Consider the following 72,089-nt stretch of genomic DNA (forward strand, 5'->3'; position numbering starts at 1 on the left):
GGTTGTGCCTTTGTACCAGGAATAGTGTTCATTGCATGAAAAGGAGAGAGAGGAAACAGAACTGTGGTCCACAGTGGCATGACTTTTGACCTAGAATGGTCTCCATCCTACTTCCCAGTTGTCCTTCCAGGGAAAGGAAGAGGAGATTTGGGTGTTGGAGGCCCAGCTATAGGCTTGTGCTGACCCCCACTGTGCAGTGTATCATGAGCCAGATTATGTTACTGTTTATAGTACAGTTACCCACTCCAGTGTTCTTGCCTATAGAATCCCAGGGATGGGGGAGCCTGGTGGGCTGCCATCTATGGGGTCGCACAGAGTCAGACACGGCTGAAGCTACTTAGCAGCAGCAGCAGCATAGTACAGTTTCAAGAAAGCACTGATAGGAATCTGAATGCTGTCTCTACCCAGACATGATCCCAGCAAGATTATTTGACAACAGTTTAATATGTGGGAATCGTCAAGGTTGAGTGAAAAAATTTAAGGTTCCCCAGTGAGTCATTTCATAGTTTTCTGCTTTAGTCACTTAAACAAAGCAGCAATGAGCTTCTACATGGCAGATCCTCCTGAGATGACCCTGGGAGGCCCAGAGTGCAGAGGTGGTTGGTCCACTCTGAGGGCAGTTACCACATAACTCAGTCAGAGAGGGGCTCAATCTACTGTTTTTTTCTGTACCATGATGTTACCCTAATTGATCATTATAGCCCATGCAAAATATTCAATAGGTTATGCAGTAATTTTCAGGGGCCCTGTATAGGACATAACGTCATCTATATGCTTTAACTCATAACACCTATTTCAAGGCTAAACACAATTTAGGGTAATCTGAAGAACTGCTCTTCAGTTCTTTTTCTGACTCCTGAAGCCTACACTTTTATCTTTGATTTTCCCTCACTTTCTAAGTGACATTTGGGATTTCTTTTCACTTTTTTTATTGACTTCTGGTATGAGAGGACTCTCCTGAACTTAGAAAAGAATAAAATCAGTTTAAAAATATTAGTTTATCATTTAATTCTTGATTACTAAGGAAAGGAAAGGACAGGCATATGGATAATTAAAGTTGGTGAACCAAATGTCATCTTTTTTTCCTTCAGAAATTCCAATCCTTTTATTTCTGTGAGCATTCAAAAGTGGATATTGTATATGAATTTTAGTTTTATCTCTATTATCTGTCATTGGGAAAATTCAACAAAGAAGAGCCTAAACTGCAAAAATACAATCATGGAGATCTAAGGTGACCTTTTGGAAATACTCATATTTGTGAGGTCCATGAAAGAAAAAAGATGAAAGGACAGTCCTCATAGATCAAATAAAAACACAAAAAAGCAGATGGGAGATGTGCTTTTTGATCTTATCTCCAACCATCCTTTAGGTTTGGAATGTGCTCAGTTAAGGGAATATGGGGCAAAGTTTTTGATTTAGAGAGGCTCCTGAAACGTTAGTGACTTGTCTTACTGTGTTTTGATTGCTTCTAATATAGACAGAGAGCTGGAACTCCTTAGAAACATTCAAGAATATGCTAGATGGGGCCAGCACAGGTTGGAAAGCAGTGTAAAAGAAAGTGAGCTGAGGGAAGCAGTTAGTAACTGAGAACTGAGGTGTTTTTCCTTCATAGAATTCATAATTAGCCTGTTAATTTATTCTTTAATGAACCATAATATATACAGATTATTTTCCTAAAAGCTGTAGGGAATACAAAAATGAATAAAGCAGTCTTTAGCCTAATGGAACTTAGTATGTTTTTAGAGATAATAAATGTACATAAAAGTTATAATACAGAGTAAAGTATGAGAAAAGCTCTAGGGAAAGAAAAAAAGCATTCAAAAAAACTTTGGATAAAGAGTAATTTTTATTGGATAGTAAAGGTATTATTGATAGAGGTGATATTTGAGCTAGATCTTGTAGAGTGAAGAGAATCTTGCATAACCTACTATCTATGTGTTAGGAAATAAAGAGTAACGTTCAGTGTTACAAGAACACTGAGAACGAGTGAAACAAAATTTTACTTGGTTGTTGGCAGATTGTAAAGGGCCTTACAAGCTATGGTGATGTGGATTTATACTCTGTTTATCAGGCAAAGGGGAAATCAGTGAAGGTTTGAGTGCATGGGAATAGCAGTATTGAACAGTATCATAATCTAGCTGTGCTGTGCTGTGCTAAGTCGCTTCAATCATGTCCAACTCTTTGTGACCCTATGGACCTTAGCCTGCCAGGCTCCTCTGTCCATGAGCTTCTCCAGGCAAGTATACTGGAGTGGGTTGCCATGCCTTCCTACAGGAGATCCACCCAACCCAGGGATTGAACCTGAGTCTCATGTCTCCTGCACTGGCAAGCAGGTTCTTTACCGCTAGTACCACCTGGGAAGCCCCATAATCTAGCTACAGTTTGCTAAAAATATAGTTTGAAGGTAGGGAATGTAGTGGGAACAGGTGAGATAATAACACTATGGCATTAATAATGGCGAATGATTATTCCAGAATGTGTTATAGGAACTGCAGGTTACAACTTGTTATTAATAGATTGTGAAATCAATTTAGTTGGTGGGTCAAGCATTTTTAAAAAGCAAAATAGAACAGAAATATTAAATTTTATTGTATTTAGTAAGAGAGGCATTGTTTTAGGAATCTTCTGTTTCAATTTTTAATCTATATGTGTTTTGTGCATGGGTGGCTGCGAGAGTGAGCCAGCTCACTAAGCGCGGGCAGCTGAGAGAGCCGGCAAGAGCCGGCTCACTAAGCGCGGCTGAGAGGAGCTACCCACGTCCGAGGTCAGGGGCAACGGCCTAGAGTGACAGGCTGGGACGGCACAGGAATGGCCGAGAGGAGCTACCCTGTGTCTGAGGTCAGGGGCAGTGGCCAGGAGGAGCTACCCCGTGTCTGAGGCCAGTGGCGTCCAGGAGGAGACATCCCGCATCCAAGGTCAGTGGTGGCCGGGAGGAGACACCCCGCATCCGAGGTCAGGGGTGGCCGGGAGAAGCCACCTCGTGCCCGAGGCCAGGGGCGGTGACCCTGAGGAGCCACCCCGAGCCTGAGGCCAGGGACAGCAGCTGGAAGGAGATACCCACGCCCAAGGCCAGGGCCCACAGCCAGGAGGAGCAACCCGAGGAGCAGTGGCTGCGCAGGCACAGGAGGGCCTAAAGGAGCTATCCCACGTTGAAGGTCAGGAATGGTGGTGGTAAGGAGACCCCTCATCCAAGGTAAGGAGCAGCGGCTGTGCTTTGCTGGAGCAGCTGTGAAGAGATACCCCCATGTCCAAGTTAAGAGAAATCCAAGTAAGATGGTAGGTGTTGCAAGAGGGCATCAGAGGGCAGACACACTGAAACCATACTCACAGAAAACTAGTCAATCTAATCACACTAGGACCACAGCCTTGTCTAACTCAATGAAACCAAGCCATGCCTGTGGGGCAACCCAAGACAGGTGGGTCATGGTGGAGAGGTCTGACAGAGCCTGGTCCACTGGAGAAGGGAATGGCAAGCCATTTCAGTATTCTTGCCTTGAGAACCCCATGAACAGTATGAAAAGGCAATATGATAGGATACCAAAAGAGGAACTCCCCAGGTCATTAGGTGCCCAATATGCTACTGGAGATTAGCGAAGAAATAACTCCAGAAAGAATGAAGAGATGGAGCCAAAGCAAAAACAATACCCAGTTGTGGATGTGACTGGTGATAGAAGCAAGATCCAATGCTGTAAAGAGCAATATTGCATAGGAACCTGGACTGCCAGGTCCATGAATCAAGGCAAACTGGAAGTGGTCAAACAAGAGATGGCAAGAGTGAATGTCGACATTCTAGGAATCAGCAAACTAAAATGGACTGGAATGGGTGAATTTAACTCAGATGACCATTATATCTACTACTGCGGGCAGGAATCCCTCAGAAGAAATGGAGTAGCCATCATGGTCAACAAAAGAGTACGAAATGCAGTACTTGGATGCAATCTCAAAAACGACAGAATGATCTTTGTTTGTCTCCAAGGCAAACGATTCAATATCACAGTTATTCAAGTCTATGCCCCAACCAGTAATGCTGAAGAAGCTGAAGTTGAACGGTTTTATGAAGACCTAAAAGACCTTTTAGAACTAACACCCAAAAAAGATGTCCTTTTCATTATAGGGTACTGGAATGCAAAAGTAGGAAGTCAAGAAACACCTGGAGTAACAGGCAAATTTGGCCTTGGAATGTGGAATGAAGCAGGGCAAAGACTAATAGAGTTTTGCCAAGAAAATGCACTGGTCATAGCAAACACCCTCTTCCAACAACACAAGAGAAGACTCTACACATGGACATCACCAGATGGTCAACACTGAAATCAGATTGATTATATTCTTTCCAGCCAAAGATGGAGAAGCTCTATACAGTCAACAAAAACAAGACCAGAAGCTGACTGTGGCTCAGATCGTGAACTCCTTATTGCCAAATTCAGGCTTAAATTGAATAAAGTAGGGAAAACCGCTAGACCATTCAGGTATGACCTAAATCAAATCCCTTATGATTATACAGTGGAAGTGAGAAATAGATTTAAGGGCCTAGATCTGATAGATAGAGTGCCTGATGAACTATGGAATGAAGTTCGTGACATTGTACAGGAGACAGGGATCAAGAGCATCCCCATGGAAAAGAAATGCAAAAAAGCAAAATGGCTGTCTGGGGAGGCCTTACAAATAGCTGTGAAGAGAAGAGAGGTGAAAGGCAAAGGAGAAAAGGAAAGATATAGGCATCTAAATGCAGAGTTCCAAAGAATAGCAAGAAGAGATAAGAAAGCCTTCTTCAGCGATCAATGCAGAGAAATAGAGGAAAAGAACAGATTGGGAAAGACTAGAGATCTCTTCAAGAAAATTAGAGATACCAAGGGAATATTTCATGCAAAGATGGGCTCAATAAAGGACAGAAATGGTCTGGACCTAACAGAAGCAGAAGATATTAAGAAGAGGTGGCAAGAATACACAGAAGAACTGTACAAAAAAGATCTTCATGACCCAGATAGTCATGATGATGTTATCACTAATCTAGAACCAGACATCTTGGAATGTGAAGTCAAGTGGGCCTTAGAAAGCATCACTATGAACAAAGCTAGTGGAGGTGATGGAATTCCAGTTGAGCTCTTTCAAATGCTAAAAGATGTTGCTGTGAAAGTGCTGCACTCGATATGCCAGCACATTTGGAAAATTCAGCAGTGGCCACAGGACTGGAAAAGGTCAGTTTTCATTCCAATCCCAAAGAAAGGCAATGCCAAAGAATGTTCAAACTACTGCACAATTGCACTCATCTCACAAGCTAGTAAAGTAATGCTCAAAATTCCCCAAGCTGGGCTTCAGCAATACTTGAACTGTGAACTCCCTGACGTTCAAGCTGGTTTTAGAAAAGGCAGAGGAACCAGAGATCAAATTGCCAACATCTGCTGGATCATGGAAAAAACAAGAGAGTTCCAGAAAAACATCTATTTCTGCTTTATTGACTATGCTAAAGCCTTTGATTGTGTGGATCACAATAAACTGTGGAAAATTCTGATAGAGATGGGAATGCCAGACCACCTAACCTGCCTCTTGAGAAATCTGTATGCAGGTCAGGAAGCAACAGTTAGAACTGGACATGGAACAACAGACTGGCTCCAAATAGGAAAAGGAGTACGTCAAGGCTGTATATTGTCACCCTGCTTATTTAACTTATATGCAGACTACATCATGAGAAACACTGGACTGGAAGAAACACAAGCTGGAATCAAGATTGCTGGGAGAAATATCAATAACCTCAGAGATGCAGATGACACCACCCTTATGGCAGAAAGTGAAAAGGAGCTAAAATGCCTCTTGATGATAGTGAAAGAGGAGAGTGAAAAAGTTGGCTTAAAGCTCAACATTCAGAAAATGAAGATCATGGCATCCGGTCCCATCACTTCATGGGAAATAGATGGGGAAACAGTGGAAACAGTGTCAGACTTTATTTTTTTGGGCTACAAAATCACTGCAGATGGTGACTGCAGCCATGAAATTAAAAGATGCTTACTCCTTGGAAGAAAAGTTATGACCAACCTAGACAGCATATTCAAAAGCAGAGACATTACTTTGCTGATTAAGGTCCATCTAGTCAAGGCTATGGTTTTCCTGTGGTCATGTATGGACGTGAGAATTGGACTGTGAAGAAGGCTGAGCGCCAAAGAATTGATGTTTTTGAACTGTGGTGTTGGAGAAGACTCTTGAGAGTCCCTTGGCCTGCAAGGAGATCCAACCAGTCCATTCTGAATGAGATCAACCCTGGGATTTCTTTGGAAGGAACGATGCTAAAGCTGAAGCTCCAGTACTTTGGCCACCTCATGCAAAAAGTTGACTCATTGGAAAAAACTCTGATGCTGGGAGGGGAGGAGGAGAAGGGGACGACCGAGGATGAGATGGCTGGATGGCATCATGGACTCGATGGATGTGAGTCTGAGTGAACTCTGGGAGTTGGTGATGGACAGGGAGGCCTGGCTTGCTGCGATTCATGGGATCGCAAAGAGTCGGACATGACTGAGCGACTGAACTGAACTGATATGAGATATATTTCTTACTGTGAATTGTGGTCAGTGTAGAGAAATTCTTACTCGAGGGTGTATTCATAGAAAGCCTGTCTTCATAGCAATAGCTGATAGTGCTCTATCAATTTGCTGTAAGCAGAAGCATGAGAAACTCTTCAATCACATTGTAGGTGAGGCAATCACTCCGTATCTGAAATAGTCACTGACTACAGTATCTGTCAAGTATCTGTCACTTATTCTGCCATTTCTTTTAAGAACATGATAGTGAACACACAGTTTGACCAGCAGACTATAGTTTTTGAATACTCTGTAAAAATTTTCAGATTATCTCTGGCATTTTTGAAAATAATCAAATGCCTTTGGAATAATAGTTCTCACAGGGAAGAAGTTCACCCCTTACAAGACATTTGCCAACATCTGGTGATATTTTCAGTTAACATATTTTGAACGGGGTGGAGAGAAGTGTATTTCAGATGTGTAAAAGGGAGAGGTCAGGGATGCTGCTAAAATTCTACAATGTACAGGGTAGCCTCTCAAAACAAAGAAATATCTAGTCCAGAAAGTCAGGAGTGCTAAAGTTGAAAAATCCTGCTTCAGAGTGACCCAAATTCAGTTCAGTTCAGTTCATTTCAGTCACTCAGTTGTGTCCAACTTTTTGTGACCCCATGGACTCCAGCATGCCAGGCTTCCCTGTCGATCACCAGCTGCCAGAACCTACTCAAACTCATGTCCGTCGAGTTGGTGATGCCATCCAACCATCTCATCCTCTGTCGTCCCCTTCTCCTTCTGCCTTCAGTCTTTCCCAGCAGCAGGGTCTTTTCCAACGAGTCATTTCTTTGCATCAGGTGGCTAAAGTATTAGAGTTTCAGCTTCAACATCAGTCCTTCCAATGAATATTCAGGACTGATTTCCTTTAGGATGGACTTGTTGGATCTCCTTGCAGTCCAGGGGTCTCTCAAGAGTCTTCTTCAATACCACAGTTCAAAAGCATCAATACATCAGTGCTTAGCTTTCTTTATAGTCCAATTCTCACTCCACACATGACTACTGGAAAAATCTTAGCTTTGACTAGACAGCCCTTTGTTGGCTTTGTTGGCAAAGTAATGTCTCTGCTTTTTGATATGCTGTCTAGGTTGGTCATAGCTTTACTTCCAAGGAGCAAGCGTCTTTTAATTTCATGGCTTCAGTCACCATCTGCAGTGATTGTGGAGCTCCCCCCAAAAAATGTCTGTCACTGTTTCCACTGTTTCCCCATCTGTTTGCTATGAAGTGATGGGACTGGATGCCAGGATCTTAGTTTTCTGAATGTTGAGTTTTAAGCCAACTTTTTCACTCTCCTGTTTCATTTTCATCAAGAGGCTCTTTAATTCTTCATTTTCTGCCATAAGGGTGGTGTCATCTGCATATCTGAGGTTATTGATATTTCTCCCGGCAATCTTGATTCCAACTTGTGCTTCATCCAGCCTGTCATTTCACGTGATGTACTCTGTATACAAGTTAAACAAACAGGGTGACAGTATACAGCCTTGACGTACTCCTTTCCCAATTTTGAACCAGTCTGTTGTTCCATGTCCAGTTCTACTGTTGCTTCTTGACTTGCATACAGTTTTCTCAGGAGGAAGGTCAGGTGGTCTGGTATTGCCATCTCTGTCAGAATTCCAGTTTGCTGTGATCCACACAGTCAAAGGCTTTGGCATAGTCAATAAATCAGAAGTAGATGTTATTCTGGAACTCTTTTGCTTTTTTGATGATCCAACAGATGTTGGCAATTTGATCTCTGGTTTCTCTGCCTTTTCTAATCTAGCTTGAACATCTGGAAGTTCATGGTTCATGTACTGTTGAAGCCCGGCTTGTGGAATTTTGAGCATTACTTTCCTAGTGTGTGAGATGAGAGCAATTGTGCATTAGTTTGAGCATTCTTTGGTATTGCCTTTCTTTGGGATTGGAATAAAAACTGACCTTTTTCAGTCCTGTGGCCACTGCTGTGTTTTCCAGATTTTTTTGCTGGCATATTGAGTGCAGCACTTTCACAGCATCATCTTTTAGGATTTGAAATAGCTCAACTGGAATTCCATCATGTCCACTAGCTTTGTTCATAGTGATGCTTCCTAAGGCCCACTTGACTTCACATTCCAGAATGTCTGGCTCTAGGTTGGTGATGACACCTTGTGATTATCTTGGTCATGAATATCTTTTTTGTACAGTTCTTCTGTGTATTCTTGCCACCTCTTCTTAATATCTTCTGCTTCTGTTAGGTCTCAAACTAGTTTGAGTGACCCAACCTAGTTAATTAAAAGAAATGTAATTTTTAAACAAAAGTTGAAAGGAAAATTTATTCAATTGGCCTAACACAGATTCAATGATACTATTTGTAGAATGCTCTGATCTCCAACTTTATTATTAGATTTTAAATGATACACCAATATTTGCTTATATGTGATCCAGGATTAAATGTTTCACAACGCTATTTAGAAACACAAAGTTATAACTCTAAGATCGTTCCTTGAATCTCTAGAAATTGGAATTGTATCTTACTACCATAATATTGAATAATTTATGTGCCTATGTATATCTTTATGTATGAAGAAGCAACTTTATCCTGAAGTGAGTTCTGAGAATTGGCAGCCAGCTGCCTAAGTGAATCCCATCATTTAAAATTCTTGAGTTTCTTAATTTAAAACAGATTCAGTAGAACTCACTGAAATTTTTATACAGCTGATGATTCAATAATATAGATGATCATAAAGATAGTTTGTAACAAAAGGATATGTGAAATTGATGGGTCCTAGGCCCTGAGCCCTAGGCCCACTGGGGATACAAATTACCTACAGCTTCACTAAGTCATTTAGTTTTCCTGGCTTCAGTTCTCTGAACTCTAAGTGTACTGGCCTACAGGACTTGTAGTGTTTTCTACACTTCAAATTCTATGAGTCTAACTTATGGATTAATTTTTATGGTGAATAAATTTTAAGTCTCCTTTGGATTATTTTAGGATTATTTTTATGCCTTATCAATAGCACGTGAGGGGAATTATAAAATAGCTCAATTTTCTAATGGCTTGGTTTATATTTGGTTTACATGAGTAAATGATTCATAACCCAGATGTCTAACCAGTATTGTCACACAGAGTAACCGTTTCTACAAAATCATCATCTAATTGTATTAATATTATGGAATACATGAGCATGACTCTCCTAATATCTTCATGAGACACTTTATTTATGGGTTCATTTCCTATTTCAAAGAACTTTGTTCATATCTTCTGTATGGCAGGTCATCACAATCTGTATTTATTAAATTAGAAAAAAATACTTGGTATTTCATGGTTACAATAGGCTATTGCCACAAGCCTTAGGAGACAATTGGCTATAGTAATACAGAGGAATAAACTTTTATACTGGAGTGAGTAGCCTATCCCTTCTCCAGCGGATCTTCCCGACCCAGGAATTGAAACAGGGTCTCCTGCATTGCAGGCGGATTCTTTACCAGTTGAGCTACCAGAGAATCCCATGTGGAAAGATAATGCTCATTAATTCTTCGACATATTAACGAATTCTCATTTTTTTCTAGGCATTTAACCTTAACAATAATTTACAAAGCTTCCCCCTGGTAGTCAAAGCATGTAAATGCACCTGTAAAATGTTTCCCATTGTTTTGGGACAGCTCATAAAGTTACTATCACATTCCCTCAAATATTTGAAACAAAAATACGTTTTGACTAGCTAATTACTGTCTATATTTATCAATCACACTTTTCTGGGAATATTCTGGGATATTCTGTATGTGCCCATGTGTGTGGGGGTATGTGTGTGTGTTTGTTATCTTTATCACTGAAAAATTAGGGAGATTTCACAGCAGACAAAGGTCAGAAGATCTCTGGCTTAATTTATCACCATACTTTGTTTCTTATATATAACTTTTTAAAAGTTAAAATCCTTCCAATGGATTTATAACTAGAAAATATGTAAAATCTCTTGTTTCTTGTTTAAGAAGACATCCCTTACAAAGACATCCTAAAAATGTTGTGGATTATCCTCAAAAATTTGCATTACTTCTCTTCTATATTCTAGCTCACTGATTTAAAAAGCTCAGTATCTCTATTGTATTTTTCAAACCAGGCTAAACTGGCTCACTACCTTATAAATTTAAATCCTTTACAAATTGGCCATGGGTTTTTTGGTTGATTAAAGTGATTTGGAAATAAATCATGTCATTTAATCTCACTTCATTGTACTACAACCACAGAATATATGAATTCTCATGCATGTATGGCCTGCATACAGCTCTCAGTGTTTAAGTTGTATAGTGAATTAGAGGCCTGTTTTTGAAGTAATCCAGTTTCGGTAATAAGTCACTTTTGTGTAGACTCCAGGTTTGTTCCTTTGACCACAGTTATCTCCCCAGCTCACAATTCCAATGAGATACCAGGTATCTTTAAGGTCCTTTCCAACTAAAGGTCCCCCAGAATCACCCTGAAAAGAAAAAAAAGAGAAAGAAGATGAATTAAATATGAAACTCATTACTTAAGATATTTTGATGAACCACATATTTTATTATTAGAAAGTATATTTATAGACTACCAATTGTAGGATAATTCATTGAAACATGGGTTTCAGTAATTATTAAAGCCTTAAAGTTCAATTTCCACATTTAAAAATTATTTTTCAGTTTTATAGATGGATAATTCATGAATAAAATCATATATATTTAAAGTGTACATTGTGATAATTTGACATATATACTTTACGAAATGATTACCATGATCAGGTTAATTAACACATCCATCACCTCACATAGTTACTTGGCGTGTATGTGTGCATGTGTGCCTGTGTGTGTGTGTGTGTGTGTGTGTGTGTGGGTGGGTGGTGAGAATGCTTAAGGTCTACTCTTAGCAGATTTCAAGTATACAACACAGAAAGTCAAGCTGTGATTTTTTTTTCTACTCCAAGTAGGGTGCCTGGGCTTCATTTTATCAGATAAACCAAACCCCTCCCCATGCACCCTAGTAGCCATCCTTGTATTCCTGCTTCCATTGTGCCTGAGTCCCTTCCTTGAAGATTTCCCCAACTTTTTTATGACTAGAATTGCCTAGAGCTGCCTTATTATGCACTGCACAGTCACACGGCAGGAATCTTACCTGTTCTCTCCAATGCAGTGAAAGCTCTCTATTTTATGACCACCACTCTATCCAGAGACTTACCACTAATCTCACCATTCGCCTAGATTCCCATGTCCCCTGTGTTCCAGTCACCGCCTTTCACTTGTCTGTCATAGCATGAACCTCTCTCTGGAATCCCTGAATGCTAGCTGCCTCTCTCCACACTCTTGGCGACTGGGGCTAGATGTGTACCAGATTCTGCTCTAGCCCAGCCCATGTGCTGCACAACTCCCTGCTGGTTTTCTGACAGAGGCTGTCTATGCTGTGTAATCTGTGGGACTCGGCAGGGTTTTCTGCCACCTGATGACAATACAATTCCCATCATTTCACCATATAGAATCACCTCCTTGGAGTTTTCAAGAACCCCACATGTTCTTGTAAACACTTATAAAGCAAGTGCCTACAGGATGAAACACATTACAAATGCATTTGTCTGAAAATATACATGCAGGACAGATGCTGGACAAGAGGAGGGCCCTGGAAAGGGGACTAGATACAACTTGACCTAATCCACCTCACCGTTTACTGCTTCTCACTGCTCATCCTCCTTAGGCTGAGACCCAACAAATTACTTGCAGTTGCCTCAAATATGAATTGTAATTTCACACCTTCATAATATGGCTATGCTTTATCTCTTTTCTATAATATTCTCTGCTTATTCTATGACTGGCTACATGTTCTTTATCTTTCAGACCTCATTGAAGTATTATCTCATATTTGTTCCAAACATGTTCCCTTCAAGCTAAAAATGTTTATTCTCCACATCTGAAACTAACATTGTATTGTAAATCAACTATACTTTAAATAAAAAATTGTTCTCCATTATATAACATTACATCATAGTGTATTGTTCATGATTATTTCCTTTTTAGATGTTAGCTCTTTAAGGAAAGAAACTCTGCTTTATGAAACTCTGGATTTCTGGTATTAAAATTAAATTTTATTGGTTAGTTTGATAACATCAATGAAGCTTTTTGGTTATTTTGTTTTGCTTAATAAAATATTAAAATGTTTGTGTTTGAAATTAGTATTTATAAATTTTTGCATGGACATATCTCTGTATTTTACTAATATAAAGAGCATAGAATATTTTTGAGCCAGATAAAATATTTTTGAGTTAATGACATCAAAATAATCTCTCTCCACCTACCCTGCAGGCATCATATATTCCTTCCAGATATCCAGCACACATCATTCCAAATTTTATATCACTGCCATACACATGTGGCTGCTTGCATGCATCATCACTTATGATTTTCAGTCTGGCTTCTCGAAGATCATTTTGGGATTCCCCTTAAGGAAAAGCAAAGTAATTTTAGTGTTTACAACCAGTATTCTTAGCTAGAATGAAGTGCAGACCTTTCTATTTCAAACTAAAGTTGTCAATCCTAAAGGAAATCAATCCTGAATATTCATTGGAAGGACTGATGTGGAAGCTGAAGCTCCAATACTTTGGCCACCTGATTAGACTCATTAGAAAGGACCCTGATGCTGGGAAAGATAGAAGGCTAGAGGAGAAGGGGATGACAGAGGATGAGATGGTTGAATGGCATCACCAACTCAATGGTCAAGAGTTTGAACAAGCTCTGGGAGATGGTGAAAGATAGGGAAGCCTGACACGTTGCAGTCCATGGGTTCACAAAGAGTTGGACATGACAGAGTGAGCTGAACAACAAAAATTGTTAAACAAGATGAAGGTAATGTAAACAATTCCTAAGGAAATAAGTTCTATTTATTCTCTGGCAAATGTAAGTGAAAATTGTCCTTATCTCATTTTTAAATACCTATACTAGCAAAGAAAACATTTTGTTTCTTTTTTCTGGAAAACCTTTGTACCTTTACTTAAAAACAATCAGTTTGTATATTTAGGAAGGTATTTATTTTTTAAAATAAGTTTTTATTTGTAGATTGTCCCCAGAAACTTTGTAGGCCTAGACAGTTTTGGCTTGATAAAATAACTATATATCTTTATTTTATCCTTTATATTTTATGGGGAACTCTCACACACATAATGACACACAAAGGCAATGATTTCATTACGTATTGTAATTTTGGAACCCCAGGTCATAAACTAGAGCCTGAGTTATAGAAACTGATACTAATGCAGAAGACAACTATTTATGACAGAAACCAATAATATCACAAGTATTCAGGGGTTCTTTGTATCAGCCACATGCTGGTTGGGAAACTGACCCTGCAGTAGACAAAATTCTACTATGATCCCCAAGATTCCTATCTGATCTCTTTTCCCCTAGGTCTAAGTGGGATTTGTGAATATTATGGATGTCATTCTCATGATTAGGTTATATTCTGGGACACAGGTGAGGGGATATTGAAGATTAATTAAGGTGTAGTCAGCTTGACATTGAGTTTATCAAAAGGGAAATTATTCAAGGTGGGCCTGACCTAATCAGATAAGCCCTTTTGAAAGGGGTTTAGGCCTTCTGCTGAAGCTCCAATACTTTGGCCACCTGATGTGAAGAACTGACTCACTGGAAAAGGCCCTGATGCTGAGAAAGATTGAAGGCAGGAGGAGAAGGGGATGACAGAGGATGAGATGGTTGGATGGCATCACGAACTCAATGGACCTGAGTTTGAGCAAGCTCCGGGAGTTGGTGATGGATAGGGAAGCCTGGAGTGCTGCAGTCCAAGGGATCATAAAAAGTTGGACAGGACTGAGTGACTGAACTGAACTGAACTAGGCTTTCCCTGAGTTCAGAGACTTTCTCCCAATGGTGTTGGAGAAGCAAGCTTCCATAAACTCTGTAGGTGCAAGAAACTAAATTCCATCAACAACCAGTGAGCTTGGAAAAGAGTCATAGATGAGACCTCAACCCCAGCCAATACTTTGATTACTAATTTGTGAGACATTGAGAGGAGATGCCAGCTATGCTATGTCTGAATTTCTGACCCATAGAAACTGTGAAATAATAAATGCATTTTCTTTCAAGTTGTTAAATTTGTGGCAATTTGTTACACAGCAATAGAAAACTAATAATGGACACTAATTTCCGTAAAATGTCAATTCAGGAATTTTCAGGACAGGTATTTGCTAAAATGTTTAAAAATGCTTAAGATATTCTGTTCTTTGAGTACACCTAGAGTAATTTTTTTTTGGCTACTACATTATCGATTAAAAATAATTCATGCCCAGTGTGGGAAAGGTGAGATGAAACGCATATTGTAGATAACAGTGTAAATTCATAACTTTTAAATAAAACTCATTGGCAAGGAGTTATAAAGAGTTTAGCCTACAAATCCTGTACATCCCTCAACTATTTCTCAACTATTGTGAGAATGCTTAATGACATTTCCCAGAAAGTATTGCTCTTTTTTCAAGGAATCAGTTTTTAAATTCAATTTTCTCCATTTTTTCATTTTGATTATATTCATTGCCACTCTTACTTATATTATTTCCTTTTCGTGTTTATTTTAGGTTTATTTTCTCTTCTTTTCTAGTGTCTTAAAAGGAGAGCTTTCTTATTTTATAAATACATGCATTTTGCTATGTTTCCCTCTGTACTGTTTTAGCTGCATCCTGCATTCATTTCATTCTATTAATACTTCTAATTATCTTCAAGATTTCCTCTTTTATCTATGGATTATTTAGACGTGTGTTGTTTAATTTTTAAGCATTTAGAGATTTTCCTATTATCAGTCTGTTACTGGTTTTTAGTTTGATTGCATTATCATCAGAGAGCGTACTATATATGATTTCCATTCTTTTAAGTTTGTTGGAGACTGTTTTATAGAACTAGATATAGTCTATCTTGGCGAATGTTCCATTGGTGCTTTAAAAAAGTAGGTATCTTGTTGCTAATAATAGTGTTCTACAAAAATTAGATTCTATTGCTATTCAAAAACTATTATGGCACATATATTTCTATGCCAACCTTAGACTCCAGGTCAGAAATGATTTCTTTCCATCATGGCAAATGGAATTTGAGATGCTCCTCTCATCAAATAAAGAATGCAACTCTTATCTTAGGAGAAGATCCATTAGAGAGAGAGAAGACATTGTTGTCAGGCTTACAGCTCCCTGGGCTTATTAAGCTATGGGTAATGATTTCTGTGATTGGAAATATAACATTAAAGAAACCACATGGAACATCCGGAGAAAAATCTAAAGACCATCAAGCCCATCATCAACCACATTAGTGAAAGGTATTCCTGGTTCCTTAGTGAAGAATGAGAATTAATGATTTATTCTTTAGAGTTTATTGTATATCAATAAATTGTATAGAGCTCTGTGAATGAATTTTGTCTTTCTCAAAAAGTCCTTTCTTATCTTCTCAAGCCTAGAGTCAAAGAAACCCTGTCGCTGTTGTTATATGCATGCGCCTGGACCAGATTTTAGAATCCAGAGTGTGTCTGAGTCTGTTTTGAAAACCTTAAAACATGAAGCCAATTTTATTTCTTAGGAGATTGTTAGTATATCAAGTTAAATCGTTTTAGAGAGGTCAGTGGAAACTTTATTATCAGAGATGATTTGTCTCTACACAGTATTCTTACCCCACTCACTCTTAATTAGCTTCTTTAAGTTTGACGCAGATTTTGCTGCAATTGGAGATTATAGATGAGCAAAGGGAACATTTTTGAGGTGGCTGAGAAAAGTGAAACTAAGTGACAGAGCAAACTAAAGGGAAGGGGAGGTGAAAAAGAGAGGAGGCTCACGGAGGTGAGGCTCAAAGTGGAGGAGTCAGAGTGAAGGCGGGCCTGAGTATTTTAGCGTATCTAGTGTATATCTGGCATTGCATAGGCAATGGGACATAGAGATAGACTTTAGTGTTTCTGAGGGTACCTTCTTTCCCTTTATATCTTCCTTGAAGCCTTTCCTGTTGGAGCTCTTTCCCTCATTACATGTGATTCTGACCAGGCGGCCAATCACATATCTACTTTTCTTTCTGTAGGCTTAAGAGTGAGAATTGAGTCAACCAGTCAGTCTGGTACCCCTGGACACAACCTGGGCCAAAAGAGACCTTTTCAGGGGTTAACATAGATTCTGGCAAAGAGAAACACGTGTTCTTCCCTGGCATCAGCTAGGTGAAGATGTACACGCTGAGCTGCTGTTGGCCACCCTCACCACTATGTGGCGCTAGAATCCCTTGTAATGAAGGTGACCTGGGGAACCAGAACCAACCCAAGGAAAAACTCAGAGCCTGATGACATCACACAAATTCCTGAATCCACATGTATCTGAAGTCAGACTCATCTCACCTCTTAATTCCAAATTACAAGGGCCAAATTTGCCATATTATTATTATTTTTTACTTAGTTAATTTGGGTTGAGTTTCTGTCACTTGCAAAACAAAAGCCCTAATCCAAACTGGGTGGAAAAGTCTGATAGGATATTACTGATGGACATTAAATAACACTGTCATAAATAGAGCTTAGAGCTCCGTGATTCGTTTTTAGATACCCACCACCATAAAAAAGTGCTCCAAATCCTGTGATATAGACAGTTGAATTTGGTTGGAAGGATGCAGAGGCTTCTGGCAAACAAATTCGACGGATGTCATCAGTAAAGGTGACTCTGGGAGAGAACTGCACAACAGCAATGTCGTACTCTCTTGCTGGGGAGCGGTACCTCTCATGGACAATAATTCTTTTGATGTTTCTTTTCATTAATGGAGGGTTGATTTTTGTTCCAAAGCTAACAGTCCACTGATGTGGGTTTGCTTTACTGGAAAAGTTTAGATATTAACAGAATATATGAACTGCATTACAATAATTGCATGTAGGCTAATAAAAAAGAAAATTCCACCCTAATACACTTGGATTCAATGATAACTTTCTTTGACCATATAGTCTACTGCTACTATTTTGAAAGATAAAATATATACAAAGAGCATCTTTGAGCTGAAATCCAGTACAGAATTATTGAATTTTAGAACTGTAAAGCCTATAAAATGTTGTTCTTTCATTTCTTCAGTAAATATTTATTGATCATCTACATGTTGAACCTTATTTGAAATGCCAGGAATAAAGTGGTGAACAAGTCAGAAAAGCCCCTGCTGGTGGGTACATCTGATTCCAGGGAAGGAAAAAGAGCAAAATGAATGAATAGATCAATAACTTACAGCAGCGATAAGGACTATATATAAATAGGGCAGTGGACTAGGGTACAAGGGGGTAGTTAGATAAGTCACTTTTGAGAACATGGCACTTGGGTTGAGACATGGTTGATGAGCAGTCAGCTATGGGAAGATGGGATGATAACCTTTCAGGCAAATATCCCAAGAACAGACTGGCTGCAGTTCAGGACACAAAGGAAGAATGGTGGGAAATGAGGTTTGGCAAGGTAGGCAGAGGACAGATTTTAGAGTGTTTTGTAGGTCAATCAAAAGATGCTTGATCCTTGGAAGAAAAGCTATGATGAACATAGACAGCATATTAAAAAGCAGAGACATCACTTTGCCAACAAAGGTACTGATAATCAAAGCTATGGTTTTTCCAATAGTCATGTATGGATGTGAGAGTTGGACTACAGAGAAGGTTGAGTGTGGAAGAATTGATGCTTTAAAATTGTGGTACTAGAGAAGACTCTTGAGAGTCCCCTGGATTGCAAGAAGATCAAACTAAATGAAATCAACCCTAAAGATTCATTGGAAGGACTGATGCTGAAGCTGAAGCTCCAAGTTATTGGCTACCTGATGCGAACAGACGACTCACTGGAAAAGACCTTATTGCTGGGAAAGATTGAGGGTAGGGAGAGAATGGGGAAACAGAGGGTGAGATGGTTGTATGGCATCACTGACTCAATGGACATGAGTTTGAGTAAACTCTGGGAGATAGCTAAGGACAGGGGAGCCTGGCATGCTGCAGTCTATGGGCTTGCAAAGAGTAGAACATAGCAACTGAACGACAACAAATAGGTCTTGAATAAAATGCCTAGATTTTACTCAAATAATATGGGAATTCACTGGATGATTTTAATGAGAGTAATGTACTCTCATTTACATTAAAAAATCACAATGGTTCTTTCCAGAGATTAGACTGTTAGAAGGCAAGAGTGGGTTAGGTAAAGCTGTCAGAGGTCCTAAGAGAGATGATTGTGAGTGACTTCTAGCTTGTGGCTTGAGCAGCTGGTGTATCATGGCACATGTAGGGACTGGAAAAAATCATCTAGTAATGAAAGGTCATCTAGTAATGAAAGGTCATCTAGTAAAGCCTTTGTTTTATACTTAAGGAAAATATAGCCTAGATGTTTTAAATTATATGCCTAGTATCACATGTCTGTTTGCCTCTCTCTGTTCTTTCTTGGATACCATCTCCCAGTAAAATATATTATTAATAATAAGATTAAAGTTCCTTGGCAACTAACTGCCTCCTTGCCTGCCTCTTGAGAAATCTGTGTGCAGGTTAAGAAGCAACAGTTAGAACCGGACAGGAAACAACATACTGGTTCCAAATTGGAAAAGGAGTACATCAAGGCTGTATATTGTCACCCTGCTTATTTAACTTATATGCAGAGTGCATCATGTGAAATGCCAGGCTGGATGAAGCACAAGCTGGAATCAAGATTGCTGGGAGAAATATCAGTAACCTCAGATATGCAGATGACACCACCCATATGGCAGAAAGTGAAGAAGAACTAAAGAGCCTCTTGATGAAAATGAAAGAGGAGAGTGAAAAAGCTGGCTTAAAACAACATTCAGAAAACTAAGATCCTGGCATCCGGTCCCATCACTTCATGGCAAATAGATGGGGAAACAAACAGTGAAAGACCTTATTTTCTTGGGTTCCAAAATCACTGTAGATGGTGAGTGCAGCCATGAATTTAAAAGACACTTGCTCCTTGGAAGAGAAACTATGACCAACCTAGAGAGCAACAAAGGTCCATCTAGTCAAGGGTATGGTGTTTCCAGTAGTCAAGTATGGATGTGAGAGTTGGACCATAAAGAAAGCTGAGTGCCGAAGACTTGGTGCTTTTGAACTGTGGTGTTGGAGGAGACTCTTGAGAGTCCTTTGGACTGCAAGGAGATCAAACCAGTCTATCCTAAAGGAAATCAGTCCTGAATATTAATTGGAAGGACTGATATTGAAGCTGAAGCTCCAATACTTTGGCCACCTGATGCAAGAATTGACTCCTTAGAAAAGATCCTGCGTGATGCTGGGAAAGATTGAAGGAGGAGAAGGGGATGACAGAGGATGAGATGGTTGGATGGCATCACCTACTTGATGGACATGAGTTTGAGCAAGCTCCAGGAGCTGGTGATGGTCAGGAAAGCCTGGAATGCTACAGTCCATGGGGTCTCAAAGAGTCAGATATGACTGAGCATCTCTGAACTGACTAATATTCCTTAACTAATTAACTGAACTATTAATAACATCATTGAAGAGGAATAGGCAAAGATACAGATGCTGTCCATATAGATATTTGTTTATCAACCTAATTATTTTTTAAAAAAACGATTGAATTATATTTGATGTGTAATATTTTGGGCTTCCCTGTGGCTCAGACAGTAAAGAATCCTCCTGCAATTTGGGAAACCTGGGTTTGATCCCTGGGTTGGGACGATCCCCTGGAGGAGGGTATGGTAATTCCCAGTATTCTTGTCTGGAGAATCCCCACGGACAGAGGAACTTGGCGGGCTGTAGAGAGTCAGACACAACTGAACGACTTTTACTCACTCAAAATGTTTTAGGTATGCATCAAATGATTCAGCTTATATATATTCTTTTTTTCAGATTCTTTTACACTGTAAGTTATTACAAGTCATTGAATGTAGCTCTTTGTGCTATACAGTAGGTCTTTGTTGTTTATCTATTTTATATATGGTAGTGAGTATCTATTAATACCAAAGTCTTAATTTATCCCTCCCCACTTTTCCTCTTTGATAACTGTAGGTTTGTTTTCTATGTCTGTGAGTCTGCTTCTGTTTTGTAAATAAGTTCATTTGTATCTTTTTAAAGATTTCACATATAAGTGATATCATATGATATTTGTCTTTCTCTGACTTACTTTACTTAGTATGATAATCTCTAGGTCCATCTATGTTGCTGCAAATGGCATTATTTCATTCTTTTTTATGGCTGAATACTAGTCCATTGTACGTATATACTACATCTTCTTTATCCACTCATCTGTTGATAGACATTTAGGTTGCTTCCATGTCTTGGCTACTGGAAGCAGTGCTGCAGTGAACATTGGGGTGCATGTATCTTTTAGAATTAAGAGTTTTCTCTGGATATATGCCCAGGAGTGGGATTGCTAGATCATGTGGCAACACAATTTTTAGTTTTTTTAAAGGAACTTCCATAGTGTTTTTCATATTGGCTGCACCAATTTACATTTTCACCACCAGTGTTATATCCAAACGTTCTCTAGCCATAATTTCTTTATTTAAAACCCTAAGGGCCTGATTAGCATATACTAGGATAGTGACTACTCCTCCTAGGAACTTTCCAAATAAGTTCAAGTACAAAGACGTGAAAGATGCTTTTCTTATTTTACCTCAGCAATACTTGGGGATGTTGATTATTACTCAGAAGACAATAAAACTCAGATGGTTTTTTAAGTAGTAGTAACATCAATCACTTACTTCTTAAAGCAGTGCGCAGCAGTAACAAGCCAAGTATTACTAATCAAGGTGGCCCCACACTGATGTATGTTATTATGCTGAAGAGAAGCTTGCCAAGGCCAGGCAGCCTTGCCCGCGATCTCTCCAGACATTATTCTGTTGCTTACTAACGGAACAACTCGTTTCCCACAACCTGAAAGAGATGCGATCGTTAAATTATAAGAAATGTCTCTATAACTCTTGATACAGAGAAATTAGTAGAGGGCTGCAGTGCAATGTTTGCATCTGTCATTATACAAACAAGTACAATATGAATATTCCACCTTCTCATTGATGCTTTGCTCACTCCCTCTATTTATAGAATGCATATACATTGCCCACTTAAGCTACTTAAGTCTGAGAAGTATTGACACACCACAAAGTGTATGTCTTGAGGACTTGCAGTGTCAATTATCCAGATGTTCTGGGAGCTCCTACTAAGATGATTCTTTCCTGGTTTTAGGTGATCCCACCATGTTATTTTGACATAAAAGTCCTCACCAGAAGAACTGATCAGAGAAGTAATTGCCAATTCCTTGGAACTCCTCTCATACATTTTTCTGAGTGACTAGTTCCTCAAGTGGCATGGTGAATGCATCATGATCAGTCTCTTACTCTTTAGGATGGAGGATTCTATGTTTCCAGGTAAATATCACATTCGCTATAGGTGGGGATAAATAAGTACTCTATTCTGTGTGTCAGATCAGAGATTAGTTTGCTGCTTAGTATTCCCGCTAAGAATGAAGCCTGTTTAAAGCATACTGCTAATAAAGAAAATATGGTAGGTTCAATTTTTGTTCCAAAAAATTCGGTATCAAAGAGGAAATTCGCTTTACTGGTACTGAGGACACTCCTACTGTGGCCAGTTGTTTAGAAATCCCCATCACTGCCATCTCTAGTTTGCTGCTGCTACTGCTAAGTCGCTTCAGTTGTGTCCGACTCTATGAGATCCCATAGAGGGCAGCCCACCAGGCTCCCCCGTCCCTGGGATTCTCCAGGCAAGAACACTGGAGTGGGTTGCCATTTCCTTCTCCAATGCATGAAAATGAAAAATGAAAGTGAAGTCGCTCAGTTGTGTCCGAGTCTTAGCGACCCCGTGGACTGTAGCCTACCAGGCTCCTCCGTCCATGAGATTTTCCAGGCAAGAGTACTGGAGTGGGGTGCCATACTGTTTTTCTCACCTGGAGGACTGCAACAGCTTCCCTGATCATCTCCTTACCTCCAGTGTTGCTCCTCCAATCCATTCTCCACCCTGAAACCCGAGTGGCCTTTCTGATTTGTCTAAAACCCTTGAGTGACTTTTCATTCCAGATAAAGTTGAAATGTTTTAGCATGATTCTGGTCCTTGATGACTATTAATCATTAATTAATAATACCCCTTTCTCATGTCCCCAGTCTCCAATCCTATATTCCAGCCACACTGACATTTTTCATTTACAAGAAGTGATCATGCTCTTGCTTTTCTAGAGACATTTTTACATACTATTCTCCTTGCCCAAGACATTCATCCCACTTGTCGCTTGATTTGTGGTCCTTCTTTTCTCCTGTCTCAAGGATCACTTTCAGACCCCATAAGACCAAGTCAGGTTAGCTGACTCTGTGATTGACTTTCACTGCACTCTCTCTGTCATAGCATTTATCACACTGTTTTAACATTTCCTGATTGATTTATGTCTTCCTCTAAATTCAAACCCTTAATTTTAGAGGAGGAATCATGTCTTAGTGACACTTGTATTCACTTTCTGGCACTTGGTAGATTTTAAAAGGATATTTATTGAATGAATGTTGTATAGTATATTTGCTAGACAGATGAAAATGAATGAACACCTTTGCTCAAAGTCATCACCACTTTAAAAAAGTTCTTTCAAAATTTAGGCCACAGTGATGTGAAGCAAATAATGATATGAAGTGAGTGAGTGGAGCTGCTGTCAACCATGAAGATGAGTATGATCAGTAAGTTGTATAGACAATCATAAGTAAAGGGGTCTATCTCTTTTCCATTTATCACTTTCTCATTATTTTACTTCTCAGTAGAAAGCATAATTAGTAGCATTTAAAAATTATCAAGGCAAGTCCATTTATTCCAAATCAGAAATATAAAATTTCTTCAAATTGCTCCTAGATTTCCACCATGTAAAATATTTTTCTTGAAGATGACAAAAAAGGTTTGTTTTAGAGTTAGAAAAAAAGTATTTTCATTTTTTACACAATTGTTATTCTCTCCAAAAGAAAATGTGGAACATGAGTGGGAAATTATGAGCTAATATTTGAAGATATTATCCTTTCTGAGATGGAAATGGAACTTGTGTTTATAAACTAACTAGACTTACATGCTTGGACAGTTAGCTTCCCTGTTGATGAGCTCATTGCTGAAAAACAAGATAGAACAAAGAATGATAATTTGATATTCTCCTAGTTGGTCTCAATGACCAGAAATCAGAGAATACTCATCATATATGGAGTCCAGAAATTTGAGCATATGGGTGAGTCAGGACAACAGCTGATATAACAGGATATATGTATGGTTTTGGTAAAGATTTATAGGCAATCTCTAGGCTTCCCTGGTGGCTCAGATGGTAAAGAATTCTGCACTGTGGGAGTTCTGGGTTCAGTCCCTGGGTTGGGAAGATCCCCTGGAGGAGGGCATGGCAAGCCACTCCAGTATTCTTGCCTGGAGAATCCCCATGGACAGAGGAGCCTGGTGAGCTATAGTTCATGGGGTCACAAAGAGTCGGACATGACTGAGTGACTAAGCACTGCACATATAGGCAATAAGCAGTGAATGATTAAGGCTCAAATAATCAAAACCCACAAATCATTTGTAGTAATACAGAACAGTGGCTTTTCAATGGCTTAGGATAAATCTTTGGATTTTACTTAAGGATATAGAGAAAGTGGGGAAAGAGGGAACAACTAATGGAGTCTTTAGGTTCAAACTCAGCCTCAACTAGAACAAGTCTGCTTTTATCTCTTCTGTTTAAGATTTCACCTAAGCCTTTCTTTGGTGCAAGGGTTTAAGGATAAAAAAAAAAAAAACTTTGAAAACTACCACAGAAAGTATATTTAAAATACTTCTAAAACACAGTTCTTAAATTATCAAAATGTTCCCCTCCATGAGGAATAAACTACTATATATTATTCTCATACACCTGCTGGATACTGGTAGAGGCTAATTATTGGACAGAATCTAAGATAAAATTCTGTCATTTCCAACAAAGTTGGTAACCTGATAAGGGAAATACAAACATAAGTTGATGAATGGTTGCATGAAAAGTGGGATAGTTTTCAAAATAAAAGCGCTTAATAGGTAGAATGAGGATGGATGGTTTTACTTATTTCTACCAGTCCTATGTGTCTCAGACTCATATTCTCTACATTTAACTTCCCATTATGCACAGTAAGAATGTTTCTTTCCACTTACCTTCTATAAATTTCACTTGGGAAACTAATGATGATGAACTATACAAAGTGGGAGCTCTTGAGAATATCCAATAAACTCGTAAAAGGCATGACTAAATCATTATATAGTGAAGAATCAGTTGCTCAGTACAGATCCTCAGTCTTTATTTATAGAAGAAACTCGATTTTTGGTCAAATGTAGTTTTAAGGTAGTAAATTTGTTTTATTTTTTAAAACTATAGGCATACTTTGGAGATATTATGGGTTCAGTTCGAGACCACGGCAATAAGCAAATATCACAATAAAGCAAGTCAAAAATTTTTTTGTTTCCCAGTGCATTTAAAGTTTATGTTTACACCATTCTGTAGTCCATTAAGTGTGCATTATGTCTTAAAAAACAATATACATACCTTAATTAAAAAGTACTTTACTGCTAAAGCATGCTAACTGTCATCTGACAACACAGGATTGCCACAAACCTTCAATTTGTAAAAAAAAAAACACAACATCTGTGAAGTGCTATAAAGTGAAGTGAAATAAAATGAGGTATTTGAATATGCCCCATGTTAGTAATGCATTACAATGGTATAAATTTAAAATTCTTCAGTCAGAGCTTCTTCTGCTTAGTTTGAGCAAGATGCAACTCAGCTCTTTCCAGGAATGAGACCAGGGTACATGTAATAGTTGGGAGTTTCATTGGATTTTTGAGGAAAGCATTTTAGACAGAATGATTATACCTGAAGGTAAACTGCCCATATACAAGTGACTGACTATTGCAAATTACCAATTTTGACAAAATGGTTTTACTTTCTACGTTTAGGAGTGAAAACAAACATTAACACCTTAGTTTTGAACATGACCCTCTAACACACTTCTGAGTTGACAGTAATCGTATTCAGGGCTGTACACACTACAAGTAACATGATAAGGACTGGCCACATCAACAGCACATGGGTGATGAGCAGCTCTTCCACAGCCATGGTATTTGCAATTCAAAGGAGTCAATATTAATTTTGTTCTGACGTCACATCACAGGAAGGGTGCACACCACCCAGTTATTTGTCAAACCAAAAGACAGATTCTTGCCAGATTATGGATAAAATCTAGGGCTGCAAGGTTATTTCTAGACTTTGTCTAGAATTTCTGCAATTTTCCATTCATTTGAAATCCCCCAAATTAAGTATTGCCGGAGAGCAGTTTTTTTGTCTCCAAGGATTGCCTTGAGGATTCTAATCAGTTTTCTACCAAGTGAGCCTTTCCTAAGTGCTAGTAAATGCTGCTTTTTTCACATTTGGAAGTTTGGAAACCTTCAGGCTTCTAGTTTTTTCTACCACCAATTATTTGCATTAATGTTTTCAGGTTTCTAAAGCATATGCACAATTTTCTAGCTTTCTAATAGCCTATATGTTCAATATTATATTTTCTGTTTTCTTGTATATATTCTTTTTTTTAAGTTACTAACATTTCTTTCTTTCTTTTTTTTTTTTTTTTTACTTTACAATATTGTATTGATTTTGCCATACAACAACATGAATCTGCCATGGGTGTACACGTGTTCCCCATCCTGAACCCCCCTCCCACCTCTTGATATTTCTGTGACTTCAGGAAGAACAAATATTATATTTGCAAGATTATAGATGAGAAAGTGGAGGAAAAGGCATGATAGCCCTTTGGTGGACTTTGTAAATACAAGTCCTTTACGGAACTTGCGTAGTCCTGTAGTGACTCAGTGGAGTTAGAACGTCCTGCCCTTTAATCTACTATAGACATTAAAACAGACTACAGGTCACAAGCTGAACCTATAAGAAACAAAAAGCCCAGATACCCAATGGCCACTTCATGCTTCATGTCTGGTTTCAGATAGCTCAGGCTTTTAAGTTCCTTGCAAATTAACTGGTTATTTAAAATTATGTAGAACACATCTTGTAACTTATCACAACTTCCACTATTTCACAACCTTGATTCATTTGTTTCTCCACAAAGGAGAAAACAAAGAAGGCGGATTAAGCCCTTGAGAGGTTCTTCCCTCCTGGGTTGGGAGAGGTCCCCAGGTTCATTTCCTGACTAACTGACTCTGTCTCATCAGCACATCCCTGCCCATCCCATTCCCACAGATTTTATTTCCTGGTCAGGTTTCCTCCTATAGAGTCAGCCAGACCCTTGAAAGGGCAGGGCTTTCTGTTTCATGTCTGTTATGAATCACACTTACTCTGATTCTCTTCTGGTGTCCACTGGAATGTGTAGGGGAAATCTGTACTTGTCTTTCAGGAATAGATGCTTGTGGAAGCAGCTTAACGAACAGGGGTAAACAGGTTTTCAGGTTTCACTAGTGGCTTAGACGGTAAAGAATCCATCTGTGATGCAGGAGACGTGGGTTCAATCCCTGGGTTGGGAAGATCCCCTGAAGAAGTAAACAGCAACCCACTCCAGTATACTGGCCTGGAGAATTCCATGGACAGAGGAACATGGCAGACTACAGTCCATGGGGTTGCAAAGAGTCGGACATGACTGAGTGACTTTCACTTTTACTTTCAAACAGGTTTCTGTCTGGCTGGACTCCTGAGAATTTTTGGTATGCTAATATAAGGGGTGAATTTCTAAGAGGTCAATATTGTAGACCGCATTTCTAAAAAGTGTTTGACCAAAGAACACTTTTTTTTTCACATAAAGCCTCTCAAAAAATTAGCAATCTATCAACAGACTTGAATCTCTGCCGTTTGTAATTACTGGGTCTTTAACTAAATCTTTGCCCTTTTTAGTTACCAGAGTCCTTTCACTATAGATAGAAGGCCTAAAGCCCCTCTTTCACATCTTTAAAGATGAATTTGCCTAATTCATAAGAATAAAGAAGTTAAATGCTAAATGTAAAGGGCATAGAGAAGGGCCTCGATAAAAGTTACTTCTTTTAGAGAAGCAATGATGATGTAATTGTTCTTATAATTTCTAGTTTTGTGATTATTTTAATCACTACTTGTAAGATGGCTTTTAGTGGCTCCAAAGTTAGTTTATCATTTTCCCAAATGCCCAAAGGAAAAAAGTTAACACAAATTTCACAATTTCACTATTCACCGAAACTATTTCTATTTTTAAAGGGTAGCAACTGGGTTTATGTTTCTGAAACAGAAAAACAGCCATTGCTCAACACTTGGTGTTTTCACTTGCTTAATCATGGAGGCAGTGGATGGGTCAGATGAACTCTGTTAGTGATAAAGGTTTGCTTTTATTTCAGGACGAGTGCCAGTCAATTACTACAGGAAAAGCCACTTGACTAATTTCAGATATGCTTTTATCAGAGAACAGTAAAACCTTTAAAAGTCACTTTTTTAACTTGAATTTTTTTTCTATCTGAATTCTAGCTATTATTTGGAATGGAAATAATAGTAAATAAATTTATGATTAGACATAAAATAGACTTAATAGAGAACTTCACATCAAGTAGAAAGGTACCTACTTACCATTAACTTCTACTGATGAGGTGTTTATTGACAAGGCTCTTGTGTTCCTTATCTTCTCATCTAAGACGCTGCGGATTTTCCTATTTCTCACTGCACTTGGCTCAGCAGAGGGGAACTGGAACACCATAATGACATCTACTGTCGTCCCATCTTCCTCTGGACTATGACACAGAATAGAAAGGTACTTGTTCAAAGAATACATCCAGTATTATCCTACACTCTTTTTTTTGTATTTTATTCCCTTGAATTATGCCTCAATTGAAAGTGTCAGCAGCTGATTATCTCACATTGCTTCTCATTTATGTCACTCTGACTCAAGATTGTTTCATATATTCCCTCGTCATGTTCTCTTTTTGCTTGAAGTGAATTTTGCCATTAATTTGAAGGCTTGCTATAGCATTTGTATAAGACTCAGATACTACAATGTTATCAGCAAAATCATAAACCCTGAAGACTGGAAAAAACTTCAGTGGTGTCTTTGATCTATCACTCATGTGATACCTTCATCAGCTCTAAGCCTCCATGATACGTGGTCATCTCACCCCCGCAAGTAATTAAAATAATGAGAAATTTACTTCCATAAATAGGCTATTTCTCTTTGGTCAGCTTTGATTTTAAGAGAGTTCTTCACTTGGAGTTGAACATATCTCCCTAAAGCTTCCATTCCATAGGCTTATGTCTACCAGCTGGGACATACATAAAACATCAGTTCTCTCTTCCATGTATAGTATTTGAAGACACTGGTATTCTTGGTCTCTGAGTATTCTCCAAATTAAGCATATCCAATTCCTTGAACTTTTTCCATATAAACACTTTTAAGCCCCTTCACTTGAGGGGCTGGATTTTCATATATACTTAAAATATGAAAATCAAACAGTTAAAGGTCTTTTAACAAATGGAAAGCTATATGTTGATCCGCCACATTTCTTATTTTTATGCTTCAAAAGATCAAAGCTATAAAAAGCATGAAAGCCCTATTTTCCTGAATCCCTTGACTTTAAAAAAGAGGAAATGGTATCAATTTGAAGGGCTTTTATATACTGTGGTTCATTTAGGCTCTGGAATGTGAAGCTATAAATAATCAGAATTTTATGTCAAATTGGCAAATATCCCCTCTTCTTAAATCAGAGGGAAAACATTGTTTACCAGGTGGAATGCACCCACACAAAAACTTACAAAATGATAGTGACTACACATTCAAAGGAGTGCATAAGGCTATGATAATTTTGCTAGGATGTTATGGCAAGTCAGAATTTGAAAATGGAGGGCAGGAAACCTAGAAAGTTTCAGCAAAAACATGCTTTGTCTCTCCTAGATATTATAAAATGTATCAAATATATGTTGTAAAATCCTTCTGGAGGTCACTAGTTACTCGGTAAAGGTGTAAGAAACTTGGAGTCATTCTGCAAATAGGGCATTAGCCTATTGGTAAGAAAACTGATTATTATTTCCTTCAAATATATCCATCTGGATAGTCTCTTTTTTTTTTTTTTAAGAAAATGAGTCACACAGGCCCATAGGTTTGTATCTGTTACATACATGTTTTGCTATGAACTTTCCAGACAACTGAAACCTCTGAGGAATTTCTCAGTCTATATAAGTCTCCTCTTCCACCTCTACAAATGGAAATTTATTTCAACATTTATTTCAAATTTATTTCTTTGTGTTTGGGCATGCCTCCTGTCACTAGGGGTTCAATACAGGAAAGACTTGTGACCCTATTTTGTAGTCAACTTTGGCTCCTTAATATTTTTAAAATGACATATATATTGAAAGAATACAATTTGGTGCATGCAGTGACATGCTGCTGGGTTTTCTCAAGGCCTGGTTTCTGGTAGTTTCAGGCCTTACCATCCATCACTTGATGGGATTTGAATCCTGTTCTGTCACTTGGGGAATTTTGAACGTTTCACGTAACCTCCCAAAGTCTCAGTTTTTGCATTTACAAAATGATGGTGAGACTGTTGTTGCAATCATATTAATAAGAAGTCCTGGCCAAAAGCCAGTCTCGTAGAGGCAACAGTGTATAAAGGTTCCTGTCTCCTGTGCTTTTGGTCACTCTAGACTGTGAAGTCACCTTTGCCCAAGCATACATACGTCAGTTTCACTACTTGGTTCTTGATATAATGCTTGTTGAAGGCCGAATCTATAAATGTCTCATCCACCTGTTATTACAATAAAGAGAAACTATGTGTTAATAAGATATTTTATAATAAGAACAAACCACTGATTAAATGTTAAAGTAAAATAAAAATGTTTAACATGAGTAATATCATTATTTAAACCACTGGTTCTCAAATCTAACAGTGCAACAGAATCATTTTCAGAAAAAAAAGAAAAGACTTAAAGATGCTGGAGTGCCTCTGCCAGAGTTTTGGTTATAAATTACCCTGAGGAAACCTAGGCATTTGTAGTTGTAAAAATCTCCCAGATGACTCTAATATGCTGATGCAGGTATTTGGGATAGACATTATGCTCCTAAAATTCCATAGAAAGTGAAGCAGAAAGATGGAGAGCAGAGATGGGATATAGAGGGAGTCCTTGAGAGGTGGTAGAGAGAACCCTGGCTTAGTACTGGGTTTGAAGCCAACCTTTTCTGCTACTCATAAACTGGGTGACTGTGGGAAAGTTACTGAGCCAATTTGAGCCTCAGTATCCTAACATCTAAAACAAAGATGTTGATATGCTACTCATAGGATTGTAAAGATTAAACACATATAAAATGCTGGGTATATTTTGGTAGTAGCCTGTTGGTAGATCAGGTTAACACTCATCCTGGCATTGCAGGTCTCAGATTTCTTTGCAGGTCTTTGGATGTGAGTACAGGGAAGAAGTACTAGAGATTTAGGAAAGAGGCAATGATCTTTTAATTGTTGACTGTGAGCCCTAGAGTGGGCAAGGGAGGAAGAAAGAGTAAGGTGGGCTTGCAGGTTTAGGTCAAAGTTGTGTTATTCAGGTTATGGAAGAAAAACTACTGTTTTGGGTCTGTTTGAGCAGAATTTTAATCACCCGCTGAGGCATCATATTAGAACTGGACATGGAACAACTGACTGGTTCAAAATTGCGAAAGGGGTAGGTCAAGGATGAATATTGTCATCCTGCTTATCTAAATTATATGCAGAGTACCTTATGCAAAATGCCAGGCTAGAGGAATCAAAAGCTGGAATCAATATTGTTGGGAGAAATATCAGCAACCTTGGAGAAGGAAATGGCAACCCACTTCAGTATTGCTACTGCTGCTACTGCTGCTAAGTCGCTTCAGTCGTGTCCGACTCTGTGCGACCCCACAGATGGCAGCCCACCAGGCTCCTCCATCCCTGGGATTCTCCAGGCAACAATACTGGAATGGGTTGCCATTTCCTTCTTCAGTATTCTTGTCTGGAAAATCCCATGGATGGAGGAGCCTGGTAAGCTACAGTCCATTGAGTCTCAAAGAGTTGGACACGCCTGTGCAACTTCACTTTCACGTTCACTTTCAGATATGCAGGTGACAGCACTCTAATGGCAGAAAATGAAGAGGAACTAGAGTCTCTTGATGAGAGTGAAAGAGGAGAGTGAAAGTTCAGTCACTCAGTCATGTCCGACTCTTTGCGACCCCATGGGTCACAGCACGCCAGCCCTCCCTGTCCATCACCAACTCCCAGAGTTCACTCAGACTCACATCCATCGAGTCCGTGATGCCATCCAGCCATCTTATCCTCTGTCATCCCCTTCTCCTCCTGCCCCTAATCCCTCCCAGCATCAGAGTCTTTTCCAATGAGTCACCCTTCACATGAGGTGGCCAAAGTATTGGAGTTTCAGCTTTAGCATCATTCCTTCCAAAGAAATCCCAGGGCTGATCTCCTTCAGAATGGACTGGTTGGATCTCCTTGCAGTCCAAGGGACTCTCAAGAGTCTTCTCCAACACCACAGTTCGAAAGCATCAGTTCTTCGGCACTCAGCTTTCTTCACAGTCCAACTCTCACATCCATACATGACCATTGGAAAAATCATAGCCTCGACTAGATGGACCTTAGTTGGCAAAATAATATCTCTGCTTTTGAATACACTATCTAGGTTGGTCATAACTTTCCTTCTAAGGAGTAAGCGTCTTTTAATTCCATGGCTGCAATCACCATCTGCAGCGATTTTGGAGCCCCAGAAAATGAAGTCTGACACTGTTTCCAATGTTTTCCCATCTATTTCCCGTAAAGTGATGGGACCGGATGCCATGATCTTCGTTTTCTGAATGTTGAGCTTTAAGCCAACTTTTTCGCTTTCCTCTTTCACTTTCATCAAGAGGCTTTTTAGTTCCTCTTCACTGTCTGCCATAAGGGTGGGTGTCATCTGCATATCTGAGGTTATTGATATTTCTCCCAGCAATCTTGATTCCAGCTTGTGTTTCTTCCAGTCCAGCGTTTCTCATGATGCACTCTGCATATAAGTTAAATAAGCAGGGTGACAATATATAGCATTGATGTACTCCTTTTCCTATTTGGAACCAGTCTGTTGTTCCATGTCCAGTTCTAACTGTTGCTTCCTGACCTGCATACAGATTTCTCAAGAGGTAGGTCAGGTGGTCTGGTATTCCCATCTCTTTCAGAATTTTCCACAGTTTATTTTGATCCACACAGTCAAAGGTTTTGGCATAGTCAATAAAGCAGAAATAGATGTTTTTCTGGAACTCTCTTGCTTTTTCGATGATCCAGCGGATGTTGGCAATTTGATCTCTGGTTCCTCTGCCTTTTCGAAAACCAGGTTGAACATCAGGAAGTTCACAGTTCACATATTGCTGAAGTCTGGCTTTGAGAATTTTGAGCATTACTTTACTAGCTTGTGAGATGAGTGCAATTGTGCGGTAGTTGGAACATTCTTTGGCATTGCCTTTCTTTGGAATTGGAATGAAAACTGACCTTTTCCAGTCCTGTGGCCACTGCTGAGTTTTCCAAATATGCTGGCATATTGAGTGCAGCACTTTCACAGCAACATCTTTCAGGATTTGAAACAGCTCAACTGGAATTCCATCACCTCCACTAGCTTTGTTCGTAGTGGTGCTTTCTAAGGCCCACTTGACTTCACATTCCAGGATGTCTGGCTCTAGATTAGTGATCACACCATCATGATTATCTGGGTCTTGAAGATCTTTTTTGTACAGTTTTTCTGTGTATTCTTGCCACCTCTTCTTAATATCTTCTGCTTCTGTTAGGTCCATACCACTTCTGTCCTTTATCGAGCCCATCTTTGTATGAAATGCTCCCTATCTCTAATTTTCTTGAAGAGATCTCTAGTCTTTCCCATTCTGTTCTTTTCCTTTATTTCTTTGCATTGATTGCTGAAGAAGGCTTTCTTATCTCTTCTTGCTATTCTCTGGAACTCTGCATTCAGATGCTTATATCTTTCCTTTTCTCCTTTGCTTTCGCCTCTCTTCTTTTCACAGCTATTTGTAAGGCTTTCCCAGACAGCCATTTTGCTTCTTTGCATTTCTTTTCCATGGGGATGGTCTTGATCCCTGTCTCCTGTACAATGTCACGAACCTCATTCCATAGTTCATCAGGCACTCTATCTATCAGATCTAAGCCCTTAAATCTATTTCTCACTTCCACTGTATAATGAGTGAAAAAGTTCCCTTAAAACTCAACATTCAAAAACCTAAGATCATTGCATCCAGTTCCATCACTTTCATGGCAAACAGAAGGGAAAAAAGTGGAAGTAGTGACATATTTTATTTTCTTGGGCTCCAAAATCACTTCAGACTGTGACTGCAGCCATGAAATTAAAAGATGTTTGCTCCTTGGAAGATAAGCCATGATAAATGCAGACAGTATATTAAAAAGCAGTGACATCACTTTGCTGACAAATGTCCATACAGTGAAACCTATGGTTTTTCTAGTAGTCATGAACAGATGTGAGAGTTGGTTCATATGAAGGTTGAGCACCAAAGGATCGATGCTTTCGAACGGTGGTGCTGCAGGAGACTTTTGAGAGTCCCTTGGTCTGCAGAGATCAAACCAGACAATCCTAAAGAAAATCAACTTTGAATATTCATTAGAAGGACTAATGATGAAGCTGAAACTCCAGTACTTTGGCTACTTGATATGAAACACGGAGTCATTGGAAAAGACCCTGATGCTGGGCTAGATTGAAGGCAAAAGAAAGGGCTGACAGAGGATGAGATGGTTAGATCTATTGCTGACTCAGTGGACATAAATTTCAGCAAACTTTGGCAATTGGTGGAGGACAGAGGATCCTGGCATGCTATAGTCCGTAGAGTTACAAACAATAGGACACTACTTAGCAACTGAACAACAGCAACAAGGCACCATGATGCTGTGACATCACATGTAGAGTTTGGCTTGCAGTATCCGCTAGTGACCAGTGTCATCTGAATCCAGGCACTGATTTTCATATTTGACTGATGAGCCAAATGTGAAAAAACTACATCCTAAATCCTTAAGGAGGAGACAGGAAAAGTTTAACTCTTAATGAAAATAAAAAGAAGACTGTTTCAGAGATCAAGGAACAAGTTATGACTTTCTTAGCACTATCAGGCATTCGTAAAAAGCTTGATTAGGAAACAAAATATACACGATCTCCCTTATTCCTTATAATAACTATGAAATCAAAAATGTTTTGATTCTTATTTCATTTGAAGACAGAACTGACACATGGAGACATTGTGTGAATTTCCCTAGCATCATGTGGATTAATATAATGGGATTTAAATGTAGGTTTCTGTCTTTACATTCATCTCTTATCAATCACACAACCTCCTTGTTAAATATAATGTACATTTTACTTCAATTTCTATCAAAGAACATATGACAATAAGTTATAGCATAAACAGTTGATTGACTTAAAGTGTAAAACTTGTAAATGTATATTTGGTAATATATTTTTTACACTTTCCATCCAAGGCAGTATTTAGAAAACAGAGAAATTGCTTGTATCCAGAATATACACTCATTTGACTTTAAATAAGAAAAGTTTAAATGGGCTGAAGAAATGTGGGGTTCATATGTTAGAAATGAAATTGTTTGGTAAGATATATTTTCGTAAGAGTGATATTATTTTAATCATTCCTTTTGTGGTACTCAGAGCCAGTCCTGTTACTCAGTATCTGGGGGAAATACAAAAGAAAAGAAAAGGCTAACCAAAAACAAAGGGGAGAAAATTGACCAATATTAAAAGGAGTAAAAGTAAATTTCTTTAGGCATTTAAAATAGTCTGGTTTGTAGTTATCCTCTGAAATTCTACCCACAGTAGATCCCTTGGCTGTTTGTGACTTGTTGGTAAAAGTATTGGATTAAGTTTTTGACTCCGGATAACATCATTCATCTGGCAAAGTGCCTGCTGAGGAGACTATCCAGCCCCAGCATCCATTCCATCTTTGAACAGTTCAGCTGTCTGGGAAGGTAAGCAATAAAAGAATAACACAGGAAGAATCTAGGTAGAAGTAACTTTTGTAATCACAGAAATATAGAAGTTTCTTCTCTATAGTTCAAATTCCAGTACCTGTCCCTGTAAAGTCTCATTGCTTGGGCCTGGGGTGAAGCCCAGAATTTTATGTGAGCCATATAGCCTGGTCTGGTGTGAAGCCCAAAATCTTAAGGTGATCCATGTAGCCAGGAAAACAGCTTGAGAAATACTGGGGGACAGAGACTGGCTAAGAAGTTCCTACGCCAAAGGAATTTAAAACGGGAAATCAGAGAAAACATGCTGCTGCTGCTGCTGCTAAGTCACTTCAGTCGTGTCCGACTCTGTGCGACCCCATAGACGGCAGCCCACCAGGCTCCACCGTCCCTGGGATTCTCCAGGCAAGAACACTAGAGTGGGTTGCCATTTCTTTCTCCAATGCATGAAAGTGAAAAGTGAAAGTGAAGTCGCTCAGTCATGTCTGACTCTTAGCAACCCCATGGACTGCAGCCTACCAGGCTCCTCTGTCCATGGGATTTTCCAGGCAAGAGTACTGGGGTGGGTTGCCATTGCCTTCTCCCGAGAAAACATGAATGCAAACTTTATTGCTGAATAGAGTTTATATATGAACCTGCTTTCTAGAGATCCTCTAAAAATGTTTCCCTGGCAGATTAAGCCCTCTTTCATCAAATAATCTGCCAACACTTTGGCATTCTAATTCTGAATTCTTAGAAGTTTCAAAGGACAGTTTTTAAAGCTGTGTGCCAACTTGTTATAAATTTATTATTTGTATAACTTAATAGATTTAGTGATTTATAAATCTATCTTTCTCCCTTTTGGGGGCATTTGCAGAGTTTTGTGATTGGAGTTAGTCTCCTAACATTGAATAAAAGTCCCTCTTTCAGGGTGGTACCTCTTTATGTATGATGATTTTGAAATACTGGAAGTTGAACTGAGATTAAATTATAAGAGGGCAACTGAAGGTTAGTTGTGTGTTTAATGAAAGAGTTAGGGAGAGGCTTTCCACTCAAACAAATAGACACACCCAGCCATTGAACTCTCATTCCCAAACAAACTCTGTTCACACATGTAGCCTGTCTTTCATTTTAGATGCTTTCACCATCTGCCACTGATCCCCCCCTGCCACCTATTAGCACCACCATTATCTTTCATGCTTGGGAGCAGTGTTCTCAGGCATGGCTCTTGTTTCCTGGCATGCTTGCCTTTCTCAGACTATTCCTTTGGTCTGTGGCTCTCTCTCTACCCTGCTAGTTTTACTTTTCTGAATCTCCTTCAAGGTCTATTTCAGATAAGACCTGCTTTGGGTTAATTCCTTAAACCTCAAAGTAATCTTTCCTTTTTCTCTCTTAATTGTTCTTAGGTGAAGTCGTTCAGTCGTCTCCGACTCTTTGCGACCCCGTGGAAGTGTAACCTACTAGGCTTCTCCATCCATGGGATTCTCCAGGCAAGAATACTGGAGTGGACTGCCATTTCCTTCTCCAGGGGATCTTCCCGACCCAGGGATCGAACCCAGATGTCCCGCACTGGAGGCGGACGCTTTAACCTCTGAGCCACCAAGGAAGACATAATTGTTCTTATCCCTCTTATATCTTTTACTCCTTAATATAGTTGCTTATGCTAATACATTATCTCCTCTGAAGGTGAAAATCGCTCAGTCGTGTCAAACTCTTTCAACCTCATGGACTATACAGTCCATGGAATTCTCCAGGCCAGAATACTGGAGTGGGTAGGCTTTCCCTTATCCAGGAGATCTTCCCAATCCAGGGATCAAATCCAGGTCTCCTGTTTGCAGGCGATTTCTTTACCAGCTGAGCCACAAGGGAAGCCCTCTACTAAACTGCAGACTCTTTATGGATAGGGACAATCAGTCTTTTCATACTCTACAGTATGTAGGAATGTAGCATGGTTTTTTGAATGAATTAATAAAAGAAAGAGAATTTATTGAAAGCCTTGCATTTACCTTGCATTTGGATCACACCTGGTAGCTCAGTGGTAAGAATCTGCCTGCAAAGCAGGTGAATCTGTAGATTCAATTGTGGGTTCAGTCCCTGGGTTGGAAAGATCCCCTGGAGAAGGAAATGGCAACCCATTCCAGTATTCTTGCCTGGAAAATTTTATGGACAGAGGAGCCTGATGGGCTACAGTCTATGGGTCAAAAAGAGTCAGACACGACTTAGCAACTAAACAACAATACTGCTTGCATTTATTTACCAGGAGGTTTTTAATTAGCATTTTTAAATGAGATTTAGCCAGATTGAGATCAATGCTCCTAGAGAAAAAATAAAACTGCCCATGAATATTTGAGGGGAATTTTTCCTCCTAGTTGACTTTTTCAGTAATTTGATTCCTGACGTGAATAAGCAATGTGTAATGATTACCCATCTCCAAAGGTGGTCTATATTCTTTGCCCTTTAAAAATAAGGATAATAATCTTGATAGTCCTTATTGAAATCCTTTAAGCTTGCTAAGCTATCTATATAAAAACCACTTTTTCAAAATCCAAAATTTAAGAACTGTGAATGATTATCCTAAGCCTGTATGGAACATGGCCAACATGAGCACTGGTGGTGCTCACAGGATTTTAGAGACTTATTGGTCTCTTGGTCTCTTTAGCCCCCAGGGAACTATAAAAAGAACAAACTAATCCCAAGGCTAGCAGAAGGAAAGAAGTATTAAAAATCAGAACAGAAATAAGTAAAATAAAGATTATAAAAACAATAGAAAAGATCAGCAAAACTAAGCTGTGTTTTTGAAAGGATAAATAAAATTGAAAAGCTTTAGTGAGAATATCTAAAAGAGAGAAGGCTCAAATAAAAAAAAAATGAAAGAGTAGATGTTATAACACAGAAATACAAAGGATCATAAAGACTACTGTGAACAGTTCAGTTCAATCATTCAGTCGTGTCTGACTCTTTGTGACCCCATAGACTGCAGCATGCCAGGCTTCCTTGTCCATCACCAACTCCTGGAGCTTACTCAAACTGATGTCTAGTGAGCCAGTGATGCCATCCAACCGTCTCATCCTCTATCGTCCCCTTCTCCTCCCGCCTTCAATCTTTCCCAGCATCAGGGTCTTTTCCAATGAGTCAGTTCTTTGCATCAGGTGGCCAAAGTATTGGAGTTTCAGCTTTAGTATCAGTCTTTCCCATGAATATTCAGGACTGATTTCCTTGAGGATGGACTGTTGGATCTCCTTGCAGTCCAAGGGACTCTCAAGAGTCTTATCCAGCATCACACTTCAAAAGCATCAGTTCTTCAGTGCTCAGCTTTCTTTATAGTCTGATTCTCACATCCATACATGACTACTGGAAAAGCCATAGCTTTGACTAGATTGACCTTTGTTGGCAAAGTAATGTCTCTGCTTTGTAATATGCTATCTAGGTTGGTGATAGGTTTTCTTCCGAGGGGCAAGCATCTTTTAATTTCATGGCTGCAGTCACCATCTGCAGTGATTTTGGAGCCCCCCAAATAAAGTCTGTCACTCTTTTCATTTTTAACCCATCTATTTGCCATGAAGTGATCTGACCAGATGCCATGATCTTAGTTTTCTGAATATTGAGTTTTAAGCCAACTTTTCACTCTCCTCTTTCATTTTCATCAAGAGGCTATTTAGCTCTTCTTCATTTTCTGCCATAAGGGTGGTGTCATCTGCATAACTGAGGTTATTGATATTTCTCCCAGTAATCTTGATTCCAGCTTGTGCTTCATCCAGCCTGGCATTTGGCGTGATGTACTCTGTATACAAGTTAAATAAGCAGGGTGACAATATACAGCCTTGATGTACTCCTTTTCCTATTTGAAACCAGTTTGTTGTCCCACGTCCAGTTCTAACTGTTGCTTCTTGACCTGCATACAGATTTCTCAGGAGGCAGGTCAAGTGGTCTGGTATTGCCGTCTCTTTAAGAATTTTCCACTGTGAACAGTTATACACCAGCAAATTGGATAATCTAGAAGAAATGGATACATTCCTCGAAAAATACAATGAAGACTGAGTCATGAAGAAATAAAAAATCTGAGACCAATGATGAGTAAGGAGATAAAGCAGTAATAAAAAAGGAAAAGCCTTTTTCTCAAAATGAAAAGTCTAGGACCTGATGGTTTCACTGGTGAATTTTACCAATCATTTAAATAAGAGTTGATGACATTCCTTTTCAAACTCTTCCAAAAAACCAGAGAAGAAGGAACACTCCCAAACCCAAATTGAGTGGCCAGCCTTACCTTGGTATCAAAGCCAGTAAGGATACTATGAGAAAAGAAAACTGCAAATATTCCTGGTGCAAAAATTCTCAACAATGTATTAAACAAAACTCAACAGCATATTGGGAGGATAATATACCATAATTAAGTGAGACTTATCTCTGAGAAAAGTTAATTAAACAGTCAATCCTAAGGGAAAGCAACCCTGAATACTCATTGGAAGGACTGATGGTGAAGCTGAAGCTCCAGTACTTTGGCCACCTGATGTGAACAACCAATTCAATGGAAAAGACCCTGATGCCAGGAAAGATTGAAAGCAAAAGGAGAAGAGGGTGGCAGAAGATGAGATGGTTGCATAGCATCATTGATTCAATGGACATGAACTTGGATGAATTCTAGGAAATGGTGAGAGATAGGAAAGCCTGGCATACTGTAGTCCATGGGGTCACAAAGAGTTGGACATGACTTAGTGACTTAACAACAACGATCTTTGGGATGCAAGCTTGGTTCAACATATGCAAAACAATAAATGTGACACAACACATCAATAGGATGAAAGATAAAATCATATAATCACCTCAGTAGATGCAGAAAAAGCATTTGAAAGAATACAAGGTTCTTTTAAGATAAAAACACTAAACAAATCACATGTAAAAGGAACATAACACAAGAAAGGCCATATATGACAAAGGCACAGCTTACACCAAACTCAACCATAAAAGATTGAAAACTTTCCCTCTATGATCAGGAGCTAGACAAGAATGGTGCCCATTCTCACTATTCCTATTCACTGTGGTACTAGGAGTTCTAGCCAGAGGAAACAGGCAAGAAAAATAACAGAAGCATCCAAACCAGAAAAGAAGAAGTAGAATTGCCTTATTTTCAGATAATATAATTTTACATAGAAAATCTTAAAGATGCCACTGAAAAGCTGTTGGAACTGGTCAGTGAATTCCACAAAGTTGCGTACATATCAATGGAGAAATCAAACATATAGAATTCACATATAGAAATCAGTTTTGTTTCTATACACTAACAACAGAATATCTAAAGAATAAATAAAACAGTCTTATTCATAATAGCATCAAAAATAATAAAATACCTTGGGATAAATTTAACCGAAGAGGTGAAAGATCTTAACACTAAAACTGCAAGACTTTGGTGAAAGGAACTCTTGCACACTCTTTTTGGGAATGTAAATTGATATAGCCACTTTGGAAAAGAGCATGGACATTCCTTAAAAAATTAAAAATAAACTACCATATGAGCCAGCAATCCTCAGTTCAGTTCAGTTCAGTAGCTCAGTCATATCTGACTCTGCAACCCCATGGACCACAGCATGCCAGGCCTCTCTGTCCATCACCAGCTCCTGGAGTTTACCCAAACTCATGTCCATTGAGTCGGTGATGCTATCCAACCATCTCATCCTCTTTCATCCCCTTCTCCTGCCTTCAGTCTTTCAGAGCATCAAGGTCTTTTCACATGAGTCAGCTCTTCACATCAGGTGGCCAAAGTATTGGAGTTTCAGCTTTAGCATCAGTCTTTCCAATGAACACCCAGGACTGATCTCCTTTAGGATGAACTGGTTGGATTGACTTCTGGGTATGCATTCAAAGAAAATTAAAACAGGATCTCAAAGAGATATTTGCACTCCCATGTTCCTCACAGCATTATTACAGTAGCTAAGATATAGAAACAGCCTAACTGTTCATGAAAAAATAAGTGGTTAAAGACATAGTTGACCCTTGAAAAATGTTGGGGCTAGGGGTGCTGAACCTCTGTGCGATTGGAAGTCCCCGTAAAACAAATAATTTGCCCTACATATCCACAGTTCCCATATAAATATTTTCTTTCTACTCATGGCTCTGCATCTATGGATTCCACCAACTATGGTTGAATCATGTAATCCTACTGAATTTACTAATGAAAAAAAATCTGCATATAAGTGGGCCCTTGAAAATCAAACCTGCATTGTTCAAAGGTTAGTTGTACATTCTATAGCCATGATAAAGAATGAAATTCTGCCATTTATGACAACATGGATGGATTTTAAGGGCATTATGCTATGTGAAATAAGTCAAACAAAGACAAATACTTTACTAAGTTACTTACATGTGAAATCTAAAAAGTTGAACTCATAGAGACAGGTAGCAGAACGATAGTTACCAGGCTAGAGGATGGGGAAAATGCAGAAATATTGATTAGAGTACAAGCTTCCGGTTATAAAATGAATATGCTCTTGGATCTCTTGTATATTGCAGTGATTATACTTAACAACATTGTGTTATATATCCTAAAGCTGCTAAGAGAGTAGATCTTAAATGTTCTCACCCAAAAAAGGAAATAACTATGTGATATGATGGAGATGTTACAGTGGTAATCATTTAGCAACATAAGTGTATCATATCATCAAATTTCACATGTTATATGTCAATTATGTATTAATAAAGCTGAAAAAATTGATACAAGAAAATGAAGAAACTAAAGATGAAGCATCTTTATATAATTAGTAATGTAATCCCAATGTGTTGGCTGAGTAAAAGTGATCTAATACAACATGTAGATTTATAATATGTATGGATTTAAAAATTAAATGGGAGAAGAACTGATGTAGAGCTGAACTTTCTGTTATAGTTGAGTCCCTTCCTGACAAGTAGAAAAATTTAGTGGACAGAGCACATGTTAGAGTTAACCTATACGCTCCAAATCTCACCTACACGATTTACAAACTGTGCACTTTAGCTTCAGGAGCTTAATTCTCTTATCTATAAAGTGTGAATAACAATGCCTCCTTTGCAATGTTTTATTGAAGATCAGACATGAAATATACAACTAGCTTTTTTCTTTAAGAATTAAAATTAAATACACTGAAGGCAGAGGTTGTGATACACATTTTCCTCTATTAGTCATTCCTAATCTTCAGTTACAAAATGGATGTGAGTTTGAGCTCCCAAGTAAGAATTCATTATATTCTTCATCCAATTTTTCTGAACCTCTGAACATGAAGCTTTTGTTGTTGTTGTTGTTGTTCTTGTTTTATTTTCTTCTCTAGACTTTCAAGTTCAATCACTCCTCTCAGAACAGGACCATAGCCCTACACCAGGCATTGGGCCTCTTACTCCTATTACCTTATGCAACTCCAAACTTTAGATAGTCTAATACCTTTGCTAAATTTTTTACTTTGACCCGGTTGCCTTTTCTCAAGAGAAGAGCATCCTGCTTCAGAGAGCCAAGTCTCTCACTGGTGCTTCAATTTCTTTATAGAGTGTTCCTGAACTATGTCTTCTCCTTACATCACTTTCTGTTTCCAAGTTCTTTGTCTCTACAACTCTAGACACATAATCTCAAGGATAGTTTGAGGATCATTTTAGGCCCTGTTCTGGTGTTCCTGGGCACAAGGAAGATAAAATTCAGAACTACTTTGGGTACAGGAGTCATGTGTTTTTTTTTGGAGACAACCCTAAGAAAGTTTCTAACCAGTGCCATTATTGTCAGTTCAGATGGTGGTTACATAGTTGACCGTTGAACAACCTGGGGAGTTAGGGCAAAAATATGCATATAGCTCACAGTTGGTCCTCTGTATCCCTGGTTCTGCATTTGTGAGTTCAACCAACCACTAATCATGCAGCACTATAGCATGTATTTGTTTTAAAAATCTGCATATAAGTGGCCTGTGCAGTTCAAACCCATGTTGTTCAAGGGTCAACTGTAATTGAAAGAGAAAAATATAACACAGATAATTACTTGATTTCTGGTGTTTTGTGGGATGGTAGATAGGAAATAAAATCATGCAGATGATTCTTACAGATGACAAAAATTTATTAAGAAAATGTAATATTAAATCCTAACTACATTGCTTACTAGCTGAATGACCTTGGGTAAATTAACTTTGATACCTTGATTTTCTCATCTATAAAACTGTGATAATGATTGTACTTACTTCATAAGTTTGTTTTTTGAGAATTAACTAAAATAATACAGATACAGTGGTTAAGGTGCTAAGCTAATTGAGAGCTTGGCATTCAACACATGTTAACTAATGTTATTGTTAGAATGTTACAAGTTTTTGGTTTTCACATTTGTAGTGATGCTATACTTTGAAAATATTTCTGAAATATATTTCTTCAAATGAAGTGCTCCCTTAGTCAGTGATCCTACTCAAACTTATAATAATAATGAAAAAGACCTACCTATTTGGGAATATCATAGTGTCTGGTTACTGGAGTCTTATCTGAAGAATAATATGAAAGATGAGATATGTCCTTGCTACTATCTAGTAACTGGAATGGATTTTAGTAGAATCTGAGCATGAACTCATTTCTGTTTTGCGTCTCCATTTCCATTCAAATCAGTAAATCCTGAAATATGAGGAAGAACAAGATCTACAACCTGTCTTTCTTGGCTGTTTAATTAGCACTCACATAGATCAGAGAGGAGAATCTGGTTTATTCATTGGGAGTTAGCAACAATACACAGGGGTGGCTCTGGATGAGGCCTGAATACTTCCTAGAATTCTCCTAAAGGTAAATTCATGGGGAGTGGAGGGAAAGGGACACCATCTAACTTAAACAGGGCTAAAATAATACACAACCTTTCTCGACCATGTGAACCCTAGTTGATCCTCTTTGAAGTTCTTCTGCACTTATTGTCCTCAATGGACAATTTAGTCCTTAATTATATCATGTGGTGCTATTCAGTTAATGTGTGTTTCTATCATCACTCCAAAGAGATGGAAAGGAGTTTGAAGAGGTGGATTGTGTTTCCTTTACTGTAAGACTCAGGGGCTAAAAATTGTCATGAGCTGAATAATCATATATTTCATAGATTGTTTAGTTAGTTACATTGGGAAAACTAGCTCACTACCTGGGTTCCTACCTAACATCACATTCAAAAGTAGACTTAAGATGCATTTAAAAACCTTCTGTAAAAGGTAAAAGTATAAGTTTAATAGAATGAAAGTACGGTAAAATAATTTTATGACTTAAAAAGAGGAAATAAATTCTTTTAAAAATTTATGGGCAGATAAAACTGGTAAATATGATTCCTTTAAAATTATGGACTTCTGTTTTTTGAAGGACAATATGGCTCAAATTAATAAAAAATGGAATGGATAAGTGCAATGTCTATTACAAAAAACTGTTTACATGTACAAAACATAAGAAAATCTTACAAAGCAAGATTTTAATAATCTAATAAAACAGCTATAATAGAATAATAGGCAAACAATAAGAACAGTTTTTAAAATGTATTTATTTTTAATTGGAGGACACTTGCTTTACAATATTTTGTTGGTTTCTGCCATACATCAACATGAATCAGCCATAAGTATACATATGTCCTCTCCCTCTTGAACCTCCTTCCCATCTCCCACCCCAACCCACCCCTCTATATTGTCACAGAGAATCAGGCTTAGCTCCCTGCTCATTAGCAACTTCCCATTATCTATTTTCCACATGGTAATGTATGTATTTCAATGCTACTCTCTCAATTCGTCCCAACTTCTCCTTCCCCTGCAGTGTCCATGAGTCTATTCTTTATATATGAGTCTCTATTTTTGCCCTGTGAATAGGTTTATCAGTGCCATTTTCTAGATGACATATATATGTATTAATACATGATATTTGTCTGTCTCTTTCTGAGTAACTTGTATAACTAGCTCTAGGTTCATCCACTTTACTAGAACTGACTCAAATTTGAAGACCTGGACGTTTTTAGAAATGGAAGTCTGAAAGGCTGACAAGTATATGGCAGTGATGCACAATTGAAATATGCAATAGAAAAATGCAAATTAAACTATGAATAAGATACACTTTTAATGCCTATTACACTGGCTGTAATTAGAAAGCCAAATGTTACCAAGTGTTGACAAAGATAAGGGGACATAGGAATCCTCATGCACTACAGATGGGAGTGCACACTAATTCAGCCATTTTGAAGAGCAATTCAGCATCAATTATTCAGATTAAGTGTATGCACACCCAATGAGCCAGTCATTCTGCTTCCAGAAGAACTGGAATGGATCCATAAAGGGATAAGTAGGAGGATGCTTAGTTCAGTCTTTCTTGAGATGATGGACAAGAGATCAGTATTGCAGATATACACTTGTTGTTTAGTTGCTAAGTCATGTCTGATTTTTCGCAACCCCATGGACTGTAGCCCACCAGGCTTCAATGTCCATGGAATTTTTTCCCAGGCAAGAATACTGGAGTAGGTTGCCATTTCCTTCTTCAGAGGATCTTCCTGACTCAAAGATTGAACCCACACTTCCTCCATTGTGGATTTTAGTGACAGTAATTATAGAGTTAAGATTCCAAAGAAAACAAGGGTTTATTGATGTTGTTGTTTAGTCACTAAGTCATGTCTGTTTCTTTGCAATCCCATTGATGGTAGCCTGCCAGGCTCCTCTGTCCATGGGATTTACCAGACAAAATACTGGAGTGGATTACCATTTCCTTCTCCAAGATATACACTACAACTCATTATACAGGAGTTAATAGAAATGATTTAAATGTAAATATATCAATATGGATAGAGTTAAAAAAACAGATCTGGGTAAAAAAGTATTAAACAAAAATGATGCAATGGTCAAATATTTGCTTCCTGCCCAATTCATAGAAGCCCCCTTGTGACTCAGACAGTAAAGAGTTCGGCCTGCAAGGCAGGAGACCTGGGTTTGATCCCTAGGTTGGCAAGATTTTCCTGTGCCTGGAAAATCCCATGGATGGAGGAGCCTGGCAGGTACAGTCCATGGGGTTGCAAAGAATCAGACATGACTGAGCGACTTCACTTTTCAATTCATATGTTGAAGTTCTAACCTGCAACATGAAGGTCTTAGAAAGTGGGGCCAGTAAGTGAAATTGGAGAAAAGATGGCAGAATAGAATGATGTGAGTTCACCTTCTCTCACAAAAACACAACTACCTGCTGAATAGCCATCCACATAAAGAGTAGAATCTATCAGAAAAAATATTCTACGTGCAAAGACAAAGAAAACATATCACAAGCTATTAGAAGGAGCACATTTACTATATAATCAAACCCCATACTGGCTGGATGGGCTTCTCACAAATTGGAAAATAAATACATTTCAGAAGTTCTCCGATAAGAGTGAAAGTTCTGAGTCCCACATTAGGCTCTGGGGTTCTGGCGTTGAGAAGGGGAGGCCCCAGAGCATTTGTCTTTGAAGGCCAGCAGGGCTTGAGTGCAGGGTCTCTGCAGGACTTGAGGAAATAGAGACTCTACTCTGGGACAGTTCACACAAATTTTCATATGCACTGGGACCCAGGGCAAAGCAGTGACTCCATAGGAGCCCATAGATCTACCTGAAAGTCTTAGAGAGTCTCTTGGGGAGCCAAGAATCAGGTGTGGCCCACTGGCAAGGCAAGGACTTTGATGATGAGAATATTCCTTGGTGTGTGCTCCAGGGATTGCCATTTTTGCATGGAGACCTGGCCCCACCCAACAGCCTGTAGACTCCAGTCCTGGAATACTTCAGACCAAACAACCAACAGGGTGGGATCACAGCCCCATCCATCAACAGACGGGCTTCCTAAAGCTTTCCAGAGCCCACAGCCACATCTAAAGATTGACAGTAACACAATGATGGTGGGGGACTTTTACATTCCACTTACATCAGTGGACAGATCATCCAGGTTGAAAATCAATAAAGAAGCACCGGTCTTAAATGATGTATTAGGACAAATGGACTTAAATGATGTTTATAGAGCATTCTGTCTGAAAACAGCAGAATACACATGCTTCTCAGGTGCACATGGACCATTCTCCAGGATAAATCACATGCTGGGTCACAAGGCAAGCCTTGGTAAATTTAGGAAGATTCAAATCACATCAAGCATCATTTTCAACCACAACAGTATGAGATTAGAAATAGATCATGGCAACCCACTCCAGTATTCTTGCCTGGAGAATCCCATGGACAGAGGAGCCTGGTGGGCTATGGTTCATAGTGTTGCAAAGAGTCAGACATGACGGAAGTGACAGCATGCACATAAGAAAAAAGCTAAACATTACAAACACATGAAGGCTAAACAATATGTTACTAAACATATTGGGGAAGTCCAATACAATATGACCTCAGGAAATAAGAATCTCAAACAACCTAACTCGACACCAAGGCAACTGCAGAAAGAAGAATAAGTAAAACCCAAAATCAGTACAAGGAAAGCAATCAAAAAATCAGAGTAGAAATAAATAGAGAAGAAGAAAAGAACAGAAAAGATCAATGAAACTAAAAGCTTGTCCTTTGAAAAGACAGAAGTAACTGATAAACTTTTAATCAGACTTATCAAGACAAAAAAGGAGAAATTTAAATAAATAACACTAGAAATATAAAAGAAGTTACACAGACACAGCAGATGCTTTAACCTCTGAGCCACCAGGGAAGCCCAGACACAGAAATACAAAGGATAATAAAGAGACAGAAGTAACTATTACAAGCAACTATATGCCAATAAAATGGACAACCTAGAAGAAATGGACAAATACTGAGAAAGGTACAGTTTTATGAGACTAAACCAGAAAGAAAAAGAAAACATGAACAGACTAATCACAAGTACTGAAATTGAAACTATGATTAAAAATCTCCCAACAAACAAAGTCCAGGACCAGATGACTTCACAGGTGAATTTTATCAAATGTTTAGAGAAGACTTAACACTTATTCTGAAACTATTCCAAAATTTACAGAGGAATGAATACCCAAACTCATTCTTTGAGATTAGCATCACCCTGATACCAGAACCAAAGATATATATATATATATATATATATATATATTTTTTTTTTTTAAATTTTACTTTATTTTACAATACTGTATTGGTTTTGCCATACATCAACATGAATCCACCACGGGTGTACACGTGTCCCCAGTCCTGAACCCCTCTCTCACCTCCCTCCCCATACCATCTCTCTGGGTCATCCCAGTGCACCAGCCCCAAGCATCCTATATCCTGCATCAAACCTAGACTGGCGATTCATTTCTTATATGATATTATATATGTTTCAATGCCATTCTTCCAAATCATCCCACCCTCTCCCTCTCCCACAGAGTCCAAAAGACTGTTCTATATATCTGTGTCTCTTTTGCTGTCTCACATACAGGGTTATCATTGGCATCTTTCTAAATTCCATATATATGTGCTAGTATACTGTATTGGTGTTTTTCTTTCTGGCTTACTTCACTCTGTATAATTGGCTCCAGTTTCACCTACATCATTATAACGGATTCAAATGTATTCTTTTTAATGGCTGAGTAATACTCCATTGTGTATATGTACCACAGCTTTCTTATCCATTCATCTGCTGATGGACATCTAGGTTGCTTCCATGTTCTGGCTATTATAAACAGTGCTGTGATGAACATTGGGGTACACATGTCTCTTTCAATTCTGTTTTCCTTGGTGTGTATGCCCAGCAGTGGGATTGCCGGGTCATAAGGCAGTTCTATTTCCAGTATTTTAAGGAATCTCCACACTGTTCTCCATAGTGGCTGTACTAGTTTGCATTCCCACCAACAGTGTAAGAGGCTTCCCTTTTCTCTACACCCTCTCCAGCATTTATTGCTTGTAGACTTTTGGACTGCAGTCATTCTAACTTTTGTGAAATGGTACCTCATAGTGGTTTTGATTTGCATTTCTCTGAAAATGGGTGATGTTGAGCATCTTTTCATGTGTTTGTTAGCCATCTGTATGTCTTCTTTGGAGAAATGTCTGGTTCATTCTTTGGCCCATTTTTTGATTGGGTCATTTATTTTTCTGAAATTGAGCTGCATGAGCTGAAAGGTGAATTTCACCTTTTTCTCAAGTGCTCATGGAACCTTCTCCAGGATAGATCACATCCTGGTCCATAAATCTAGCCTTGGTAAATTCAAAAAAATTGAAATCATTCCAAGCATCTTTTCTGGCCATAATGCAGTAGATTAGATCTCAAATACAGGAGAAAAACTATTAAAAATTCCACCATATGGAAGCTGAACAACACGCTTCTGAATAACCAACAAATCACAGAAGAAATCAAAAAAGAAATCAAAATATGCATAGAAACAAATGAAAATGAAAACACAACGACCCACAACCTGTGGGACACTATAAAGGCAGTGCTAAGGGGATAGTTCATAGCAATACAGGCATGCCTCAAGAAACAAGAAAAAAGTCAAATAAATAACCTAACTCTACAAGCAACTAGCAAAGGAAGAAATGGAGAACCCCAGGGTTAGTAGAAGGAAAGAAATTTTAAAAATTAGGGCAGAAATAAATGCAAAAGAAACAAAAGAGACCATAGCAAAAATCAACAAAGCCAAAAGCTGGTTCTTTGAAAGGATAAATAAAATTGACAAACCATTAGCCAGACTCATCAAGAAACAAAGGGAGGAAAATCAAATCAATAAAATTAAAAATGAAAATGGAGAGATCACAACAGACAACACAGAAATCCAAAGGATCATAAGAGACTACTATCAGCAATTATATGCCAATGAAATGGACAACGTGGAAGAAATGGACAAATTCTTAGAAAAGTACAGCTTTCCAAAACTGAACCAGGAAGAAATAAAAAAAATCTTAACAGACCCATCACAAGCATGGAAATTGAAACTGTAATCAGAAATCTTCCAGCAGACAAAAGCCCAGGTCCAGACAGCTTCACAGCTGAATTCTACCAAAAATTTAGAGAAGAGCTAACACCTATCCTCCTCAAACTCTTCCAGAAAATTGCAGAGGAAGGTAAACTTCCAAACTCATTCTATGAGGCCACCATCACCCTAATACCAAAACCTGACAAAGATGCCACAAAAAAAGAAAACTACAGGCCAATATCACTGATGAACATAGATGCAAAAGTCCTTAACAAAATTCTAGCAATCAGAATCCAACAACACATTAAAAAGATCATACACCATGACCAAGTGGGCTTTAAATCCCAGGGATGCAAGGGTTCTTCAATATCTGCAAATCAATCAATGTAATTCACCACATTAACAAATTGAAAAATAAAAGCCATTTGATTATCTCAATAGATTCAGAGAAAGCCTTTGACAAAATTCAACATCCATTTATGATAAAAACTCTCCAGAAAGCAGGAATAGAAGGAACATACCTCAACATAATAAAAGCTATATATGACAAACCCATAGCAAACATTATCCTCAATGGTGAAAAATTGAAAGCATTTCCCCTAAAGTCAGGAACAAGACAAGGGTGCCCACTTTCACCTCTACTATTCAACATAGTTCTGGAAGTTTTGGCCGCAGCAATCAGAGAAGAAAAAGAAATAAAAGGAATCCAAATTGGAAAAGAAGTAAAACTCTCACTGTTTGCAGATGACATGATCCTCTACATAGAAAACCCTAAAGACTCCACCAGAAAATTACTAGAGCTAATCAATGAATATAGTAAAGTTGCAGGATATAAAATCAACGCACAGAAATCCAAAGATATATTTTTTTAAAAAGAAAATTACCAACTATTATCACTGATGAATATAGATACAGAAATCCTCAACAAAATGCTAGCAAACTGAATCTAAGAATATATTAAAAGGACCATTCACCGTGATTTCATGCAGCCAGGAAATTAAAAGACGTTTGTTCCTTGGAAGAAAAGCTATGACCAACCTAGATAGCATGTTAAAAAAAAAAAAAAAAAAAACTCCACTCCAGATAGTGCGCATTTTTTTGGAAAAAAAAAAAAAATCCTTTCCAGACAGTGGGCATAGAGGGAACTTATCATAGTAAAGACAATGTACAGGAGGTGGCTTTCTCTCTGGTGACTCAGATAGTAAAGAGTCAGCCTGCAATGCAGAAAACCTGGATTCGATCACTGGGTCAGGAAGATCTCCTTGGAGAAGGGAACGGCAACCCATTCCAGTATTCTTGTCTGGAGAATTCCATGAACAGAAGAGTCTGGTGGGCTACAGTCCATGGGGTCACATAGAGTTGGACACGACTGAGCAACTAACACTTTCATAGGAGGTGGGGCCTTTAGGAGGTGATTAGGTCATGAGTCTGATTAGTGCCTTGTAAAATGTATCCCAGAGACCTCTAGCCTTCCTGCTCTCTACCATGTAAGGATACACCAAGAAGGCTGAAGTCTGCATTCTGCAAGATAGTCCTTTCCAATACCTGAGCACGTTAATGGCCGGACTTCAGTCTTCTCACAGCCTCCATTACTGTGAGAAATAAATTTCTGTTGTTTGTAAGCCACTCAAACTATGGTGCTTTTTTATAGCAGCCCAAACTGACTAAAACAAGGAATTTATAACACAAAGAATAAAGTAAAAACATGAGCTATACACAAAACAAAACTGTACTTTTGTAAGAATTATTACAAACAAAAGAATATATGTGAAATGTATTATGGTTGCCTGCAAGGGGAGGTGAGTGAGAATAAAGGAGAAGAAATAAACAGTAGCAACTAGAGAAGGAGGGCTTCCTGACAATACAGGAGATGCAGGAGACATGAGTTCAACCTTGAGGTTGGGAAGACCACCTGGGAGAGGACATGGCAACCACTCCCATATTCTTGCCTGGAAAATCCCATGGACAGAGGAACCTGGAGGGCCACAGTCCATGGGGCTGCAGAGTCAGAGTTGACTGAATACACACGCAAACTCAAAAAAAAATAAAATAAAATAAAATAAACAACTAGAGAAGGGACTTGCATGCTCTCATGATGGTAATGTGTTGTCACCTAACAACTTTTGTATCTAAAGTTCTTTCACATCTACAAATGTATGCTTTACTGAAGCTTCAAAGTCCACTTTCTAACACTTATAGATGAACCTTTATAAGTGCATTTCTTTCACTTTCTTTGAAAAGATCTGCATTCCTCTCCATTTACTTCAGTAGAAACAATGTCAGCCTAAAGCAACACCAACAATGTTGGCTGTAAAACATAAAACAAATTTAAATTTTTCCTGATAAATTATAAATATTTCTCAATGTTCAAAGAAATTATGTGTCTTTTTAACTAAGATTAATTAATTATTAGTATTTTCACATTGAGGAGGTTTTGTGGAGTCACTCAGGGTCAGAAGAAAAGGGGTACTGGGTTAATATAACCAAGTTTTTTCTGGCATTCCTCAAGAAAGGATTGCTAAAGCTAATTTTTAAGGTACTCTGAATATAGAAGAATGGATGGTATATATCAATCTATAAATGTAATTATTGATTTGGGGAAATGAGACTGCAAGGTAGAACATATGTGAATAATTTAATGAGAATTAAATATATAATTTATAAACTCCATCAATAATATTACTGTAAATATGTTGCAACTGGGTATCCACATGGACAAAGATCAAATAGTGATATGAAAAAATGAAATTGGTTTGAGAAAGAAAAGAAATGTCTTGAATAAAAAAAGATTCTTTGACTAAAACAAACCAACATACCTGACATTTCCACTCTTTTAAAATAACTCTATGCTCTGTGGCTCCTTGTCAAGGAAGTTAACTTGACCTTAGTTTTGAGTGTGGGTCACACACATCATGAGCAGAGCTATGATACAAATGAGGTTACTTCTGGGGGGATGTAAAGGCTGTCCTGTATTTCAATTTTAACATAGTTGTTAGCATTACATTTCAGTATTTCACAATGTATCTATGATTTCTATCTTAATTAGCATGTTTATGAGATAAAATGAACATTTATAATCCTCTTTCCTGTTTTCATTCTTAAAAAATAGTTTAAATCTTAAAATATGGTCTAAAAAAAAGCATGTGGTTTTACTTATAACCATTTCTGGTATGATTAAGCTTTTCATTTGACTAATATTGTGGTAGAATGGAGGAGTGATGGACTCGGATACCTTGGCTTCTGTTCTCTCACTTTTAAGTGAGGTGGTTGAGTTCTATAAAGAGTGATTTATCAGAATCATCCATTTGCCAGATTGTAGATTCCCTTAGCCCCCCCTCGCCATCCACGCATCCCATCAGACACTGACTCAGAGGGTCTGGAGTGGGGCCTTGGAATCTGCAAGATGATTATGGTGCAAGTGGTCTTAAAATCATGTTTTAAGAAATAGTAGGGGAAACAGCTAACAAAAATTCCTTCCATTTGCATTATTTAATGATAGAATTTTATCTGACTTACCAGATTTTCACTAATCTCCCGTAATTCCATAAACTGATATGGGCTGTTTTGTCCAGAATTACGGTTGCCTCGTAGATCTGAAACTTTAAAAGTGGCATGATAGTACTCCATTTTCTGGTCTGTGATGAAAAGAAAAGTAATTAAATTAAGAGGTTTTGAGGATAGATTTTGGGATCCAAGGCTCAACTATGATGGGGCCAATATGAAGTCTTGAATATATATCTGAGATTTTACTTTAGTTTAATAATAAATACAATAAAAATAATGATTAATGCTCTTTGTTAATAATAGTTGTTGTTGTTCAAACACCAAATCTAAGATTGGTATCACCTTCATTTTACAGATGAAGAAAGTGAGGCATGAGACATTGAATATCTTGCTCTGAGCTATATAACTAGTGAGTGGCTATCCAAGGTTAAACCCAGACAAGTGTAGCTCTAGAGGTGGCATATTTAATTACTATATTGCTTCTTGCTGAGGTGAAATGTATAGCACCTTATACCCTACTGAAAGTAGAGGTAAATAAGTATTTTTGTAAATTTTGATTTGTAACAGAAGAACCAGGGACAGTAAGAAAGATGTGAAAAGAAAGGCAGGGAAAAGGTTGTCTGAGGCTGGAGGTGAGAACAGTGTGTAATATGAGTGAATCAATCAGATCTCTGCTTGTTTTCTCAGGAAAGGTAAGAAAACAGAGCAGTGAAGACTCCTAAGGAATGGATCTAGTTAAGAACAGGAACCTCAGGATGATCTGTCTCTGAGGGACATCTCTGGACTCAGTAGTGCTTTTTTTGGCCCCTGCAATAGCTAATCTATATGGTCCATATTATAATTGACATTATACTCATAGTAAAGGGGCTTCTATGTGTTAAATGAACTGACCTGAGAATCTTTTGCCATTGGTGTAAACTACAGATATTATATGGGGCCCAGAACTATGTTTTTAGAAGCCCTGTAAAGTTCCTAAAAGAATCTTCACTGTTCCACCAAGTCTGGGGAAGATGACAACAGATAAGTCAATTCTAGTAAAAACTAGTTGTTTTTACAACATACATCTATGTGAGATTGACATTGTGGGCATTTATCCAAAATTTTTGCATTCTGCAGAGTAACGAAATATAAAGAGAATTCTGAAGTGAATTTTTGTGGAATTATAAATATATCATGTAATAGAAAAATAATCCCTGAATATTGTTTTTGAAAGAGTAAATTTTTTTCTGTAAAAACAAGTAATCATATTGCATCATACTTGTAATTTATTAATCACTTCAAAATTCATTATCTCATTGGACATGTATTTTTTTCCTCTAGAAATGCTAATAGAAAATGCTGAGTAAAAAAGCCAGTTTTAATGACTAATTCATCAAAATTTTTCACTTGCATATACATGAATGATTAGAGTTTATTATGATTACTGGTAAATTTTAGACAATTAATATTTTGATCTTTTGTGTAGACTCTGTAAAGAACACTAGATTGTGAGCTCCAAGGAAGTGAGAAATTTATCTGCTTTGCTTAATGCTGTTTCTTGTTGCCCTGAAAAATACTTGGACATACTAGACAGTAGGTGATGAAATGATTGAATAAATTAAACAATTTAAAATGTGGATACTTACTAGTGAAAGTACATTATTTTTGGATGGAATTAATTTACATATGTACAAATGAAGCTTTACAGAAAAAATGAATCAAACTGAGCGAAATCCATAATTTTACCTACCAGAGACTAAGAAGTGAACCAGAAGACCAATAGCCACAGCCACCACTGTCAGTAACAGTACAATGAGAAGGGCAGTCATCCATGGTTTCAAACCTCTGCTTCGGCTGTCAAATACTGCTGCTCTGCAAAAAGGAAAACTCACCAGTTACTCTCATGTTGCAATGGTTACAGGCTTTCTGGTTGTCCCTGGATAAGCATATATTGCTTTCGCCTACCTCAGCAAGAAGACAGTTGTCTTGAATTTATGTCAAGGTTGGGGTTGCCCAGGTTGTGCTAGTGGTAAAGAATCTGTCTGCTCATGCAGGAGATGTAAGAGAGGTGGGTTTGATCCCTGGGTCAGAAAGATACCCTGGAGCAGGAAATGGCAACCCACTCCAGTATTCTTGCCTGGAAAATTCCAAGGACAGGGGAGCCTGGTGGGCTACAGTCCATAGGGCCATAAAGAGTTGGACACGACTGACTGAGCACTTAATCAAGGTCACATTGGCATTAAGGGAGGTATTAAGATCAGGATCTGTGAATCCATGCTAGTGCTCCTAGCTTCTATTTCTAGAGGCATTGGATGGATTGCTGTGGTAGCCAGTGTTAGCATGTGGTACAAGTAGTACCTATGCTTGAGAAAGAACTGTTTCTTCTTTCTCCAATAGTCTTTTAAAAAATCTCTTTATCTATCTATAGTTTTAAAGTTTACAAAGTGACTTAAAATCTATTGTCTTATTTACTTTTTATCTTTCATGTTTATTATACAAATTTTCAGATACAGAAATTTAGAAAAAATATTATACTAGAACATTCCTATATTCATCACATCATTTTATCAGTTGTTAACATTCTGCTATAATGGCTTTACATATTTTTTTGTTCTGTATTTTAATGTAAAATAGGAAATCATGACTTTTCATAATACCAAATCCATCTTCAGGTTTCCTTTTTTGTCCCTATTATATTTAGAGATGGTTTGTACAAATCAAGGGCCTCATAGTAGCATGGTTGTTATGTCTTTTAAGTATTTTTTAATATTTGAGTGCTGATCACTTTTTAATTTTTAATGACATTGACTTGTTGAAGAGATCACGCCAATTTTTCTTTAGAATGACCAGCTTCTGGACTTGTCTGAATGTTTTCATGTGATCCCATTTAATTTGTCATTTCTTGTGAATTTAAGTTTAGATCTAAAATACTTGATTAAATTCATTTGGCAAAATATTTCTAAAGTGATACTGTATATTTTATATCACATCACCTCTGGATTAGAGGAAATTACCACAGTTTAGGAGGAAAAAAGTAAACCTTTGCTCTTCCTCTAATATGCTCAAGAATAGTGCTAATCACATTCTATTAACTTTATTTTCATGTATATTAACCTATACTTACCTGTGAACTCCTCAATGTGTTGGGCTTCCCTGGTGGCTCAGATGGTAAAGAATCTGCCTGCAATGCAGGAAACCTAGGTTTGATCCCCGAGTGGGGAAGATCCCCTGAAGAAGGGAATGGCTATCCACTCCAGTATTCTTGCCTAGAGAATTCCATGGACAGAGGAATCTAGTCTGCTACAGTCTGTGAGGTTGCAGAGTCAGACACACTTTCTGTGTGTTAGCTGCAGAGCAGTTAACACTTTCCTCAATGAGTTAAACTACTCTTATTATTTTTTTTATTATTAAGATCTAATAAGGTATCTAGTACAAAGTGAAAATTTTATAAATCCATGAGAATCAGGCAGGTATTACATCAGCCTTACATATGAATTAAGTGAGGTTGAGAGAGAGGATTTGGTATTTGTTAGAGTCAAGAATCTTGAAAGGACATGTAACTCATTTTCTAGTGTTTCTTCTCTGCAATTTGCCATTGTAGTCAATTTATCCCTTTCATTAGAATTTATCTTTTTTTGTGTATGTATTGATAACCTAAATTCTTTGGGGGCAGAAGCTTTTTTTCATGTTTTACAAAATTTAGTGCATTGATTTACTCTAAGTAGTCGATGTTGTTTAATTACTAAGCCATATCCAACTCTTTGCAGCCCCATGGACTGTGTCCAGCCAGGCTCCTCTGTCCTTGGGATTTTCCAGGCAAGAATACTGGAGTGGGTTGCCATTTCCTTCTCCAAGGGATCTTCCTGACTTAGGGATCAAACTCGAGTCCCCAGCATTGCAAGCAGATTCTTTACCACTGAACCACCAAGGAAGGCCACTCTAATAGACTTTTTAAGAAATATTAATTGATTTACAGGAAGTCTTTTAAAATATAAGATATTTTCATTTATGCCAGCTTTTTACAAAGTATTTGGATCTAAATAGTTAAGGTGATAGTTTGGACATAAAAATTACATTTAGCCAATAAATCTAGTAGAAATAGAGAGACCTAAATTCTGTTGGTTATGGAAAATACTGGCAATGCACATTTGACTGATTAAAAATAACCTAGACAACTCTCTGTGGAAAGCTCTTTCCACAAGAGCTAAGGTGCCATAACATAAAAACAACAAATAGAAGTTTCATGAGCTATTACATTACTTAGCCTCTTAGTTGACTTAAAATCTAAATTCAGAAATGAAGGATAACTTATAGACTATTTAGGACAATGCATTTAACATTTAACATTTTCCAGTTAAGGAAGCTGAGGCCTACAGATGATTAAGTGACTTCTTCAATATAGAAGAACTAGCAGTCATCTCAAACTCATGTCTTCTAACTTCAGGGACACTATTTTTTTCTCAGTGCCAGAGTAACAGCCCCCCTCCCTAATGCTGATTGCATTTTAATACTTAACTAGATTATATATATATATATATATATATATATATATATATATATATATATATATATACATATAATCATATCAGACTTCCCTGGTGGATCAGATGGTAAAGAATCTGCCTGCAATGCAGGAGACCCAGGTTTGATCCCTAGGTGGGGAAGATCCCCTGGAGAAGGGAATGGCTACTCACTCCAGGATTCTTGCCTGGAGAATTCCATGGACAGAGGAGCCTGGTGGACTACAGTCCATGAGGTCACAAAGAGTCAGTTCATTCTTCATTTATGATCATATATGATCATTTATTTTCTTAGAGAATCTTATCAGTGTATCTTCACTTCAAAACTAAAAATAGGCCAAAGGAGAAAGGCTAGATCTCAAGGAGATTCACAAACTTTCAAGTTTGTCTTCCTATCATGACATAGTTCGTCTGAGTAGTACAAATGGAGAAAGTAGACACAGCAAGATCACATCCCCACCATCAAGAGTTATGCAGACTCACACTATTACAGACTATGAGACAGTAGGCAGGAGAATGTTTCAACACTCACTGACATGCTTCTTCAAGTGCCCTGGCAGTCACGTCCACAAATCCCATACAAGAAGCTGTGAACATTGCGGGGCAAATGGTCCCAACAGATAGGGATGATACATTGTCATTTAGAGCATGTCTCCTTTCTCAGAAAACCTTTGGGGTATGTATGTGTGCACAATGCCAAATTGCGAAAGTTTCAGGATTCATAGGTTAAATCCATAGCTACTTAATCCTATATGAATAAACTTCAACTCAATATCGACTTTGATAAATATGAACAAGAAATGCATGAGAGCAAATATACATCATCAACCACCCATTATGAAGACGTTCTGCTAGTGATTTGCATCATATCACTTCAGATTTGAAAAGAAATATACTTCGTAAAGCCTTTTGGAATCTAGCCTGTTTGTAAGTAGAGATGCTTAAGCATGTTTTTTTACCTGCACCCATTAAACAAACACTGGTGTATTAATTTTCTGTGACTGTAACAATTACTGCAAAATTAGCAACTTAAAACAACAGTCATTTATTCACTCACAGTTCAGTACATGGCATGGCTGAGTTCTCTGCTCAGGATCTCCTGAAGGTGAAATCAAGCTGTTGTTTGGGACTGCCGTCTCATCTTGTGACCCTCCTCCAAGCTCACTTAGGTTTTAGGGAGAGCTCCGTTCCTTGACGCTGAACCAGGATTCCTATTCTCTTGCTGACTGTATAGTCAGAGGCCTCTCTTGGCTCCTAGAGGTTACCCACATTCTTTGCCATGTGGCCCACTCCATCTTCAAAGCCAGCTATGGGGAATCTTCCATCAAATCTCTCACATTCTGAGTCTCTTTCTCTAGGTAGAGTCTTGTTCTTTTCAAAGGTGTCATCTGATTAGGTTAGGCTTACTGATTGTCATCTCTCCATTTAAAAGTCAACTGATTGGGAATTCCCTAGTGGTCCAGTGGTTAAGAATTCACCTTGCAATGCAGGGAATGTGGGTTCAATCCCTGGCTGGGAGACTAAGATCCCACATAGCATGGAGCAACTAGGACTGTGTGTCTCAACTACTGAACTGGTGTGCTCTGGAGCACACATGCCACAATCAGAGAGTGCACTGCAAGGAAAAATACTGAGTGATGCTATGAAAATCCTGTGTGCCACAACCAACTAAGACCAGATGCAGTTAAATAAATAAATGTTACCAAAAAAAAAGTGATTTAAGCTCTTCATTATACCTGCAAAATCCTCTTACAACAGCACCTAGGTTAGTGTTTAAATGTGAAGGAATGCATACACAGACATATGGGAATCTTGGAGGATCTTATAATTTTTTTCACAATGGAAAATACAACTTTCATAAAAAGGGGCAGAAGTCTACAGCCTTCAGAGGAAAGCATGTGAGATATAAAATATTCTGTAATTTTTGTGGAGTTGGGAGAAGACTATTAAAAGGGAATTCTATTCATGTCAATGTATGGCAAAACCAATACAGTATTGTAAAGTAAAATAAAGTAAAAATTAAAATTAAAAATAAAATAAAATATATTCAGGATTAAAAAAAGGGAATTCTATTTTAATGATACAATTATAAGACTATTTTATTTCAGTAACAACTGAAATACAAAGTGAACTCTCATAAAGTAGGAAAAGAGCTGAAAGTAATCCCTAGTCATGACCTAATTAGCACGTTGCATTCCTTTAAAGAAAGCACAAGTAAGAAGACATTTATTTAGTCTAACGTAACCTATAATCTGTGTGAAATCCAGTTTATCCATTACCTTCATTAAGTTTGATTATTCATTGTTTAAAAGAGTTTATTTATGGTATGATTTTTCCAAAGATGTTATCAATAAAAACATGGTGATAATATGAATAATTTTGTGACTTTGCTTTCTGCAAATTTGAAGACTGAGGGATATACACCTTGAAGAATACACAGAGCAGCATGAATTGTTAATGATCAGAGTTGGGATGTTCATTTTCTCAGTAACCAAACTCTAAGCTGAAGACTTTAAAATATGTGAGTTCAAAGATGAGTTAGCAAAAGACATCATGGATCCCCTCCTCCATTAAGATTCTCCTCCCTTCCTAAAAAGACCTCCCCTGAAGGCAGTCACTTTGGTTTACTCCATAGTCAACTACGTGCCCTTTATAATTTTATCTACAAGCTCTAAATCTTTACTTTTTATCATTAGTTTTCTGCTTTCTTGTAGTTGCATGTTATCATTATACAAATCTAGATACATGTGATCATTATACAAGTGCCAATTTGCAGGCAGGTTATATTCCCATAAATCCTCATAGAGACAATTTTCTGAGGTTTAAGATATACTAAATGACTTGAAAAGGTTTATTATTGCTAACCTTTTGATTATTGGTTAGCTTCCCAGGCCAAACTATAGTCTACTTAACTCGTAACATAATTGTCCAAGGTGCTAAATGCATTGAATTCCTGGGAGCCAATTAGTATAGAAAACTTCGCTCCTCTTTTCCTAGACTGGCACCCATCCCTGGAGGAACATTCATATAAACCAAAGTGTCAAACTCTCCTTCCATCAATAAAAATCATCATTCCCTTTGAGCAGCTGAACTCAGTCATTTGCTACAGAAAAGCAACCTTTCATGGTGACCTAATAGGCCCTGATATGTGAGTATCTGTCTGGGTACTCTGTGACTATTTTAGAATGACATTTAGTACTAAAGGTGATAAGATCAAGTGCTACCATTTGGCAAGTGCTGTCTTCACCAGTTCAGTTCAGTCGCTCAATCATGTCCGACTCTTTGCGACCCCGTAGAAAGGGTTGATTTTATTCTCCAAATGCTCTTGTCAGTAGAATTATTTATCTTCATTTTACAGGTGAACAGTTTGCTCAACTCATGCAGCCAGTTGCAGAGATAGTACCTAGTTCTGGCCCAACTTTTGCAGAGGAGCTTGACAAGAGCATTTGGAGGATAAAATAAACACTTTCTATGAAGTGTTATGAAGTTTTTATAAAGTGAAGGCAGAGGGTGTTTTACTGGTCAGAGCGGATGACCCATCTCCTTTGTGGTCAAGCCTTGAATTTGTTTTTGCTTTCACATCTTCTTCATTTCTACTGACTTTAAATGCTTGTGAACTCTCAAAGTATAGTATGGTATAGAACTCTCAAACTATACTATAGTATAATATTGCCTTTTCTTTCTCTAGACAGTAGCAGAGGTCATCTAGAGGTGAGGAAGAGGAATGAAAGAGGAATGTAAAAGCAAGTATATATGAGGAGAATTAATAATCACATTGGGGCTTATCTGGGCTCAGATGGTGAAGAATCTGTCTGTAAAGCTTGAGACCCGGATTTGATCCCTGAGTCGGGAAGATACTCTGGAGAAAGGAATGGCTACCCACTCCAGTATTCTTGCCTGGCAAATCCCATGGACAGAGGAGCCTGGCAGGCTACAGTCCATGAGGGTGCAAAAGAGTCAGACATGACCTAAACAAAAACAGATGTATTTATACCAATGTGCTACTTCATGGAATGCTTCATTGACAGAAGGTTAAGAAAAAAAAAAAAAGGAAACAAAGAAAACTTCTAATATTCCTTCTGCATTTAATTTTCAGCTATGAATGAAGTGAGGGCTGTGACAAAGAAGGAGGGGCAAAATTGAATAAAACATCATTGTGATTCCAGACCAAAGAAGATTGTCTATAGAAAATAATGAAGATTCAAGCTGAACTGAATTCAGGTGACTCAGAGAAAGAAAATGAGAACACCAGAAGAGACAAGACCCTACTTCTTCACCTATTTAGGGAAATACCTTCACCCTGGTCCAAAAAAATGATTGCACTGAGCAAAAAGGAACATAACTGAGCATTTGAGTCTGGAAGAAGAAAATGTGAACTAAAGGGGATTAAGAACACCTTTCCTGGAATCGCTATGGACGTACTCATCCTCTTGGAGGGATATGTACTCATCCTCCCACCCCTGCCTCTCCCTGGCATAGACAGTTACTCACTGCTTATCATATCTTCCTGCTGGGCTGGATTTGCTTTGAATCCTGGCAGCTCTGTCTTTCTTCTAGCATCTACCCAGCCATAATGAGTCCCTTCTAGATTTCCCTGTCCTGAATCAGTAAGGGGGATTTCTCTAGCCTTAATCTGAGAAATGACTGGCATTTAATTCTCTCACCTTCATATGTAAGCAAAACAGGGAGTTTTATTGTGGTAGTTTAGCACAAAGTCTAGATAAATGGTGTTGAATTTTGATTTCAGATTAGAGGTAGAACAGAGTTACATGTTAGTTTTCATTAATGCGACATGATTGAACCCACGTGTATTGACTCCAGATTGCTCAAATCCCAACTCTTTTACTCAATAGCCTGTGATGTAGGGCTAGTTACTTTTTACTCTATAAAATGGAGATAATAGTACTGCTTGATTAAAGAATTGTTTTGATAATTAAATGAGCTAATATAATGCAGTGCATATGTAGCACCTAACAAGCACTATGAATTTGCTAAAAACTAATAAGACAGTAACATTTAATTGATAATTTATACAAATTTAGTGATCAGTAACATGGAGATTTTAGCCTGTTATTTTAACTTTAACTCTGAAGATACAGTTTTTGAGTATATTAGAGACAGAAATTGGCAAATTAACAAGTTGATTAAAGTGAGTGTTCAAAATGAAATTAAAGTGTAAAACATGAATGCTTGCAAAGACTTTTCCAGGACTTTTTCTCTAAATGAGGATAATGACAAAGAGAAATCTAATTTTGCATTTATGAAGTGATAGGAAGAGAGAAAGTTGCTCAGTCGTGTCCAATCTTTGGGATCCCATGGACTATACAGTCCATGGAATTCTCCAGGCCAGAATACCGGAGTGGGTAGCCTTTCCTGTTTCAGGGGATCTTCCCAATCCAGGGATCGAACACAGGTCTCATAAAGAATCTGCCTGTGGATTCTTTACCAGGTGAGCCACAGGGGAAGCCCAAGAATACTGGAGTGGGTAGCCTACCCTTCTCCAGCAGATCTTCCCAACCCAAGAATTGAACCGAGGTCTCCTGCATTACAGATGGATTCTTTATCAACTGAGCTATGAGGGAAGCCCAGGAAGAGAGAGATGCCAGTTGTCTGGGTACAGGACAGGAATCTCAGATGAAGAAGTCATTTGATATTTTATCTTTTATAAGAGAAATAATTGAGATTTTAAGTGAATGCATCACTCAACTAATAAATTTATAGGAAAGAGTAGGGGTAAGGATATTGCCAAAGGCAAGTGAAAGTGGATATTCATTGCAAAGTTGGGACACTAAGGACTATCTCTGAAAGGTCAAGAAGAAGGTCACAAAACCCACAGAAAAAAGTCCAAGATTTAACAGACAGAAACAGCGATGATACGAATCAAGTATAATTTGACACAGTTTCCACACTGAGTTTCTTGTTAGTGGAGAAGTAAGAATGGTCAGCACGACTCTAGAGCGTATTGTAGAATTTGTGTAGGTGAGACATGGGGCGTCATAGTAATTATTAAGCATTTGCTTTGCCTCAATCTTTAAGCCTGACTGGCCAACTCCTGTAAATCCTCCAAATCCTGGATTAATGTTCCTTGAGTTTATCTTAAAGAAACCATAAAAATTCAGTGTTTCTCACTGTTCCCTTTGTCATGGAGGTTCTAAATAATAGCACTGATTCCCCATATTACTCTTATAATTTACTTCCCTTTAGCTGAAAACATTCCTCTAAGCACATAAATATTCATTAAAAAAGAGGATTTTTGGTGTTTATAATCATGAGAGTTGATATTTTTAAAAGAATACTTTGGAAAATGTGAAATAGGAAAGGTTGGAATTACTGCTTTACAGTATCATGATTTCTATAGGCATGGAATATATATTTTCAAATCAACAAATTTTAATAAGCAAAACACTAATGCTAGACATTTGCATTTGTTTATTCATTAATTTGTTCAACAAATATTTGTGGAGTGCCAGTTTTGTGTGAAGTGTTGTAGACCCCATCTAAGGATCTCAGAGACCCTCTGACAGCTACTATTTGCTCACTAAAGAACTGATCTAAATGTGTATTTTATTAGTGAGGAAGGAAACCCAGTGAAATTCACTGGGCTTAGTGGCTGATCTTGTGTCAAGCTCTCATCTTTGAAATTCCCCAGGTGGAATCCTGGCCACCTAGAGAGGCTACAAGAGTCCAGGAAGACTGGACTTGAGGATTTGTGGGTTGCAGTACTCTGATTCTGGTATCACAGCTCTGTCGACACACAGAAGCCCCTTAACATCTGTTTTCCTTAGATTCCTCATTTTAAAATGGTAATTGATTTCTGTTCTGCTGATTTCACAAGGTTGTCCTGACTATTATGAAATATAGTCATATACATATAAATGAAATAATATATGTAAAAATGTTTTGGAAATGGCACACATATAAGCAATGGTGAAATATTATTGTTATCATGGATGTTTAAAACCACTATTTTGATTTTATCAAAGGTTATGCCAGTAAGCAAACCTTACTTTGAATAAAAACCTTGAAATCATTTAGTTTTCTGTTATCTTTAATATTTAATAGAAAAAATTTTAGAGAGTAAACATATTTTCCCCAAACTTAATTCATCTTTTTTCTCTCAGCAAGAAGTCCTAACATATCCAGATAAAGGCAAATGTCTTGGCAGCTTTTGACCTCCCAATCTGTATTAGTTCCCAATGTCTGACTATAAGGTGCAAGAAAAAGCAGGTGAAGGTAAAGTGTTAAAGAAGATAAGTTTAATCAGATTGCTGAAAGGAGGCTTTTCTTAAATCAAATTAACACCTTCTTCCATCCCCTCCAAAATCAGAAGCAATCAGGACACAACGTAATATAGTTTTTCATTATCTTCTTCTAAAATCCCAACTATTGAATTTGGCAACATGAAATAAAGCTAATAATGATTTTAATACAAAAATACTCATTTTAACTATGAAGATTAATTAATCCAGCTGCGATAATAATTTCTGAAATCTTACAACATCCAGTCCAGAGTGAATCCACTGAGGACACCTCACAGGCAGTCCTCCGGATACACCGAGAATCTAGCCATTGACAGAGTAGACAAACAAGCCATTACCAAACAATACTGAACTTACCGATACATTATCTGTAGGAGGAAGAAGATGATCTCAAGGTGTGCGCCCACTCAATCTGACCTTCTAATCAGCTATATGACATCTCTAGATATATTAGAGGTCTACGGCTGGAAGAAATAAGGAAATGAATTACAAGCACTTGAAATGAAACTAGTTTGACAAGTCTGAACAGAGAAGCCTCAACCCATAGAACAGCTTGAAGAAAAGAGCCCAGAGAGAGCATAGTCCCAACAAGAAAGCAATATTTCTTTCTTTCTTTTTTTTTTTTGATATTGACTAATTTTGTTAAGGGAGAAGAAACTGGTTACAGGGATTTGAGTGAGAAATACCTTAGGAATGCACTAGGATTAAGAGTTTAAGGAAGATTATTGGTAGGTATGCAAATATCTTAAAGAAACCTTCACATAAAAAGCTCTCAATAAAGACAATCAGCTATTCTTAAAGCCTAGATTTATAATATGACTCAGGAAATGCTGTTAAATTTTTGTTGAACAAAAAATTGCTTCCTTCCGTATGCTGGGGCTTCCCTGATAGCTCAGTTGGTAAAGAATCCACCTGCAATGTAGGAGACCCTGGTTCAATTCTTGGGTCAGGACGATCCCCTGGAGAAGAGATAGGCTACCCACTTCAGAATTCTCAGGCTTCCCTTGTGGCTCAGTTGGTAAAGAATCCTCCTGCAATGTGGGAGCCCTGGACTCGATCCCTGGGTTGGGAAGATCTCCTGCAGAAAGGAAAGGCTACCCACTCCAGTATTCTGGCCTGGAGAATTCTGTGGACTGTATAGTACCTGGGGTTGCAAAGAGTTGGACACGACTGAGTGGCTTTCACTTCACTTCACTTTCATATGCTGCCAACTTCTCTCTCACTTAGTACTCTCTTGATTAAAAAGATAACCTTAGATAAATCTAACTTTTTATGATTCTACACCTGTAACTTATGCAGATATACAAGGTGAGGTGAGATGAAGTCGCTCAGTCGTGTTCGACTCTTTGAGACCCTGTGGACTGTAACCTACTAGGCTTCTCTGTCCATGGGATTCTCCAGGCAAGAATACTGGAGTGGATTGCCATTTCCTTCTCCAGGGGATCTTCCTGACCCAGGGATCGAGCCCAGGTCTCCTGCATTGAAGGCAGACGCTTTAACCTCTGAGCCACCAGGGAAGCCTGTAGAAAAACACACAAACTGATAGATCTAATTTTAAGTTTCTGTCATCCTAAAGTTGTTCCTAGTGCTGCTGCTAAGTCGCTTCAGTCGTGTCCGACTCTGTGTGACCCCATAGATGGCAGCCCACCAGGCTCCCTCCTCCCTGGGATTCTCCAAGCGAGAACACTGGAGTGGGTTGCCATTGCCTTCTCCAGTGCATGAAAGTGAAAAGTGAAAGTGAAGTCGTTCAGTCGTGCCCGACTCTTAGCGACCTCATGGACTGGAGCCTACCAGGCTCCTCCGTCCATGGGATTTTCCAGGCAAGAGTACTGGAGTGGGGTGCCATTGCCTTCTCCATTGCATGAAAGTGAAAGGGAAAGGGAAGTCGCTCAGTGCTGCAGGCAGTCAATTTATAGTTCATAGGCCTTCCCCTTTCTCACACTCCTGAACAGCAACTTTTCACTTCTCTTCTTCACTCAAATCCCTTCACTTCTCACTATTAGCTGATGACTTTGCTTCCTGCATGATTATGTTAGGCTGCAGAAGCTGCTGTCACAAATTACAACAAACCTAGGAATGTAATCTCTCACAGTTCAGGAGACAGAAGTCTGAAATTAAGGTGTCATCAGAGCTGCACTCCCTCCAAAGGCTAAAGGGAGCCCATCCTTGCCTCTTCTAGTTCTGGTAGCTCCAGGAATTTCTTGGCTTGTATCTAAAAACTCCAATCTCTGTTTGAGTCTTGACATGGATTTCTTCTTTGTTCTCTTTGTGCTCCCTCCTTTTCTCTCTTTTTTAATGTGATAAAATATAGAGATCACAAAATTTACCATTGTATTTATTTTATTAAAGATGTTTTGATGTGGATGATTTTTAAGTATTGAATGTGTTACAATATTGTTCCTGTTTTACATTTTGATTTTTTGGCTCTGGGTGTGTGGGATCTTAACTCCCTGACCGGGGATTGAACCCATGTGTTCTGCAACCATCACCATCATCCATCTCTAGAACTTTTTCATTTTCCCAAACTGAAAGTCTGTACCCATTATACACTACTTTCTAATTTCCCACTTCCCCTAGACTCTGTCAACCGATATTCTATTTTCTGTCTCTATTAATTTGATGACTCTAAGGACCTTAAAGCTACCTCATATTGGTATAATCATATAGTAGGTTTTTTGTGACTGGCTTACTTCACTGAACATCCTCAATTTCATCCATATTATAGCATGTATCAGGATTTCCTTCCTCTTAAAACTGGAATTATATCCCATTGTATACATACATATCATATTTTGTTTATTCATCTGTCGATGTACTTGAGTAACTTGAGTTACTTCCACTTTTTGGTTATTGAGAATAATGATGCTATGAATATGGATATATAAATATCAGTCCCTGTTTTCATTTCTTTTGGATATATACACAGAAATTGAATCATTGTTCATATGGAAACTCTCTGTTTCATTTTTTGAGGAACCACTGGTTATGGACTGTTTGTGTTGTTCAAAATTCATATGTAGAAATACTAACCCCCTTGTGATGATAAAGGAAGTAAGGCCTTTCACAGGTGATGAGGTCATGAGGGTAGTCATCATGAATGAGATTAGAACCCTAATAAAAGAAACTCCAAAGAACTCTGTTTCTTCTTCTGGATGTCACATCACAGCAAGAAGATGGCTATCTAAGAACCAGGAAGCAAACTTTCAATAGTTTTGCATTTGCCCGCACTTTGACCATGAACTTCCCAGCCTCCATACTGTGAGGAACAAATGTTTATTAGTAAGCTACCCACTCCATGCTATTTTTGTTATAGCAGCCAGAAACAACTAAGACATGTTATGCCACCTTCCATAACAGTTATATCATTTTATATCCTACCAACAGTGAACACGTATTCTAATTTCTTCATATCTTTGCCAACACTTGCTATTTTCTGTTGTTGTTGTTGTTGTTTTGAATCCTGATGGATGTGAAGTGGTATCTCACTGTGGTTTTGATCTGAATTTCCCTAATGATTAGTGATACTGAGCAACACCTGTGTGTGTTTAGTCACTCAGTCATGTCCAACTCTTTGTGACCCCATGGACTGCAGCCTGCCAGGCTCCTCTGTCCATGGGGATTCTCCAGGTGAGAATACTGGTGTGGGTTGCCAGGGAATCTTTCTAACCCAGGGATCACACCAAGGTCTCCTTCATTGCAGGTGGATTCTTTACCAACTGAGTCATCAGGGAAGCCCAAGAAAACTGGAGTGGGTAGCTTATCCCTTCTCCAGACCTTCCTGATCCAGGAATCAAACTGGGGTCTCCTGCATTGCAGGCAGATTCTTTACCAGCTGAGCTACCAGGGAAGCAACATATCATATGCCTATTGCCATTTGTGTATCTTTAGAGAAATACTGTTTAAGTTTTTTGCCCAGTTTTGAATTTGGTTGGCTGTTTTTGAGTTGCTGGGTCATAGAATTTCTTTATATATTTCTGGCTGCTGCTGCTGCTGCTGCTAAGTCGCTTCAGTCGTGTTCGACTCTGTGCGACCCCACAGACGGCAGCCCACCAGGCTCCCCTGTCCCTGGGATTCTCCAGGCAAGAACACTGGAGTGGGTTGCCATTTCCTTCTCCAATGCATGAAAGTGAAAAGTGAAAGTGAAGTTGCTCAGTCTTGTCCGACTCTTAGCAACCCCATGGACTGCAGCCTACCAGTCTCCTCCGTCCATCGGATTTTCCAGGCAAGAGTACGGGGTGCGATTGCCTTCTCTGATATATCTGGCTATTAACCCCTTATTTGATTTTCAAATATTTACTTTCATTCCATGGGTTGCCTTTTCACTCTGTTGATAGTGTCCACTGATGTACAAAAGTTTTAAATTTTGACATAGTCCAGTTTATCCATTTTTTTCTTTTGTTGCCTGTTCTTTCGGTGTCATGTCTAAGAAATTACTGCCAAATTCATATCATGAAATTTGTCTTCCATACTTTCTAATCCACTGCCACAGATATCATCTATAAGCCTCTGACCCACAAATCTCTCTAAATATTTATTATAATTCTTCTGATTTAAAGTTCTGTTTCTGGAATAGTTCTACATGGTATTGTTTCTGATATCTCAAATTTAAAATGCCCAAACAAGATATTGTTCTCCAATTTCCCTTCATCCATTCTTGGGTTTTCTACATCTATTAAATTGTCATGACTTGCATTTATTCTCTTCAAAGTCTCCTTCTCATTAACATAAGAACCTATACCCCACTTCCACTAAGTCAGAAAATGTTAACAAACATCCTCCTAAAACAATGAATTACAACAGTTATTTAGGGGTGGGGGAGATGAAGTAATGGGACCATTTACTCTAAATGAATTTTATGCTGAAGTTAAATACATGAGCAAATCACACTGAAGTAGTTCTGGTTGAGTTGAGCAGGGCAAAACTGGAATCCCACTTACTTAGCATCTCTGTCTCCTGAGAGATGGTCCCCATGAAAGCTATTGCCCTAGAGGTTTCAGAAGACTGTTTACCCTGTTCTTTGCAAAAGAAAGAACATGGCTTGGATTATAATCTAGGCATATCATTGGCATGGATATCATACTTACATCTTACTTTACATCTTACATCATACTTTACATCTTACATTAAGTAGAAAAACGGAATAAAATTTGTTAATGTATTAATTTCAATCAAAATTGTGAGTTAATGAAGTTACAGGTATTAGTTATCAATATAAGAATCTATTAAAATTAAAAGATTAATGTTCAAAACCTTCCCTCTACTCCTTGCACCTCTGAGAGATGAAAATATGTCATTTATTTTGCATAGAATGCCAGGGTCATCATTTACTGCTTACTCTAACAACCTAGGGAAATTTATTCAAAGTGAGGAAACACTCTCTCCTTCCTTCAACAGTAGAGATGGGTCACCAGTTCTCAAGGCTGTGAAGCCTAACAGCATTACTTGAGAATGCATGCTTTTCCTTCTGTCGTAAGTCTTCTACTCTCATGGCTAAACTATTGTTAAATGAAGATTTCCTGTGTTCTTGATTTTTAGCTCGAACTTGAAATTATATGAGAAAATTAAAACTTTTCCAGGTTATCTGATCTGAAGAAAATGTAGAAGGAAACAATTTGAAATTGACTTTGTGCATGATATGATATATTATAGAATTTGGGGGTCATAGGACAAGTGTATACATAATTTAACTAAAACTGACTGTAAATATCAGTAGTTCATGAAAGGTTTACATCCTTCCTTACACTTGCCATTATTCTACTTGCTTATTAGGTATAAAGCCATGCCTTACATTTGTTTTAACTGTATTTGAATAATCTGAATACTAATTCTTTAAGCATTTGCTTTATATGCTTGCTTCTTTTTTATTAATTGCCATTTCATATCATTTGTCCATATTTCTAATATGGTTGTTCCTTTCTTTGTTGATTTGCAAGAGTATTTTGTATTTTGCTAAAGATATCACTACCTTTTCAGTTTTAAACATTTTAAATATCTTTTTTCCATTCTATCCATGGTGTTATTTACCTAACAGAAGCAGTATACAAGCACACAGCAGGCTTATTAAGGCAAACATATTCTTAGAAAGTGTGGGACTTCTCTAATGATTAACTTTAATTTGAAGACTCCCCATAGGCTTGGCCAAATTTTCTTGCACCTGCACTGACAAGTGATACTTTTATTCCTAACTCTTCTTTTCCCCCTTTACTACACAAATTTTGGACCTGAACTGCATCTTGAAGGGTCTCTTTTCCTCCTCCAACATATGTCTCATTTTTTTTCACAGAAATTTACCCCTATAAATCTCTTGTGCCTTAAATCCAACTGTGGGGTATGATTGAGTTATTTCAGAAAACTGAAGATCAGAAAACTCATTTCCCCACCTATTGGTAAAGAGGACATTCTGAGTGGCATGTGAGGCATAGATAATCCCTGGCAGGAGGTGACACCTAATTTGCTAAAGATTTCGCCAACAGTGATCTCGGAAAACTTCCTGGCAGAGGGGACATGATTGTAGGGGTGATGGTTTAGCAATTAAGGGATG

The 72,089-nt window shown here is 38.2% G+C and overlaps 1 protein-coding gene across 1 annotated transcript; it reads right to left on the bottom strand.

The window, feature by feature from the left end:
* Positions 1 to 10,822: 10,822 nt before the first annotated feature.
* LOC138082304 (transmembrane protease serine 11A-like) lies at positions 10,823 to 55,598 on the bottom strand. The gene is made up of 8 exons (XM_068975597.1): positions 55,520 to 55,598; positions 53,803 to 53,921; positions 30,185 to 30,252; positions 28,088 to 28,248; positions 21,216 to 21,387; positions 17,094 to 17,353; positions 12,821 to 12,963; positions 10,823 to 10,984 (listed from the first exon to the last, which is right to left on the bottom strand). The coding sequence occupies exons 1-8, from the start codon at positions 55,596 to 55,598 to the stop codon at positions 10,823 to 10,825; spliced, it is 1,164 nt and encodes a 387-aa protein (XP_068831698.1).
* Positions 55,599 to 72,089: the final 16,491 nt, after the last annotated feature.

This window comes from Capricornis sumatraensis, chromosome 7 (genome assembly GCF_032405125.1).
Source record: "Capricornis sumatraensis isolate serow.1 chromosome 7, serow.2, whole genome shotgun sequence".
Classification (NCBI taxonomy): domain Eukaryota; kingdom Metazoa; phylum Chordata; class Mammalia; order Artiodactyla; family Bovidae; genus Capricornis; species Capricornis sumatraensis.

Coding starts and splice junctions, on each gene's coding strand:
- LOC138082304 (XM_068975597.1), bottom strand. CDS start 55,598: ATGACTGCCCTTCTCATTGTACTGTTACTGACAGTGGTGGCTGTGGCT. Junction 17,354..21,215: donor GCTGCGCACTGCTTTAAGAA/GTAAGTGATTGA, acceptor AAACTTTTCCAG/TAAAGCAAACCCACATCAGT. Junction 12,964..17,093: donor TGGAGCACTTTTTTATGGTG/GTGGGTATCTAA, acceptor CTTTTCCTTAAG/GGGAATCCCAAAATGATCTT.